We start from the raw sequence: 52027 nt of genomic DNA on the forward strand, positions 1-52027 counted from the left end.
GGGTATACCCTCATTGGGGGCAGTAACAACTACCCCTGCCCCCCGCACGCTGTATTGTGCCTCTGACACTGTGTGCATGTAGTGGTCTCCTGTACATTGCTGGGTTATTCTTCTCCTGGAGACTTACGGACCCTGTGCCCCCTCCCCTGTATTGTGTTATAGTCATCAGAACTGTTTTACAGCTGAGGGTTTGCTACAACTGTATCCAGTACCGCTCAGGAGACTTGATATAATAACTGCACTGATACATTGTAACAAACTGGATATCTGCCCAAAGCCCACCTCTCCTCAAGAAAAAGACCCCCATCCCCCTTTCTTGGCAACAACCTGGATTTATTAACCCCTTCACTGCAGTGCACCATCACAGAGTGTATCCATGGTGTTGGGATGTTAGGGGGAGTCTCCCATGGCTCCGCTATCTAGCGGTCTGTGCGTGTCAGCACCCCCCAACCCCCCCCCCCCCCCCCCCCCCATCCCAATCACCGGATCCATCTGTTCAGAGACGGGATCTGAGAATTTTACTCATCCAAGTCATCAATAGTGAATGAGGAGCCAATAAATAAGTGATGACGGAAGTGCCGCAGCAGCTGAGCCCCCAAACATATGGAGATAATGAGAAGAAGCCCCCTGCTGACTGCACACACACCACCATAGTACTCTCCCAGACCTCCTGCATGTTGATGGTGTACTCAGACCCCTGTGCCGATCTGTATCGGGAGCTCCATCTACCCTGTGCCAGGTACCTAGATCCCTGTACCGGATCTCTACCGGGGGCCCCACCTACATTTGACAGGTACCCGGACCCTGTACCGGGTACCCCACTTCCATGTGCCAGGTACCTGGACCCCTGTACCGGGCCCCACCTCCATGGGGCAGGTACCCGGACCCTGTATCGGGGACCCCACCTCCATGTGCCAGGTACCTGTACCCCTGTCCCGGGGCCCCACCTCCATGTGCCAGGTATCCAAACCCTGTACCAGGGACCCCACCTCCATGTGCCAGGTACCCGGACTCTGTACTGGGGGCCCCACTTCCATGTGCCAGGTACCTGTACCCCTGTACCGGGGCCCCACCTCCATGTGCCAGGCCCGGACCCCTGTACCGGGGCCCCACCTCCATGTGCCAGGTATCCAAACCCTGTACCGGGGACCCCACCTCCATGTGCCAGGTATCCAAACCCTGTACCAGGGACCCCACCTCCATGTGCCAGGTACCCGGACTCTGTACCGGGGACCCCACCTCCATGTGCCAGGTATCCAAACCCTGTACCAGGGACCCCACCTCCATGTGCCAGGTATCCAAACCCTGTACCGGGGACCCCACCTCCATGTGCCGGGGCCCCACCTCCATGTGCCAGGTATCCAAACCCTGTACCGGGGGCCCCACTTCCATGTGCCAGGTACCTGGACCCCACCATATTTCTTTATTCAGGATTCAGGGAAAGCTGGGTGGCAGCTCATGTCGGTCATCACCCGGGTCTCCCGGATTCCTGAGCAGTAACACTAGTAAGCGCTGTCATTGCGGCCATATTGGCGATCACCCCAGATGACACTTTGAGGATCTCTCCTGGATTGGACTCATAATGGGCCGTTCATATAGAATGTTAGGAATGATGTCTCCCGTGCGCCCATCCCCCCAATCACATGGACCCTCAGAAGTTGTGAGCGGGCAGATCAATGAATCCACAGGGGCTGATCGATAGCGGTCGGCGGGTCCAGAGGCCATAGACGGGGCACGTCTATTACTGATCATTACTGTGACTGACTCCGGAGCTCCCACTTATCCCTATTACATATAGAATCTAATGGAGGATGGAGATCACTGACACACTGTAACAGGCCCTCAGCTGTGAGGAGTATTAGGCCGACAATGTTGTCAATGTTATTCACTGACAGCAAGAAGAGATAGTGACAGTATTGAAGACATGAAGGCGAGGAGCAGACATTGCCCCCCATTCACATGGCCCCCAGCTCATCGTCATAGCAACACAAGCCCGGGGCCTCCAGATAAATCTCATCCGTGTCCATTATCCGACCAGTCTTTGTGTCAGGAAAGAAAAAACATTTACTGACTGAATCAACAAGAGGAATAAAGAGGCGAGACTGTAAGGGGGGAACATGGTGGAACCGGGGGATGAGTATCCAGGGGAACCCAATATAATGAGACCAGGAACCGGGGGACAAGTATCCAGGGGAACCGGACCCCAATATAATGAGACCAGGAACCAGGGGACGAGTATCCAGGGGAACCGGACCCCAATATAATGAGACCAGGAACCAGGGGACGAGTATCCAGGGGAACCGGACCCCAATATAATGAGACCAGGAACCAGGGGGACGAGTATCCAGGGGAACCGGACCCCAATATAATGAGACCAGGAACCGGGGGACGAGTATCCAGGGGAACCAGACCCCAATATAATGAGACCAGGAACCGGGGGACGAGTATCCAGGGGAACCCAATATAATGAGACCAGGAATCAGGGGACGAGTATCCAGGGGAACCCAATATAATGAGACCAGGAATCAGGGGGACGAGTATCCAGGGGAACCGGACGCCAATATAATGAGACCAGGAACCGGGGGACGAGTATCCAGGGGAACCAGACCCCAATATAATGAGACCAGGAACTGGGGGACGAGTATCCAGGGGAGCCGGACGCCAATATAATGAGACCAGGAACTGGGGGACGAGTATCCAGGGGAACCAGACCCCAATATAATGAGACCAGAAACCAGGGGGACGAGTATCCAGGGGAACCCAATATAATGAGACCAGGAACCGGGGGACGAGTATCCAGGGGAACCGGACCCCAATATAATGAGACTGGGAACTGGTTACGAGTATCCAGGGGAACCGGACCCCAATATAATGAGACCAGGAACCGGGGGACGAGTATCCAGGGGAACCGGACCCCAATATAATGAGACCAGGAACCGGGGGACGAGTATCCAGGGGAACCGGACCCCAATATAATGAGACCAGGAACCGGGGGAAGAGTATCCAGGGGAACCGGACCCCGATATAATGAGACCAGGAACCGGGGGACGAGTATCCAGGGGAACCCAATATAATGAGACCAGGAACCGGGGGACGAGTATCCAGGGGAACCCAATATAATGAGACCAGGAACCGGGGGACGAGTATCCAGGGGAACCGGACCCCAATATAATGAGACCAGGAACCAGGGGACGAGTATCCAGGGGAACCGGACCCCAATATAATGAGACCAGGAACCAGGGGACGAGTATCCAGGGGAACCGGACCCCGATATAATGAGACCAGGAACCAGGGGACGAGTATTCAGGGGAACCCAATATAAGGAGACCAGGAACCGGGGGGACGAGTATCCAGGGGAACCCCACATAATGAGACCAGGCAAGATATACAGAGGTCTGTGACACCAACACCACAGCTGTGCACACTGAGAGACAATGCAGCATAGCAACCAGAGGAAGACCCATACACACACATATATGTATATATATATATATATATATACACTATAACACTATCACTGTGTTATCTGTGGTGTTACATAGGACTGCAGATGACATCTACTACATTATCTGTACTCAGAGATATCACTGTGTTACCTGTGGTGTTACATAGGACTGCAGGTGACTACTACATTATCTGTACTCAGAGATATCACTGTGTTATCTGTGGTGTTACATAGGACTGCAGGTGACACCTACTACATTATCTGTACTCAGAGATATCACTGTGTTACCTGTGGTGTTACATAGGACTGCAGGTGACTACTACATTATCTGTACTCAGAGATATCACTGTGTTATCTGTGCTGTTACATAGGACTGCAGGTTTATATCCTGGTAGATGACGCCCCTTAGCTCTGCTTCATCTGTGATGCTGGTGCAGGGGGCTGTAGTCTGTCGGTGTCGGAGTGTTTGGTGGTTGCGCTCGGTGTCGCCTCCTCTCAGCTGGGATATAAATAGCGCTGCTGACACTTGGTAGATATTAGTAATAGGGGGGAGGGCCGCTCTCCGGTTGGGGGGGTGCGTTGTCATCGTGTTATCGGCTTTGTCACGTGACCAGATCCGTGTTCCCAGATACTGCAGGAGGTTGGGGGTTAATCCTATAGATGGCTGCGGGGGAGGGGAGGGAACCTGCCGATTCTTCACTTCTTTTGGCTTCTTTGATCCGGATCCCAGTAAGCGACTCCCCCGAGACTTCTTATAGCTCATCGTCCGCCTGGAAATAACACAGGGCCTGAAAGTTTGTGAACCCCTGCAGTATAAAGCATGGCGGATGTCACTAAGCTGGAGTCAGTGATGAGATGTCTAGTAGAGCGGAGCTGCAGTATAAAGCATGGCGGGTGTCAGTAAGCTGGGGTCAGTGATGAGATGTCTAGTAGAGCAGAGCTGCAGTATGAAGCATGGCGGGTGTCAGTAAGCTGGGGTCAGTGATGAGATGTCTAGTAGAGCAGAGCTGCAGTATGAAGCATGGCGGTTGTCACTAAGCTGGAGTCAGTGATGAGATGTCTAGTAGAGCGGAGCTGCAGTATAAAGCATGGCGGATGTCACTAAGCTGGAGTCAGTGATGAGATGTCTAGTAGAGCGGAGCTGCAGTATAAAGCATGGCGGATGTCACTAAGCTGGGGTCAGTGATGAGATGTCTAGTAGAGCAGAGCTGCAGTATGAAGCATGGCGGGTGTCACTAAGCTGGAGTCAGTGATGAGATGTCTAGTAGAGCGGAGCTGCAGTATGAAGCATGGCAGAGAGGGGGACGTTTATTTTTAGGACCCCCCACCCTCCATTGTAGCCCTATAGATTCTCTGAGACACCATGTTATCCGCTTCTCTTGACAGCGGGATGGACGACCCCTTTAAGTGCATTGACCCCCATTCACCCCCTGCCGTGGGATGTAAGGGGTTAACACTATGTATTAGTATAGGAGTGGAGGGGGAGGGGAGTAATGCGTCTGATGCTTCGTCTTCCTGATCTATAATAGAATTGAGGCCTGGAGACTCCATTACCGCCGGCCTGGAGGGTCTCCCGGGGACCTGCCCAGGGGCTGATCGGAAACTCACTGATTGAGCGGCCTGGATGGTCTCCTCTGTGGGGGCCATCCACAACACTTTACCTTCACTCACCGGGCGGGGGGCTTCCTGGCAATCTGCTCTTTGGCTTTATGGCTGTAAGTGTCCCCCGGGGAGCAGTGATATAGAGAGCTGACACCCCCAGATCTGGCAGAGGGTGGGATGGTGACCGTATGACATCTGTGACTGCGCCCTCTGCGTCTCCTGCACTCTCTATATCCCCGCACTCTATGTCCCTGCACTCTCTATATCCCCGCACTCTATGCCCCTGCACTCTCTATATCCCCGCACTCTATGCCCCTGCACTCTCTATATCCCCGCACTCTATGCCCCTGCACTCTCTGTGCCCCTAGACTCCCTGTATCCCTGTATTCCCGCACTCTGTGTTCCCCGCACTCCCTGTGTCCCCATACTCTGTACCTCTGCACTCCCCGTATCCCTGCACTCTCTGTGTCCCTGCACTCCCTGTATCCCTGCACTCCCTGTATTCCCTGCACTCCCTGTATTCCCTGCACTCCCTGTTTCCCCTGCACTCTCTGTATCCCTGCACTCTCTGTATCCCTGCACTCCCTGTATCCCTGCACTCCCTGTATCCCTGCACTCCCTGTATTCCCTGCACTCCCTGTTTCCCTGCACTCCCTGTATCCCTGCACTCTGTATCCCTGCACTCTGTATCCCTGCACTCTGTATCCCTGCACTCTGTATCCCTGCACTCTGTATCCCTGCATTCCCTGTGTCCCCTGCACTCTGTATCCCTGCACTCTGTATCCCTGCATTCCCTGTGTCCCCTGCACTCTGTATCCCTGCACTCTGTACCCCTGCACTCTGTACCCCTGCACTCTGTACCCCTGCACTCTGTACCCCTGCACTCTGTACCCCTGCACTCTCTGTTTCCCTGCACTCTCTGTTTCCCTGCACTCTCTGTTTCCCTGCACTCTCTGTTTCCCTGCACTCTCTGTTTCCCTGCACTCTCTGTTTCCCTGCACTCTCTGTTTCCCTGCACTCTCTGTGTCCCCTGCACTCTCTGTGTCCCTGCACTCTCTGTTTCCCTGCACTCTCTGTTTCCCTGCACTCTCTGTTTCCCTGCACTCTCTGTATCCCTGCACTCTCTGTATCCCTGCACTCCCTGTGTCCCCGCACTCACTGTTACTGCACTCTGTGATGCCAGGAGGCTGCCTGGAAAGCCATCACATTACTGCACTTCCAGTATATATCCCTGTATATAGGGGGAAGGTTCTGATGTCCAATCTGATGTGCAGCTTATAGTAACTGCTCTTAAAGGGATTGTCCAGAATTAATAAAAGTTTCTCATTAAAGTTGTATAGGCTGAGCAATGCTCCACAGGAAAACCCCATGCACAGTGTACAGCATGTCTCCTCCAGAAGGAAGAGCACCTGCTCTCTGCTGCCACCTGTTGGCTGTAACTGTAAGTCAGTGTTCTGCCCCTTTAAGAGTCCATACAGATGGAGACTGCAGCAATAAGATGGTTGGGTTCTTTTCCTATTTCCCATGATGCTTCATTCTGAATTGTAATCAGCCCAAACGGCCGTCAGGTCCTGCTGGGAGTTGTAGTTCTGCACAGTTGGAGAGCGGGAGCTTCCGTTTTTATGATTGTGGGACGCCGGATGTCATGGAGACTGTTGCTGTAAACGTCTCGCCCTGAGGATGACCCCCAGGGGGTGACAGAAGCCGCATGATAAACCTGGAGAGGGGCAAGGCAGCCATTACTATAGACACCCCAGCCTGTTCATCCTGAGCTGCCTGGTTCCTGAATATGATGCCAGAGTGGCTGTGAGGACTGACACAGGGTGAGGGGAGATGATGGGTGGAGTAGTGGGTAACACGGGTGGGGGGTGAGATGATGGGTGGAGTATTGGGGGACTGGAGGGGTGGAGTAGTGGGTGACTGGTGGGGTGAGATGATGGGTGGAGTAGTGGGTGACACGGGTGGGGTAAGATGATGGGGGGAGTAGTGGGTGACGGGGTGGGGTGAGATGATGGGTGGAGTAGTGGGTGACACGGGTGGGGTAAGATGATGGGTGGAGTAGTGGGTGACGGGGTGGGATGAGATGATGGGTGGAGTAGTGGGTGACAGGGTGGGGTGAGATGATGGGTGGAGTAGTGGGTGACACGGGTGGGGTGAGATGATGGGTGGAGTAGTGGGTGACACGGGTGGGGTGAGGGGAGATGGTGGGTGACTGATGGGGTGGGGTGAGATGATGGGTGGAGTAGTGGGTGACACAGGTGGGGTGAGATGATGGGTGGAGTAGTGGGTGACACGGGTGGGGTGAGGGGAGATGGTGGGTGACTGATGGGGTGGGGTGAGATGATGGGTGGAGTAGTGGGTGACACGGGTGGGGTGAGGGTGGAGATGATGGGTTGAGTAGTGGGTGACTGGTGGGGTGAGGGGGATGATGGGTGGAGTAGTGGGTGACTGGTGGGGTGGGGGATGACGGGTGGAGTAGTGGGTGACACGGGTGGGGTGAGGGGAGATGGTGGGTGACTGATGGGGTGGGGTGAGATGATGGGTTGAGTAGTGGGTGACTGGTGGGGTGAGGGGAGATGACGGGTGGAGTAGTGGGTGACTGGTGGGGTGGGGGTGGAGATGGTGGGTAGAGTAGTGGGTGACTGGTGGGGTGGGGGTGGAGATGGTGGGTAGAGTAGTGGGTGACTGGTGGGGTGGGGGGGATGATGGGTGGAGTAGTGGGTGACTGGTGGGGTGAGGGGGATGATGGGTGGAGTAGTGGGAGGGGTGAGGGCCTGGCGGGGTCATAGTGCCGGGGTGACCTCATTCACACGGTTCCCAGACGCTGCTCGGTCCTGTGATAACTCTTCCCGCTCTGCTCCATTGTTCTCAGGACAATGCCAGGACTCGGCCATTGTCTGCGGCTTCTGGGGGTCGGACTCTAACAATGAGCCATTCTGGAGCTGTTGGGAGTGATCATCCCGACATACAGAGACAATTGTCCCATCATGCATTTCTCCCAGAGTCGGGGGAGTTGTCCAGTCCGGTGTGGGAAAGTAGTCGCCTTTGGCATTGTAGCCAAGAGCTGAAATCATACTGCAGCCTCTGTACAAGGCTATAGGTGTCAGTCTCTACTGCTTCTCATACATTCAGGAACCAGGAGGCGCAGGATGAACAGTTTTCAGGGGGATTTGTTCTCCGAGGAACCATCCATCACGTCTGACAGCGAGGCCCCTTGTCCTGCGGCTGAACGGCGGAGATGGCCGGTGATTTGCAGCCGGGGCTCCTGGGAAGATGGATGAGCGCGGCCCCCCATGTCATCCCCCCAGGATCCTGTACGATCAGACTAGTGCTGAAGGACAGCGACTCCCTGAAACCAATGGCTGCACCGCCCTCTGGTGGTCACTGAGCGGAAGTGCAGTTACAGAAATCCTCCAGTTTCTGCCATTGGGGGAGATGGAGAAGCCTTTGGCTCTCCAGCTGTTGCAGAACTACAATTCCCATCATGCCTGGACAGCCAAAGCTAAAGCTTTGATGGGAATTGTAGTTCTGCAACAGCTGGAGGGCTAAGGTTCCCCATTCCTGCTCTAGACAATGCTCTGTGAGCTGAAGTGATGCCGCCTCTAACCTGTGCTGACTTGGGTGGAGCCTGGTGACCTGCACTGATACACTGTAACAAACCATCAGCTGAGGACAGACTGTAATAATGAATGTTCCTATGCAGGTGGTGATAGTGAGGAGGGATGGAGGTCCGCGCTCTCCTGGACATCACCATCCTCGGGATGAGGGTCCGCGCTCTCCTGGACATCACCATCCTCGGCGATGGGGGTCTGCGCTCTCCTGGACATCACCATCCTCGGGATGGGGGTCCGCGCTCTCCTGGACATCACCATCCTCGGGGATGGGGGTCCGCACTCTCCTAGACATCACCATCCTCGGGGATGGGGGTCTGCGCTCTCCTGGACATCATCATCCTCGGGGATGGGGGTCCGCGCTCTCCTGGACATCACCATCCTCGGGGATGGGGGTCCACGCTCTCCTGAACATCACCATCCTCTGGGATGGGGGTCCGCGCTCTCCTGGACATCACCATCCTCGGGGATGAGGGTCCGCGCTCTCCTGGACATCACCATCCTCGGGGATGAGGGTCCGCGCTCTCCTGGACATCACCATCCTCGGGGATGAGGGTCCGCGCTCTCCTGGACATCACCATCCTCGGGGATGAGGGTCCGCGCTCTCCTGGACATCACCATCCTCGGGGATGAGGGTCTGCGCTCTCCTGGACATCACCATCCTCTGGGATGGGGGTCCACGCTCTCCTGGACATCACCATCCTCTGGGATGGGGGTCCGCGCTCTCCTGGACATCACCATCCCCGGGGATGAGGGTCCGCGCTCTCCTGGACATCACCATCCTCGGTGATGAGGGTCCGCGCTCTCCTGGACATCACCATCCTCGGGGATGAGGGTCCGCGCTCTCCTGGACATCACCATCCTCGGGGATGGGGGTCCGCGCTCTCCTGGACATCACCATCCTCTGGGATGAGGGTCCGCGCTCTCCTGGACATCACCATCCTCGGGGATGAGGGTCCGCGCTCTGCTGGACATCACCATCCTCGGGGATGAGGGTCTGCGCTCTCCTTGACATCACCATCCTCTGGGATGGGGGTCCGCGCTCTCCTGGACATCACCATCCTCGGGATGGGGGTCCGCGCTCTCCTGGACATCACCGCTCTCTTCTCTCTCTTCTTTCTCCAGGAAAGTTTAAGCTTCTGGATCAGGACCGTGATGTGCGGGAGCCGGTGCAGTACTTCAGCAGTGTGGAGGAGGTGGCCAGCGTCTTCCCGGACCGCGTCTTCGTGATGGAGGCGATTACCTTTAGCGTCAAGGTGAGGTCTGGGTCCTCCATCTGAGGTCTGGGTCCCCCATCTGTTACAGAACTACAACTCCCAGCATGCCCTGACAGATCACTATTACTCAACCTATGATTCTACATCCGTTATAGAACTACAACTCCCAGCATGCTGACAGCCAAAGGCCATACATCAGTATTATCCAACCTTTGACCCTGCCTGCATGCTGGGAGTTGTAGTTTTTAAGGATGAGCGAGCTTACAGTAGTAGTACTTTGCTAGGCTCAGTATCCGGCTGCTGCCTCTGAGCTCCATGTTGGTCTGTGCCGCTCCACTCCGGGTGCCTGGAAAAGCTGGATCCAGTCCTGGAAAACTGTAAGAAGCTTTTCCAGGGATCCGGAGTGGAGCAGCATGATGTAGCTTAAAGACAGCCAACTGGCAAAAATAACTTTTGGGTCCTCCAGTCCTGATGTGGAACAGAGGCCTGCTCTTCTATAAGATGAGTAAAGACTGTGGGGCATCATGGGAAAGGGAGCCCAACCTCCAAGTCACAGTGGTCTTCATGTTTGTGATCTATAGATCTTATAGAGAAGAACAATGTCATCTCTAGTGGTTGGAGTTCCCCTTTAAATCCATGGTATCAGGTAGATCTGATCTGATCCTTTCCATGTCTTCTCCATTCTAGGTGGTCTCGGGGGAGTTTAGCGAGGACAGCGAGGTTTATAACTTCACCCTTCACACAGGGGATGAGTTAACCCTTATGGGTCAGGCAGAGATCCTCTGCGCCAAGACGGTCAAGGAGAAGTCTCGTTTCAACACTATCTTGAGAAAATTGGGCAAGACGGGCACCCTGGGCAAACAGGTGAAGGGTAAAATGCCCTGTCTAATCTGCATGAACCACCGCACCAACGAGAGCCTGAGCCTCCCGTTCCAGTGTAAGGGCAGCTTCAGCACCCGCAGCCCCCTGGAGCTCCAGATGCAGGAGGGAGAACATACCATCCGCAGCATCATTGAGAAGGTGCGGCTGCCTGTCAACGTTGTGGTCCCGACCCGTCCCCCTCGTAACCCCTATGACCTCCACATTATCCGTGAAGGTCACCGGTACAAGCTGGTCAGTATTATCTCTAAGACTGTGGTTCTATGTTGTCTTCTCCGTAAAGAGGAGGTGAACCCCTTCCACTTCCTGCTGCTGACGGACATGCCTCGCTTCTCCCTTCCCGAGGGTCTTCTCTGTGGAGACCCTCATTTTGACAAGTTGGTGAGAGACTGCGCCCATTACTGCCAAGAGCAAAGATTCAACCCCGATGAGTATTCCAAGGCCGTCCGTGAGACCAAGACAGACTTTGCCGAGGAGTGCGCGAGTCCAAGGAAAATCCGAGTCTGCTTACAGGGCTTTTCCGCCGGCTCCATCAACTACACCCGTGAGGAGCTCAGCCAGGGGCTCCAGCGCCTTTCCTTGTGCGTGTACAGTGGGACGATCCCGGGGGACACAAGCCCCCAGGATTGCCGGGACATTCTAAACCAGGTGGGGTCTTCTTCAGATAACTCAGACTTAGACAGAGAGTACATGACCCCAGACTGGGTGGAACAGGATTTTAGGACTCAGGAACAATTAGAGATTCCGTACGAGGAGCTGTGGACCAACCAGAATGTTGAGAACTATTCGGAGCCCAGCAGCAAGCCTGTTGGCTTAGAGAGTGGCAACAAGACTCAACAGGATCTCATCTGCTTTGCCACGTCTCCTTCTTCCTTCGAGGGGAAGTCATGCTCTCCTCCTCCGGCCTTAACTATAGAGGAAGCAAAGACAGACGCACCACCCCCTGTGCCGCCCAAATCAGAAGCGGTAAGTTCCAATCTCATTGATCTACGACTGACACTACAACATGGCTTCTAGTCACGTCCACCGATTAACTGCGCCAACAGATACAAACATCTAGGGCTCAGATTCGGGGGAGTTAGAGCCAGGACAGGAGGGCCCAACGCCAACAGGGCCAGTCCAGCCTTGTAGACAGTAGATGTGGTTGCTCATGTGGTCGGAGTCTCAGAGAGCCTTTTGCCCGGTAAGCTCTGCTCTTTTGTTTTGCAGGTGAGGGAGGAATGTCGTCTCCTCAATGCCCCTCCTGTTCCCCCTCGTGGTGGCAGATACTTCTCTTCATCCTCCAGCCCACCGGTTCCACCTCGTCACCCGAAATCTCAGCTCCCACAGACCCATTCCCCAAGCCCAGGCCTTTCCTACTACTCATCGGGGCTCCATGACATGTAAGTAATGGTTATCTGGATTTTCCAATGTCTGACAGTAATGGGAACAACTTGGGGACTTGATGCTGGTGGATTTGTCTCCTGATTTCCTTTTTGTCTTCTTTCCAGATCAGGGAACCGCAGTGGGAGCTGCTCCCCCTCCCCGGACTCCTATTCCTTATATTGCTATCCTTGTACATGGGGAGACTGCAAGTCTGGAGATGCATCAAATCATCAGATGTCAAACAGCATGGCCTCCACAGCTCAGCCCACCCAGACATCTTGGTCGGATTCTTGGGCCTATGCGGACACGGGGCCCAGTGTTGCCAGCGGTCGCTCTACTCCTCTTCTCAGCACAGACACCACCATTAAGACTTATTACAGTTGTCCCAGGTTGAAGCCTCCTCACACCCAAAAACGTTTTGCCCCATTTGGCGCCTTGAATCCATTTGCCAACCCAGCCTTTGCCTCCACTCCCTCATCCTCCGGGGATTGGTTAGACCCAATGGAGCATCCAAAATCGTCATGTTCTTCAGTCTCTGATGTTCTTGACCCCTTTGATGTCAGTAATAGTCAAAGCACCTCTCCGGATTCCTCCTCCATTGGATCTGAGCTACGCTTTGTGCCAGAGCCCATGTTCAAAGGCGGTGGAGCAGGAACAGGGACATGTCCGGCTCCTCCACCCAGGCCGACCAAAGGGTTCGAGACTGAGAATATTGTAATCAGAAGCACAACCCCATTATCACCAACCATTGTGAGGGGGGCAGAAGGAGGCATCACTAGAGTGTACCTCACTCAAGGAGTCATTGAGGTGCCACCAATGTCCTCCAGAAGTACCATAGACGCATCCTCTCCGCACACACCAGGGATGCCCCGGGGGATGGCAGGGGACCCTCTTACGTGGCACCCCCCTCCTGATCTATCAGCTCTGTCTGTAGAGGAGGTCTCCAGGTGCCTCAGGTTCATTGGCCTTTCAGAAGACGTAGTGACTTTCTTTGTAAGGGAACGTATAGATGGCAGCATCTTCGTCCAGCTGACGGAGGAGATCCTCTCGGACGACTTCAAGCTGACCAAGCTACAAGTGAAAAAGATTATGCAATTCATAAAGGGATGGAGGCCAAAGATCTGAGGATGGAGAAGGCCGCCCACCTCCTTAAGATTGTAGGTTGAGTAAGATGACCTGGATCCATTGACCGAAGGGTTGTTTTTTTTATTAGGTCGGTAAACTCCTTGAATGCTCCCTAATCCGCGGACTATGCTGGTTTTTTAATTCTGAGTAGATCCTGTCGACAGTTCACACATAGCACAATTTGCACAAAAATAATATAACACAAAAGGTCACTCGAGCCGCTGGAAAGTTTAATATGGAGGCCTTGTATTAAATAAAATTCACAGTTTTGGAGGGATTTTATGCTTTTCGCTCATGTATCTCCTGTGGTTGAACCTCCTCCCCCGCGCTCAACCAGTCTATAAGACGGACCTGAGGTTCACTTACATAGCATAGAAGCCCACCTGAGCATAACATGAGCCAAACCCCATAAGCCTCATTGTCACACATAACCCCCTTATTGAATTAGTTTTCTGCCTTAGACAACCATGTCATGTTCACACCTTCTAGACCAGAGTAACAGCGTAAGGACATGTTCACACAGCAGATTTCACGCAACTATCCTTACCCAACGCTGCTATGGCAGAGGGTCAGGAGAGACGACAGGCTGTGTCCTGTACAGCAGAGGGTCGGGAGAGACGGCAGAGGGTCAGGAGAGACGACAGGCTGTGTCCTGTACGGCAGAGGGTCGGGAGAGACGGCAGGCTATGTCCTGTACGGCAGAGGGTTGGGAGAGACGGTAGAATGCGCAGTGTACGGCAGAGGGTCGGGAGAGACATTAGGCTGCGCAGTGTAAAGGCAAGAGTCTACAATGGGTACATGAGCATCTTAAATACAGCACGGTGGATCACATTCTATCATGTGGACGGCCGGATATGGCACCAGGATGCACTATGGGAGGAAGACAACATGGCGGGGGCCGTGTGATGGGTGATATTTCGCTGGGGACCCTGTGTCCTTGCATCATGTGGAGGTTACTGTGACACAGACCACGTACCTAACCATTATACACACCAAGTCCCCCCCCCCCCCCCCCCTTCATGGCAGCGGTCAGCAGGATAAGGGGCCGCACTGCAGACATTATACAGGAATGAGGAACATGATCCCCCCCATACATGATCCTGCCCCACACAAACCCCAAATACAGTATCCCTGCTCTTTTATAGGGCTGTATCCGCCAGTATAAGCGCACACTGGGTCGTATCCACCGGTATAAGTACCCAGCGGCCCATATCCGCCGGTATAAGTGCACACCGGGTCATATCCGCCAGTATAAGTACATGGTAGCCATATCCACCAGTATAGAAGTACCCAGCGGGCCATATACACCAGTATAAGAACACAGCAGGCAGAGCTCCCTCCCTGCAGGCCACGCAGTTCTGATTGGTCAGGAGTTAAAAAAAAATCTCTAACGTATCAATGAATTAAAGGAAAGTGACGGCCATTTCTGAAAACGGTTTTATTGACGCCGTCCACGTGACATGGAATGAACGCGCTGCTGCAGCACCTCCTCCTCATCCTTAGGGACATTAAGAGTTAAAAAGTCTCTCGGCATTAAGTGCAAAAAAAAGTTAAACTCTCTAGAGCCTGAGCGGTATTAGATGTAAGGCACGTACGGCACGCGAGGGTTACCGCGCCTCCATCCTCCATACATTCACCGGTCACCCGGAGCTCAGGCCGTGCGGACACTAGCGGGGCGGCCGGGGTTACTGATGGAACTTCTTGCTGGCGTCCTTGGCGTGATCGAGCAGCAGCTGGCAGGGGGTGAAGTGACTACCGTACACATTCTCGTATTTCCTCATCTTGTCCACGATGCGACCGGCCCCAAAGGCGTCTGTGTATCTAAAGGGACCTGCGGGGGGAGAGAAGTGGCCGGGGGGGGGGTCAGTGACCGAGACACCACAAATCAGACATGGCAGAAATCTAAAACATTACAGAAGAATTAAAGAGATACTGTATCCACCAAACCTCTGGCACCATCCAAAGCTTTGGCTGCCCAGGCATGATGGAAATTGTAGTTTTGCAACAGCTGGAGGACTGAAGGTTTCCCATACATGTTTTAGGTTACAAACACACTTATCGGATCTGCAGAGAGTCCCCTTGCTGCGTATTTGCAGCGAGACTCGCTGCGGATCCGGCCCCTGTTCTTTCAATGGAAGACAAAATCGCAGCAGGGATCTACATCCCTGCTGCGATTTTGTCTGCAGCCCGCCCCATTGACCCCCCGGCCGCCAGACATTATACATTAGCAGGTCCCCGTTCCTGCTTGCTTCGGACCGCCCGGCCAATCAGTGCGCTGCGGTGGGGCAGCGCACTGACTGGCCGGGCGGAACGTGTTGGGAGCTGCCGAAGCAAGCAGGAACGGGGACCTGGTAATGTATACTGTATCCTGCCCGCCCTCCTGCAGCCCCGATCGCCCGCAGCCCCAGGCTGCACCATTGCCACCATCCCCCGGCCGCACGATCACCCGCAGCCCCGAGGCGGCCAGGGGCTGGTGGCAATGGTGCGGCCGGGGGTGATCGGGGCTGCAGAGGGGGGCAGGCAGGATATACCTGATCCCGGCTCCTGCTTGCTTCGGCGGCTCCCGGCACGTTCCGCCTGGCCAATCAGTGCACTGCCTCGCCGCAGTGCACTGATTGGCCGGACGGGCCGTGAAGACAGCGTGAAGAAGCAGGAACGGCGACCAGCTAATGGATAATGTCTGGCGGCTGGGGGGTTAATGGGGCGGGCTGCAGACAAAATTGCAGCAGGGATGTACATCCCTGCTGCGAGTTTCTCTATTGAAAGTATAGGGCTGGGATCTGCAGCGAGTCTTGCTGCAAAAATGCAGCAAGGGGACTCGCTGCAGATCCGGCAAGTGTGTTTGTAACCTTAAACTGTGGCAGCCAAGTCAAACCGATGTGTCCTAGAGCCTGTGCCACAGGTCTGTGACGCCTCTCCTTTCTTCCTCCCGACCAGCCTCATCATTAGGGACACCCCCAGGAATGATTTCTCGTATTCATAACTAAGCTGCACCAGGGCTGTAGCGTCACAGGTGCAGGTTAGACAAGTGATGAATAGAAATCCTGCCTGGATGGTGGGGAGGAGGAATGGAGAGGCTTCACAGACCTGGGGCACAGACACTCGAGGCCACACCTCTTTGACTTGGCTGCCACAGAATAAAAGATAATTGTTTGCCCTCACCAAGGCACCGGGCGCATTTTAAGAGACACGACCAGTAAGGTTAAACTTTCAAATGGATGGTACTAGCCATTTGGGCGTTGGATACAGAGTCGCTGTAAAACCAAGTATAAGACAAAGCTGCAGGGATTGAGTCACCTAAAGCGTTAGAAAACTATGATGTGTTATAAGAACATGGCAGAAGTTCTGAATGGAGATGGTCCCAGTGCAGTCAATTCCAAAAAATGAACAAGTGGCAGTGAATAGATGAGCGCCATGTGCGCAGCCAGAGTATAGATTCACATGTAAACCCGTACATTGACTGCACTGCTAGAGGCAACACCCCGGGGCGGCTGTCTGTGGATAGATACCCCGGGGCGGCTGTCTGTGGATAGATACCCCGGGGCGGCTGTCTGTGGATAGATACCCCGGGCGGCTGTCTGTGGATAGATACCCCGGGCGGCTGTCTGTGGATAGATACCCCGGGGCGGCTGTCTGTGGATAGATACGCCGGGCGGCTGTCTGTGGATAGATACCCCGGGGCGGCTGTCTGTGGATAGATACCCCGGGGCGGCTGTCTGTGGATAGATACCCCGGGCGGCTGTCTGTGGATAGATACCCGGGGCGGCTGTCTGTGGATAGATACCCGGGGCGGCTGTCTGTGGATGGATACGCCGGGCGGCTGTCTGTGGATGGATACGCCGGGCGGCTGTCTGTGGATGGATACCTGGCCTTGGTTTTTCCCTTGTCATTACACGGACTTATAGGGCCACGTAATATGGTGGTTTCCCTACAGGAATGTGCTCCCATCCTCAGGATCCCCTGTAGTCTCCACCACTCACCTCCAAGACACGGTGGGAAGCCAAGTCCGAACACAGCTCCGATGTCGCCCTCCACCGGGTTACTGAGGATCCCCTCCTGCAGGCACAGGATGGCTTCATTCACAAAGCGCGTGACCAACCGCATCTGGACGTCTTCATCGGAGGAGCTGCGGAGTAACGGCAGAGTCACATGACAGTATGGGGGGGGGGCCACACAACAACTATATGGATAGAGAGACTTCTGGCTCCTTTAAGAGATCTTGGATCATCTAATTCTCAATGCAGCGGTGACCCCAAGTGGATGTTTAGGGTAAAGCATACTCTGTATTACTGCAGCTACAGACCACATGACGCCTCCTGTCCAATCAGACCGAGAGGAGTTGCTATAGTCACCAATATGGACTGTATACAGTATAGGGAAGCGGTTACTTTTACTATAAGGGGATCTAGGTTTATGGAAGGAAATCTACAGCTTGTTACCAGGTTTGGTTGATTCATCCCTAAAACCCCTGCTGGCCATCATGAGAACGTCCCCTCACAATGAGCTGTAACCCTCACACATCTCATGTACTAAGCGCTGTCTCCATGTGCAGTTTGTTACAGTGTATCGGTACAGGAGACGTCACTAGCAGGGATATACTATATAGAGAGGATTACTAGCGGCCCCGGTGGGGGTCACTTACACATCGGGCCGGGCCGCCAGCTTGTATTTCTCCAGGATCTCCTCGGCTCCGGAGTTCACAGCTCGCTCCTTCACCCCCTGCTGGTACACGTAGAAGCCCTTACCAGATTTACGGCCTGAAAGGAGAACATGAACAGGTCACTGGATATGCTTCACATACATGGCGCCACATGCAGCCACACAGGGGTCCACCGGCCCCAGCCCAGCCCACACAGGGGTCCACCGGCCCCAGCCCAGCCCACACAGGGGTCCACCGGCCCCAGCCCAGCCCACACAGGGGTCCACCGGCCCCAGCCCAGCCCACACAGGGGTCCACCGGCCCCAGCCCACACAGGGGTCCACCGGCCCCAGCCCAGTCCACACAGGGGTCCACCGGCCCCAGCCCAGCCCACACAGGGGTCCACCGGCCCCAGCCCAGTCCACACAGGGGTCCACCGGCCCCAGCCCAGTCCACACAGGGGTCCACCGGCCCCAGCCCAGTCCACACAGGGGTCCACCGGCCCCAGCCCACACAGGGGTCCACCGGCCCCAGCCCAGCCCACACAGAATGGCGCTGGAGCCCCTAGAATACATGATGGACCTGTCACTTACCCAGATATCCTTTCTGCACCATGGCCTTCAGGAAGTCAACATTGCCTCCTCCAAATCTCTCTCCAAAGGCCTTGCCCAGATCCTCGGCCACGTGGGCAGCCACATCGATGCCGACCTCATCAGCCAAGGTGGAGGCGCCCACTGGAAAACCAAAGCCTGTGGTGAGGGAGTCCAGCTTCTTGGGGGCCACACCTTCCTAAGAGACGAGAGAGACCCCAGTGATGTCACTCATACCCCACAGGTGACATCATTCTAGAAGGAGCCGCGATGCTACCAACCTGCAGGACACGAACAACCTCCGCCATCATAGGAGCCAAACACCGGGTGGTGTAAAATCCTGGTCCATCCTGAGAGAAGAGAAAGAGGGAGGAGGAGCGGGTGAGAGGGCAAAAAACCCCAGGAGGCCATAACAGCGGGACACAGGATTGTTTCTTAAGACGCATGAATGGTGTAAAAAAGATACAGGTCACCAGCCCCAGCAGACACTACTGCCTACCAGCTATATACTGCAGAGCTGCACTCACTATCCTGCTGGTGGAGTCACTGTATACATACATTACTGATTCTGAGTTACATCCTGTATTTTACTCCAGAGCTGCACTCACTATTCTGTTGCTGTGGGGGTCTCTCTCATTATATATATTATATATATATATATATATATATATATATATATATATATATATATATATATATATATATATATTTTATATATATATATACACACACACACACACAAACTCACCGGCCACTTTATTAGGTACACCATGCTAGTAACGGGTTGGACGCCCTTTTGTCTTCAGAACTGCCCCAATTCTTGGTGGCATAGATACAACAAGGTGCTGGAAGCTTCCTCAGAGATTTTGGTCCATAGTGACATGATGACATCACACAGTTGCCGCAGATTTGTCGGCTGCACATCCATGATGCCAATCTCCCGTTCCACCACATCCCAAAGATGCTCTATTGGATTGAGATCTGGTGACTGTGGAGGCCATTGGAGTACAGTGACCTCATTGTCATGTTCAAGAAACCAGTCTGAGATGATTCTAGCTTTATGACATGGCGCATGATCCTGCTGAAAGTAGCCATCAGATGTTGGGTCCATTGTGGTCATAAAGGGATGGACATGGTCAGCAACAATACTCAGGTAGGCTGTGGCGTTGCAACGATGCTCAATTGGTACCAAGGGGCCCAAAGAGTGCCAAGAAAATATTCCCCACACCATGACCCCACCACCACCAGCCTGAACCGTTGATACAAGGCAGGATGGATTCATGCTTTCATGTTGTTGACGCCAAATTCTGACCCTACCATCCGAATGTCGCAGCAGAAATTGAGACTCATCAGACCAGGCAACGTTTTTCCAATCTTCTACTGTCCAATTTCGATGAGCTTGTGCAAATTGTAGCCTCAGTTTCCTGTTCTTAGCTGAGCGGAGTGGCACCCGGTGTGGTCTTCTGCTGCTGTAGCCCATCTGCCTCATAGTTGGCCGTACTGTGCGTTCAGAGATGCTCTTCTGCCTACCTTGGGTGTAACGGTTGGCTATTTGAGTCACTGTTGCCTTTCTATCAGCTGGAACCAGTCTGCCCATTCTCCTCTGACCTCTGGCATCAACAAGGCATTTCCGCCCACAGAACTGCCGCTCACTGGATGGTTTTTCTTTTTCGGACCATTCTCTGTAAACCCTAGAGATGGTTGTGCGTGAAAATCCCAGTAGATCAGCAGTTTCTGAAATACTCAGACCAGCCCTTCTGGCACCAACAACCATGCCACGTTCAAAGGCCTCAAATCTCCTTTCTTCCCCATACTGATGCTCGGTTTGAACTGCAGGAGATTGTCTTGACCATGTCTACATGCCTAAATGAGTTGCCGCCATGTGATTGGCTGATTAGAAATTAAGTGGTAACGTGCAGTTGGACAGGTGTACCTAATAAAGTGGCCGGTGAGTGTATATCTATAGATCTATATATATCTTACACCCTGTGTGGTTGTACCTGTAGCTGGTCACTAGGTGGCAGTGATGTGCTGTCATACAGTCGGCCCATGTTCTTACCTTCACCACAATGATGACCTTCCCCTGCTTGAGCCCCACAGCTACAGCAGAGGCCGCGGTGTCCTGGGACGTCTTATCTGTTGTGATGATTTCCAATAGCTGCATCTTATCCACAGGAGAGAAGTAGTGCATTCCTACCACCTGAGGGAGAGAGGAGTCTTATAATATAACTCATGGAGGAGGGAGGACACAGCACCCGGCTCCATCCTCCATACTACAGATATCAGGAGGAGGGAGGACACAGCACAACGAGGGAACAGACAGCACTCACCTTGTCTGGTCTCTTACTAACGGCAGCGATCTGAGAGATGGGGAGTGCGGACGTGTTACTGGCGAATATACAGTGTGGAGGGGTGACCTGGAAAAGAAGAGCTGTATCAGTGTAATGCCGGGTGCAGGGGAGGAGGAGGAGAGCTGTATCAGTGTAATGCCGGGTGCAGGGGAGGAGGAGCAGAGCTGTATCAGTGTAATGCCGGGTGCAGGGGAGGAGGAGCAGAGCTGTATCAGTGTAATGCCGGGTGCAGCGGAGGAGGAGCAGAGCTGTATCAGTGTAATGCCGGGTGCAGCGGAGGAGGAGCAGAGCTGTATCAGTGTAATGCCGGGTGCAGCGGAGGAGGAGCAGAGCTGTATCAGTGTAATGCCGGGTGCAGGGGAGGAGGAGCAGAGCTGTATCAGTGTGATGCCGGGTGCAGCGGAGGAGGAGCAGAGCTGTATCAGTGTAATGCCGGGTGCAGGGGAGGAGGAGCAGAGCTGTATCAGTGTAATGCCGGGTGCAGCGGAGGAGGAGCAGAGCTGTATCAGTGTAATGCCGGGTGCAGGGGAGGAGGAGCAGAGCTGTATCAGTGTAATGCCGGGTGCAGGGGAGGAGGAGCAGAGCTGTATCAGTGTAATGCCGGGCGCAGGACACAGGGGGCGACACTCACAGCTTCCACCTCCTGCAGGACTTTGTGTTTGATCTTGATGTCCTCGAACACGGCCTCTATCACCATGTCAGCGCTCTGGAAGCCATTGTAGTCCAGCTGGCCGGTCAGGTTACTCATGATGCTGTCCCGCTCAAAGGAGGTGATGCTCCTTTTCTTCACCTTATCATTGAGGCTGCGGGAGGAGGGAGACGACACGTCATACAGAGTCATAAAGAGTCCGACGCCTCACAGCTGAGGTCTGTTACAACTGTGTCCAGCTACACAAATCAGTATCAGATGCAGAACTATCAGCCTGAATTTCTATAACACAGGGAGATCCAAGTGTAACAAACCCTCAGCTCTGAGAAGTAAACAGTATACAGTCACAGAGCCGTCCCATGCCTCAGCGGCCCCCTCCTCACCCTTTGAACACTTGCTGTTGTCCTCGGCCCAGTCCTTCCACAGTGGTGTCCTTCAGGATGGTCTTGATACCTTTATCCACAGAGACCTGAGCGATGCCGGCGCCCATCAGCCCCGCACCCAGGATGGCCAGACTCCTGTAAGCACACAGAACATAGTCATGGAGGCCCGGACACATCCGCATCCTCATACACAGTGTACAGAGGTCAGTCAAGCATCAGCCGGTCTATACACAGTGTACAGGAGGTCAGCCAAGCATCAGCCGGTCTATACACAGTGTACAGAGGTCAGCCAAGCATCAGCCGGTCTATACACAGTGTACAGGAGGTCAGCCAAGCATCAGCCGGTCTATACACAGCGTACAGAGGTCAGTCAAGCATCAGCCGGTATATACACAGTGTACAGAGGTCAGCCAAGCATCAGCCGGTCTATACACAGTGTACAGAGGTCAGCCAAGCATCAGCCGGTCTATACACAGTGTACAGAGGTCAGCCAAGCATCAGCCGGTCTATACACAGTGTACAGAGGTCAGCCAAGCATCAGCCGGTCTATACACAGTGTACAGAGGTCAGCCAAGCATCAGCCGGTCTATACACAGTGTACAGAGGTCAGCCAAGCATCAGCCGGTCTATACACAGCGTACAGAGGTCAGCCAAGCATCAGCCGGTCTATACACAGTGTACAGAGGTCAGCACACCTCACTGTAACGTCCCCCCCTGCCCGTACACAGCATACAGAGCCCACTCTCAGTCCCCTGGACTATAATCACTCACCTAACTTCTTTCTGCGGAGTGCCAAACTTGTTCTTCTTGCACTGGACCTGGCCGTGGTAAAGGCCGATAAGCGCTCTGGACTCACTGGTCATGGCCAGCTCCCCGAACCTCTGCCGGGAGAAGAGACACCAGAGCGGGAGAAGTCATGAGAACCAATGATTGTACTGTCACCATGCTGTATTACCGCACTCCACCCCTAGATGTCACCATGCTGTATTACCGCACTCCACCCCTAGATGTCACCATGCTGTAATTCCACGCCTAGCAGTCATACATACGGTCACATACCTGAGACTCTGCCAAGTATCCAGCTTCTGAGCCCTGCTCCACCCCGGTGCGCACCACCTGTCAGGACACATCAGGAGAAGGGGGGGGGGTCAGCTAGTGTCGTCAACATGGCAGTGCCCTGCTGCACCCTGACATCTCTCACCTCGATTATCTTCAGGGGGGCCGGGTACAGACCCTTCGTTTGTTTTCTCACTTTCTTCTCCACCATCTTGTAGATTTGCTGCCTTACATATGGGACGGACATGACGTAGTCTGTGATCTCTGGAAAGGAGCAGACAGGCTGAGCGGAGCAACACCATCGTACTCTAATACCTGTCACATAACCCCGGGGGGCACCAATACCAAAGACAATGTACAGGGAAAAAAAAAATCCCGCAGTACTGACACGGATCACTAGGGGTCAGCGCATAATACTGTACAGAGTCCTGCAGTACTGACACTGGTCACTAGGGGTCAGCGCATAATACTGTACAGAGTCCTGCAGTACTGACACTGGTCACTAGGGGTCAGCACATAATACTGTACAGAGTCCTGCAGTACTGACACTGGTCACTAGGGGTCAGCGCATAATACTGTACAGAGTCCTGCAGTACTGACACTGATCACTAGGGGTCAGCGCATAATACTGTACAGAGTCCTGCAGTACTGACACTGATCACTAGGGGGCAGCGCATAATACTGTACAGAGTCCTGCAGTACTGACACTGATCACTAGGGGTCAGCGCATAATACTGTACAGAGTCCTGCAGTACTGACACTGATCACTAGGGGGCAGCACATAATACTGTACAGAGTCCTGCAGTACTGACACTGATCACTAGGGGGCAGCACATACCACATACCTACAGGACTCTATGGTCTGTGCTCCCAGGGGCCCTTCAGCTGCTTAAAACTACAACTCCCAGCATGCCCTGATAGCTACATTATAGAAGTTCTCTCTTACTTGCTACCAGCCCCTTCTGCTTCTTCAGGGAGACCTTCTTGTTGGCGATTCCTCTGGCGAAGTCCACGGCCACCTCCTCAAGGTACTCCATAGTGCGCTCCTCCGGACTCTTCACACCGGGACCTGATATCATATACAGAAGAGTCAGGAGGAAAGGCCAGGACCCTCCCCCCACAGTAAGGACCACCAACCCCCCCCCCCCAAACCTGGAGCAGCCACAGCGACGCCGGCACTCCCCCACGGAGCAGCCACAGCGACGACGGCCGCCGGCACTCCCCCACGGAGCAGCCACAGCAACGACGGATGCCGGCACTCCCCCACGGAGCAGCCACAGTCACTGTAAACGCCACTCCCCCCCCCCCCCCCAGAGCAGCCACAGCGACGGACGCCGGCACTCACCCAGGGGGTCCACTAGCTGATCCACCAGCCCCATCTTCTTGGCTTTGTCAGCGCGGATGTTCCTGCCGGTCAGTATGACGTCAAAGGAGGCCGGAAGCCCGAGCTAGAGGAGGACAGAGGAGATGAGATCCATGATCCGGAGGATGGGGGGGGGGGGGGTCACTACACGTCACTTACCATCTTAGGGAGTCGCTGAGTCCCCCCGGCACCCGGCAGCAGCCCCAGCAGGACCTCGGGGGTCCCCAGCACCGTCTTCTTATCTTTAGTAGCCACACGGTAATGGCAGGCGATGGCCACCTGGAGAGAACAGCAGACATGAGCATACAGATAAACAAGGAGCACGGCGCCCCCCGGTGTCCAGTGTAAGGAGTACAGCGCCCCCCGGTGTCCAGTGTAAGGAGTACAGCGCCCCCCGGTGTCCAGTGTAAGGAGTACAGCGCCCCCCCGGTGTCCAGTGTAAGGAGTACGGCGCCCCCCCGGTGTACAGTGTAAGGAGCACGATGCCCCCCCGGTGTACAGTGTAAGGAGTACAGCGCCCCCCCGGTGTCCAGTGTAAGGAGTACAGCGCCCCCCCCGGTGTACAGTGTAAAGAGTACAGCGCCCCCCCGGTGTCCAGTGTAAGGAGTACAGCGCCCCCCCCGGTGTCCAGTGTAAGGAGTACAGCGCCCCCCCGGTGTCCAGTGTAAGGAGTACAGCGCCCCCCGGTGTCCAGTGTAAGGAGTACAGCGCCCCCCCCCCGGTGTACAGCGCCCCCCCCCGGTGTCCAGTGTTAAGGAGTACAGCGCCCCCCCGGTGTCCAGTGTAAGGAGTACAGCGCCCCCCCGGTGTCCAGTGTAAGGAGTACAGCGCCCCCCGGTGTCCAGTGTAAGGAGTACAGCGCCCCCCCGGTGTCCAGTGTAAGGAGTACAGCGCCCCCCCGGTGTCCAGTGTAAGGAGTACAGCGCCCCCCCGGTGTCCAGTGTAAGGAGTAGCGCCCCCCCTCCCCCCCCCGGTGTACAGTGTAAGGAGTACAGCGCCCCCCCCCCCCCCCCCGGTGTACAGTGTAAGGAGTACAGCGCCCCCCCGGTGTCCAGTGTAAGGAGTACAGCGCCCCCCCGGTGTCCAGTGTAAGGAGTAGCGCCCCCCCTCCCCCCCCGGTGTACAGTGTAAGGAGTACAGCGCCCCCCCCCCCCCCCCGGTGTACAGTGTAAGGAGTACAGCGCCCCCCCGGTGTCCAGTGTAAGGAGTACAGCGCCCCCCCCCCCCCCCCGTGTCCAGTGTAAAGGAGTACAGCGCCCCCCCCCCCCCCCCCCGGTGTCCAGTGTAAGGAGTACAGCGCCCCCCCCCCCCCCCCCCCGGTGTCCAGTGTAAGGAGTACAGCGCCCCCCCCCCCCCCCCCCCGGTGTCCAGTGTAAGGAGTACAGCGCCCCCCCCCCCCCCCCCCCCCCGGTGTACAGTGTAAGGAGTACAGCGCCCCCCCCCCCCCCGGTGTACAGTGTAAGGAGTACAGCGCCCCCCCTCCCCCAGTGTACAGTCCGGGTACATACATGTGTATATAGATATATAAGCACAGCGCCCCCGGTGTACAGTCCTGGTACATACATGAGTATATAGATCTATAAGCACAGCGCCCCCGGTGTACAGTCCTGGTACATACATGAGTATATAGATATATAAGCAGCACAGCGCCCCCCGGTGTACAGTCCAGGTACATACATGTGTATATAGATATATAAGCACAGCGCCCCCGGTGTACAGTCCTGGTACATACATGAGTATATAGATATATAAGCAGCACAGCGCCCCCGGTGTACAGTCCTGGTACATACATGTGTATATAGATATATAAGCAGCACAGCGCCCCCGGTGTACAGTCCTGGTACATACATGAGTATATAGATATATAAGCAGCACAGCGCCCCCGGTGTACAGTCCGGGTACATACATGTTTATATAGATATACAAGCACAGCGCCCTCGGTGTACAGTCCTGGTACATACATGTGTATATAGATATATAAGCACAGCGCCCCCGGTGTACAGTCCTGGTACATACATGTGTATATAGATATATAAGCACAGCGCCCCCGGTGTACAGTCCTGGTACATACATGTGTATATAGATATATAAGCACAGCGCCCCCGGTGTACAGTCCGGGTACATACATGAGTATATAGATATATAAGCAGCACAGCGCCCCCGGTGTACAGTCCTGGTACATACATGTGTATATAGATATATAAGCACAGCACCCCCGGTGTACAGTCCTGGTACATACATGTGTATATAGATATATAAGCACAGCGCCCCCGGTGTACAGTCCGGGTACATACATGAGTATATAGATATATAAGCAGCACAGCGCCCCCGGTGTACAGTCCTGGTACATACATGTGTATATAGATATATAAGCAGCACAGCGCCCCCGGTGTACAGTCCGGGTACATACATGAGTATATAGATATATAAGCAGCACAGCGCCCCCGGTGTACAGTCCTGGTACATACATGTGTATATAGATATATAAGCACAGCGCCCCCGGTGTACAGTCCTGGTACATACATGTGTATATAGATATATAAGCAGCACAGCGCCCCCGGTGTACAGTCCTGGTACATACATGAGTATATAGATATATAAGCAGCACAGCGCCCCCGGTGTACAGTCCTGGTACATACATGAGTATATAGATATATAAGCAGCACAGCGCCCCCGGTGTACAGTCCGGGTACATACATGTTTATATAGATATACAAGCACAGCGCCCTCGGTGTACAGTCCTGGTACATACATGTGTATATAGATATATAAGCACAGCGCCCCCGGTGTACAGTCCTGGGACATACATGTGTATATAGATATATAAGCACAGCGCCCCCGGTGTACAGTCCTGGTACATACATGTGTATATAGATATATAAGCACAGCGCCCCCGGTGTACAGTCCTGGTACATACATGTGTATATAGATATATAAGCACAGCGCCCCCGGTGTACAGTCCTGGTACATACATGTGTATATAGATATATAAGCACAGCGCCCCCAGTGTACAGTCCTGGTACATACATGAGTATATACATATATAAGCAGCACAGCGCCCCCGGTGTACAGTCCTGGTACATACCTCCAGCCCTCCGCCAAGGCAGGAGCCATTGATCGCAGCCACAATGGGTTTCGGAGACTTTTCAAGCTTTTCGAACATCTTCTGTCCAGACTGAGACAGCTGCGAGACCTCCTGAGCGCTCTTACAGGACTCGATCATGCTGGAGGAGAGACAGAGGAGTGAGAGCACGGCCGGAGGATGAGGGTTATAATACACAGGTAGGAGGACTCACTTGATGTCGGCCCCAGCGATGAAGCAGCCGGGTTTGGCGGAGATGAGGACGGCGCTCTTCACTGCATCATTGGCCCAAATCTCATTCATCACATCACTGAACTCCGCCTGGAGCTGCCGGGACAGTGTGTTCACCTGCAGGGGGCAGAGGAGAGTCAGGTTATACAGGGGAGATAGATACAGTGGTACCTTGGTTTAAGAGTAACTTGGATTAAGAGCGTTTTGGTTTAAGAGCTCACAGTTTTTCAGAATAGTGACTTGGTGTGAGAGCATTGCTTTGGTGTAAGAGCTCCCTGTACTGGGTGGGAGGGGGAGTGGGGGAGGGGCATGGCCTGCATAGTGGGGTCTCCAGCCCTGTACTCTGACCCAGGAAGTCTCCCTCACCTTCAAAACCACAGCAGATCCACTTCAGGCTGGGGCTTACATCAGGGGACAGGACTGTGGAGGTAATCTCTTCATAGCTGTAACCCCTCTCTCCCCAGACAGAGAGCGCTGCATGTATGTGCCCACATCGGCCATGCTCATTCCTTCTTGCAGTCTCTGTCAGCCCTTGTGTTTCCCATTCTCTCCCTTCCTGCTATAATGTGCCTGCACTCACACTCAGCTATACACACTGCAGCTATGTGCCTGCACTCACACTCAGCTATACACACTGCTATATTATGCCTGCACTCACACTCAGCTATACCCACTGCTGCTATAATGTGCCTGCACTCACACTCAGCTATACACACTGCTATACTATGCCTGCACTCACACTCAGCTATACGCACTGCTGCTATAATGTGCCAGCACTCACACTCAGCTATACACACTGCTATATTATGCCTGCACTCACACTCAGCTATACGCACTGCTGCTATAATGTGCCTGCACTCACACTCAGCTATAAGCACTGCTGCTATAATGTGCCTGCACTCACACTCTGCTATACCCACTGCTGCTATAATGTGCCTGCACTCACACTCTGCTATACCCACTGCTGCTATAATGTGCCTGCACTCACACTCAGCTATAAGCACTGCTGCTATAATGTGCCTGCACTCACACTCTGCTATACCCACTGATGTATATAAAGTTTGTCTCTGTCCTCCTGCACAGCTCTGATTCTCACAGCAAAGTCCAACATATATTAGACAAAAAGATGCCTTGTATGTGCTATAATCACAGATAGGATCCTCTAAAACTTAACATTTAACATTCACATTAAAATAACCAAAGAACACCTCATGTGTGAATCACCTCCATCAAACCCAACGGAAAAGACGTCCAAAATTCCAAGATATATACAGATCCTTGTGCCTGCTGACCCCATAAACTGATAGACGCTATATGTGTCACTATATACTTGCTAATCTTGTCAGGTCAGGTAACACAGGCATAGATCTTGCTCACAGGCAGTGGGAGCACTGGGCCCTAGTATGCCCTGACAGGGGCCCCACACTACCCCTACTGGCCCAGGGAGTAGCGGGTGATCGCCCTAACAAGGACGGCCCCTGCCCCGTACTAACACTAATGCCACTTACCCTACACTTTACCTTCCTCTACTGCCGACACAAGTGTTTTGTTCCAATACTCTTCAGGGGAAACAAACCATAGGCAAGTGCAGGGGAAACAGAAGATTGTGGCACTCCGGCAGTGCGTCCCTAATAGGTTAAGGATAATACACTCACGTGGCTCAATGGCCTCCAGCAGTGAGCAAGACTCCCTGCAGCTGCCTACAGATGAGCTCAGTGTCATCCTGCTCTGTGAGGAGCACAGGGGGCACCAGTGGTCAATCTGCCAATCCTGGGGTTCTCTGGCAAATGTCAAGCATCCTACACGGTGTTGGGCTGTGAGCACCCCCCCCCCCCCCCCCATCTGTGGACGTTGCGCTCTCATTCCATCCTTATGGAGTTTGTATCTAACCGTTTGTGCAGACACATGCAGATTTGTGGCTGCTGGAGGACATTGTGCAGAGCTCTGGCTGTGCTCCTCCTGGTCCTCCTTGCACAAAGGCGGAAGTAACGGTCCTGCTGCTGGTTTGTTGCCTCCTACAGCCTCCTCCATGTCTCCTGGTGTATTTGCCTGTCTCCTGGTAGCACCTCCAGCCTCTGGACACTATGGCCTCCTCCATGTCTCCTGGTAGCCTCCAGCCTCTGGACACTACGGCCTCCTCCATGTCTCCTGGTATACTGGCCTGTCTCCTGGTAGCCCCTCCAGCCTCTGCACACTACAGCCTCCTCCACGTCTCCTGGTGTACCGGCCTGTCTCCTGGTAGCCTCCAGCCTCTGGACACTACGGCCTCCTCCACGTCTCCTGGTGTACTGGCCTGTCTCCTGGTAGTGTCTCCAGCCTCTGGACACTACGGCCTCCTCCACGTCTCCTGGTGTACCGGCCTGTCTCCTGGTAGTGTCTCCAGCCTCTGGACACTACGGCCTCCTCCATTTCTCCTGGTAGCCTCCAGCCTCTGGACACTATGGCCTCCTCCATTTCTCCTGGTAGCCTCCAGCCTCTGGCCACTACAGCCTCCTCCATGTCTCCTGGTAGCACCTCCAGCCTCTGGACACTACAGCCTCTTCCACTTCTCCTGGTAGCCTCCAGCCTCTGCACACTACGGCCTCCTCCATGTCTCCTGGTGTACCGACCTGTCTCCTGGTAGCCTCCAGCCTCTGCACACTACGGCCTCCTCCACGTCTCCTGGTGTACTGGCCTGTCTCCTGGTAGCACCTCCAGCCTCTGGACACTACGACCTCTTCCACGTCTCCTGGTAGCTCCTCCAGCCTCTGGACACTACGGCCTCTTCCACGTCTCCTGGTAGCTCCTCCAGCCTCTGGACACTACAGCCTCCTCCACGTCTCCTGGTAGTGTCTCCAGCCTCTGGACACTACAGCCTTTTCCACGTCTCCTGGTGTACCGGCCTGTCTCCTGGTAGCCTCCACACACTACGGCCTCCTCCACGTCTCCTGGTGTACTGCCTGTCTCCTGGTAGCCTCCAGCCTCTGCTCACTACGGCCTCCTCCATGTCTCCTGGTAGCCTCCAGCCTCTGGACACTACGCTGACAGACACAGCAAACCTTCTTACAGTTCACATTGATGTGCCATCCTGGATGAGCTGCACTACCTGAGCCACCTGTGTGGGTTGTAGAGTCCGTCTCATCCTACCACGAGTGTGAAAGCACCAGCAACATTCATAAGTGACCAAACATCAGCCAGAAAGCCTAGGTAGTGAGCAGTGGTGTGTGGCCCCCACCTGCAGGACCCTCCGTTATTGAGGGGTCTTGCTGATTGCCAATAATTTCCACCTGTTGTCTATTCTATTTGCACAGCAACAGCAGGTGACAGTGATTGTCAGTCAGTTTTGCTTCCTAAGGACTCGTTCACACTATGGAATCATTCCGAATCCCACCTGCTATCTCTTTCAATGGGAGATCTCGTGCGCCCCGACTCTCTGTTCAAAGAATTGACATGTCATGTCTCCGCGCAGACTCGGTAGTGTGAACGGGCCCAAGAGGACAGTACGATTTCACAGAAGTTTGATTTACTTGAGTCATCTTGTGTTATTTGAGTGTTCTCTATTATTTTGAGCAGTTTATATATATATATATATATATATATATATATATATATATATATATATATATACACACACACACTGTGCAGGGGGCAGAGGAGGGTCACATCAGTATATACAGGGGATATAGATATATATACACACACACACACACAGTGCGAGGAGACCACACATTCCCCTCTATAGGATCTGACCTTAGAGTTTGGGGTGTTGAATCGGACAACAGCGACATCATTCTTCACCTCGTAGTTCACATGTGTCCGAGCTGCAGAGACAAAAAACAGAGATTAGGATTACAGCTCTGAGGTATAATACATGATCAGTAATGTAATGTATGTACACAGTGACCCCACCAGCAGAATAGTGAGTGCAGCTCTGGGGTACAATACAGGATGTAACTCAGGTGTCCATATAATAAACCCCCTATGGTAAATGATACTGACTCACAACATAAAATGATGTAAATGTGTCAAAATATGAGCAATAATGTCTCTGTAAGTAACTCAGCTCGATGGACACAAAACAGCCCAAATAGGTAAAGGGTAAAGAATGAAAACAATGTGTAGGAGTCAATAGATGGAATCAGATATCACCAGAGGGGGAGTCCATGTCAGGGTCCGAGAAACCCCACGCGTTCCGTCTCCGTCAGGACCCTTGAGAAAGTCTCGTGACGGAGACGGAACGCGTGGGGTTTCTCGGACCCTGACATGGACTCCCCCTCTGGTGATATCTGATTCCATCTATTGACTCCTACACATTGTTTTCATTCTTTACCCTTTACCTATTTGGGCTGTTTTGTGTCCATCGAGCTGAGTTACTTACAGAGACATTATTGCTCATATTTTGACACATTTACATCATTTTATGTTGTGAGTCAGTATCATTTACCATAGGGGGTTTATTATATGGACACATGTCAGTTCGTCCTGGTTCCATGTTTATTTAACATGGACCTATGTATGTTGTGGTTTTAAGTGTTTTTAATTTGTATGTTGTGCACTTTTTTGACTTTTGTGTACTAATAAAATAAAATTTGCTATATTCTTTACATTTACATGCAGCTTTCTCTAATTTTTTCGGGGAGTGCCACCCTTGCATGTGTGACATGGCTTTTCTTTGTTTGTTGATTTGTATGAGCTTTTTCATGTCATATTGGGTTGAGCACCCTGCCTTATAGATTTTAGTAGTGCCTTGCCCTCCCTTTTTGTTTTTGAGATTATATAATATTATATATATATATATATATATATATATATATATATATATATATATATATATATATATATATATATATATATATATACACACACACACACACATACATAGTGACTAGTGATGGACATCCCCTTTAAGTACATGATACTTACACAGCAGGGCAGAAGATATGGATAAAGATCTGGTGGTAAATCCTGTAAGACAGAGAAGCAGCAGATTATCCGAAAGCTTCCATACTGTGACCCTCAGAGGACTATCAGGACCCCCGCCCCCTGTACAGGGCCTGTATATAGTGTATCTGACAGGACCCCCGCCCCCTGTACAGGGCCGGTATATAGTGTATCTGACAGGACCCCCGCCCCCTGTACAGGGCCGGTATATAGTGTATCTGACAGGACCCCCGCCCCCTGTACAGGGCCTGTATATAGTGTATCTGACGGGACCCCCGCCCCCTGTACAGGGCCTGTATATAGTGTATCTGACAGGACCCCCGCCCCCTGTACAGGGCCTGTATATAGTGTATTTCTCAGGACCCCCACCCCCTGTACAGGGCCTGTATATAGTGTATTTCTCAGGACTCCCATCCCCTGTACAGGGCCTGTATATAGTGTATCTGACAGGACCCCCACCCCCTGTATATAGTGTATTTCTCAGGACCCCCACCCCCTGTACAGGGCCTATATATAGTGTATTTCTCAGGACCCTCCCCCTGCAGGTTATATGAGGGTACAGCCAGCAGAGGGCACACTGCAGCCTATAGATCATACAGGAGTGTCACCTGGTGCTGTGTACTCTGCCCGGACCCACACCCTGCACTTTGCCCTGTACATGTAACTACACTGACACAGCAGAGCTGATAATGCTGCAGAGGTGAGGAGGCGCCACCTAGAGGCCACTGACCAGAAGACAGCAGAGTCCACCCACCGCATGCACTGCAATACATAACCGGGGAGACTACAGGTATTGCAATCATGTGACACATACCCCAGTGTGAGCACACCAGTGTGTAAGGGGTTTGCACCAATCAGGATGATCCCTGCAAGTAAGATGCCAGCTCCAGGCACATTGCCAGCATTAGTCCCCGCTCCACACTGTTACACCGGCACAGCAGAGACATAGAGGTCAGCGTGTCCTCCATACAGCCGGAATGGGGGGCTACACAGGGGGGGTATCAGGGATAACACAGGGGGGGTATCAGGGATAACACAGGGGGGGTATCAGGGATAACACAGGGGGGGTATCAGGGATAACACAGGGGGGGTATCAGGGATAACACAGGGGGGGTATCAGGGATAACACAGGGGGGGTATCAGGGATAACACAGGGGGGGTATCAGGGATAACACAGGGGGGGTATCAGGGATAACACAGGGGGGGTATCAGGGATAACACAGGGGGGGTATCAGGGATAACACAGGGGGGGTATCAGGGATAACACAGGGGGGGTATCAGGGATAACACAGGGGGGGTATCAGGGATAACACAGGGGGGGTATCAGGGATAACACAGGGGGGGTATCAGGGATAACACAGGGGGGGTATCAGGGATAACACAGGGGGGGTATCAGGGATAACACAGGGGGGGTATCAGGGATAACACAGGGGGGGTATCAGGGATAACACAGGGGGGGTATCAGGGATAACACAGGGGGGGTATCAGGGATAACACAGGGGGGGTATCAGGGATAACACAGGGGGGGTATCAGGGATAACACAGGGGGGGTATCAGGGATAACACAGGGGGGGTATCAGGGATAACACAGGGGGCAGCGAGGTCCAGGATCAAGGATAACACAGGGGGCAGCGAGGTCCGGGGGGGGGGGGGGTTGGGCTCACGGGTCACACAGGGGGCAGCGAGTTATGGTGAGTCTCAGGGGTCACACAGGGGCAGCGAGGTCTGGGGGGGCTCAGGTGTAACACAGGGGGCAGCAAGGTCTGGTGGTTCACACAGGGGGCAGCAAGGTCTGGGGTGGGTCTCAGGGGTCACACAGGGGGCAGCAAGGTCTGGGGTGGGTCTCAGGGGTCACACAGGGGGCAGCAAGGTCTGGGCCGGGGGGAGGGGTCTCAGGAGTCAAACAGTCTGGGGGCCTCAGCAGGAGCACTGGGCCTGTACATCCCTATAGGAGCGGCCATGTGTCACCTGCAGCCGGGGCCCCTGTGGGGATTATATCTATTCTGTAGGGTATTAATAACCTGTAGGGGGCAGCAGCGACCACTGACCCATCACCCAAGGTCACAGCGGGGGAGGGGAGGGCGGTCAGGTAAGAAGAGGGGACTCCCCCATCACTAGAGACGCTGAGGTCCTGCCCTCTGTAACACCGGGCATGCTGGGGGTCATTCACTTGCTTTTGCATGACTACATTTCTGCATGCTGGGAGTTGTAGTGTGTCATCAAGGATGGATGTAGTGTGTCATCCCAGTGGATGCTGGGATTTGTAGTCTCGTTGGGTGGGCAGCAGGTGGCCAGTGGATGCTGGGATTTGTAGTTACAGAGAATAAAATATCTATAGAGCAAAATAACCTGATATTATTTGTACTGCGCGAATTAGAAAGGAGCATTACACCCATCATCCTACACAGCCCCCCCCCCATCATCCTACACAGCCCCCCCCCCATCAATCTACACCCCTCCCCCCCCATCATCCTACACACACCCCTCCCAAAATCCTACACAGCCCCCCCCCCATCATCCTACACACACACACCCCCCCCCATCATCCCACCCCCCCCCCCCCATCATCCTACACACACACACCCCCCCCCCATCATCCCCCCCCCCCCATCATCCTACACACACACACCCCCCCCCATCATCCCACCCCCCCCCCCCCATCATCCTACACACACACACCCCCCCCCATCATCCCCCCCCCCCCCATCATCCTACACACACACACCCCCCCCATCATCCTACACAGCCCCCCCCCCCATCATCCTACACACACACACCCCCCCCCCATCATCCCACCCCCCCCCCCATCATCCCACACCCCCCCATCATACTACAATGCCCCCCCCCCATCATCCTACACAGCCCCCCCCCATCATCCTACACAGCCCCCCCCCATCATCCTACACAGCCCCCCCCATCATCCTACACCCCCCCCCCCATCATCCTACACCCCCCCCCCATCATCCTACACCCCCCCCCCATCATCCTACACCCCCCCCATCATCCTACACCCCCCCCCATCATCCTACACCCCCCCCCATCATCCTACACAGCCCCCCCCCATCATCCTACACAGCCCCCCCCCCCATCATCCTACACAGCCCCCCCCCATCATCCTACACAGCCCCCCCCCCCCATCATCCTACACAGCCCCCCCCCCCCATCATCCTACACAGCCCCCCCCCCCCCATCATCCTACACAGCCCCCCCCCATCATCCTACACAGCCCCCCCCATCATCCTACACAGCCCCCCCCATCATCCTACACCCCCCCCCATCATCCTACACAGCCCCCCCCCCCATCATCCTACAGCCCCCCCCCCCATCATCCTACACCCCCCCCATCATCCTACACAGCCCCCCCCCATCATCCTACACAGCCCCCCCCCATCATCCTACACAGCCCCCCCCCCATCATCCTACACAGCCCCCCCCCCATCATCCTACACAGCCCCCCCCCATCATCCTACACAGCCCCCCCCCCATCATCCTACACAGCCCCCCCCCATCATCCTACACAGCCCCCCCCCCCCATCATCCTACACAGCCCCCCCCCCCCATCATCCTACACAGCCCCCCCATCATCCTACACAGCCCCCCCCATCATCCTACACAGCCCCCCCCCCCCCCCATCATCCTACACAGCCCCCCCCCCATCATCCTACACAGCCCCCCCCCCATCATCCTACACAGCCCCCCCCCCCATCATCCTACACAGCCCCCCCCCCCATCATCCTACACCCCCCCCCATCATCCTACACCCCCCCCCATCATCCTACACCCCCCCCATCATACTACACCCCCCCCATCATCCTACACCCCCCCCCATCATCCTACACCCCCCCCATCATCCTACACCCCCCCCCCATCATCCTACACCCCCCCCCATCATCCTACACAGCCCCCCCCCATCATCCTACACAGCCCCCCCCCATCATCCTACACAGCCCCCCCCCCCATCATCCTACACAGCCCCCCCCCCATCATCCTACACAGCCCCCCCCCCCCATCATCCTACACAGCCCCCCCCCACCATCCTACACAGCCCCCCCCCCCCATCATCCTACCCACCCCCCCCCCCCCCATCATCCTACACAGCCCCCCCCCCCCCATCATCCTACACAGCCCCCCCCCCCCATCATCCTACACAGCCCCCCCCCCCCATCATCCTACACAGCCCCCCCCCCCCCCATCATCCTACACAGCCCCCCCCCCCCCCCATCATCCTACACAGCCCCCCCCCCATCATCCTACACAGCCCCCCCATCATCCGATGCCTCACACTCACAGACCCTATGATAACACTCCCTGTCACCGCCACCCGTTGATATAACTGGTGCAGCTGCTGGGAGCCAAATCCAATTCACACTTCTATATATAAGGCTGGACAGGCAGAGTTGTCATAGGGAAGCCAGTCCTCTCCTCTGTGCTCCATAGTGTACACAGCTCTCCTGCACACATGGCGCCTACATGCCGGGCACTGCACCCGCCCATCACCGGCTACCTCCCCTGTCAGCCCGGTCCCTGAGCCCCCACCCCTGTCAGCCCGCTCCCCGGTACCTGTCCTCCCGCCCAGCCGGCTCAGCGCTCCGATGCTCCGCACAGCCGCCATGTTGTCCTGGGTGACACTGACAGGCCGCGGGCCGCCGCCGGGTCTTCTCCTCTCAGAGACCGGGGTGTCTACAATAATGCCTGACCTGAGTGACCGCAGAAAACCGGAAACACAGACAGATATACCGGCATTATAATATAATGATAACTTATAGAGCCCGCTCCCGGTTACCGCTGTCTCCCACAGAGGATTATAACCGGTACCGAGCGGCAGGAGAAGAGACAGGCGCGTTCAGGGCAGCCCCGAGAGGAGGGGGAGCGGGGGCCTGAGGACGGGTGACGTCACCAGCCGCTGACAGAAGCCGGAGACCTGCGGAGCTCAACGGAGACGACGGGAAAGCGCGGCGCCCGAGACATCACGTGACAGCAACCGGTAAGGAGAACCGTATGATGTGTTATAGGGGAGGGGGCGCTATACACGGCGGTGTGCTGTATAGTGTGGGCGCTCACACTCTGTGCGACTTATATATCAGGACTGGTGGCTGCGCCCTCTGCTTCCTGTCAGGGAACAGAAACTCCAGAGAGAGAGAGAGAGAGAAGAACTCCTTCGGCTCCAGAGCCCAGGAGCCCCCGCAGTGTAGGGTCACGTGGGGGAAATACAAAGAGGAGGAAGACAAGTGACGGATCCGGAATCCTTTATCCTGATTACTGAGAACTTAAAGGGGCACTCCAGGTGGGGTTCTTCTCAGCGGCTTGGAGTGGGATCCCGCCTTGGCCCCTGAATGGCTGAGCTGCGGCGGGATCCGGGACCCAACCCTGGAACCGGGGAGGTAAGTTACCGGCGGCCTCTGTATGCACCCCCCCCCCCCCGGCCGTACACTGAAGTAACCCCAGCCCGGAGTACCCCTTTTACTTTAGGGGTGGGTTTTTTATGGGGGGGAGGTCTGGAGGTGACAGGGTCCCTCTGATAGGTAAGACCACCAGTGTGTCACCCGCTAAACCTAAAGTGAATGTACTGTCCGAGTATACAGCGCTGATACTAGCATTCCTCTGCTATAAGCCACAAATGAATGAGCCCCCCGCCGCTGTATTCCGGGAGCCGAGGAGCCCCCCCCCCCCCGCCGCTGTATTCCGGGAGCCGAGGAGCCCCCCCCCCCCGCCGCTGTATTCTGGGAGCCGAGGAGCCCCCCGCCGCTGTATCCCGGGAGCCGAGGAGCCCCCCGCCGCTGTATCCCGGGAGCCGAGGAGCCCCCCGCCGCTGTATCCCGGGAGCCGAGGAGCCCCCCGCCGCTGTATCCCGGGAGCCGAGGAGCCCCCCGCCGCTGTATCCCGGGAGCCGAGGAGCCCCCCGCCGCTGTATCCCGGGAGCCGAGGAGCCCCCCGCCGCTGTATCCCGGGAGCCGAGGAGCCCCCCGCCGCTGTATCCCGGGAGCCGAGGAGCCCCCCGCCGCTGTATCCCGGGAGCCGAGGAGCCCCCCACCGCTGTATCCCGGGAGCCGAGGAGCCAAACCACCCCCCCCCCCCTCTGCCGCTGTATTCTGGGTGCCGAGGAGCCAACCCCCCCCCCCCTTTGCCGCTGTATTCCGGGAGCCGAGGAGCCCCCCGCCGCTGTATTCTGGAGCCGAGGAGACCCCATCCCCCCCCCCCCCCCCCCCCCCCCCGCCGCTGTATTCGGGAGCCGAGGAGCCAACTGCCAACCGCCCCCCCCCCCCCCCCCCCCCCCCCGCCGCTGTATTCCGGGAGCCGAGGAGCCCCCCGCCGCTGTATTCCGGGAGCCGAGGAGCCCCCCGCCGCTGTATTCCGGGAGCCGAGGAGCCCCCCGCCGCTGTATTCCGGGAGCCGAGGAGCCCCCCGCCGCTGTATTCCGGGAGCCGAGGAGCCCCCCGCCGCTGTATTCCGGGAGCCGAGGAGCCCCCCGCCGCTGTATTCCGGGAGCCGAGGGGCCCTCCGCCGCTGTATTCCGGGAGCCGAGGAGCCCCCCGCCGCTGTATTCGGGAGCCGAGGGGCCCTCTCCACCAGTGTGTCAGACAGTAGCGGCGGTGTCTCAGAGCACAGGAGTCATGGAGGCTCGGGGTCTGCAGATGATGATGATAATTTTTTTTTTTTATTTATATAGCGCCAACAGATTCTGCAGCACTTTACAATTCTGGGATCAGGGGGCTTTAGGCTGCTGATTACGGTTGGGGGGGGTCATAGTCAGCAGCCTGGAGGCCCCTGAACTACAGACCACCAGGACCCCCCATGTAGGCTGCAGTGGCGCCCCCTATAGGTGTCTGATCCTGGTGTATTGCAGCTGCTGATCCTCCAGGCCCCCCTGTGACTCTACAGCTGTTGGGTAACTACAACTCCCATCATGCCCTCAGCACCCAGTAACCCCTGCAGACATTCCTGATGGGAGGACACAGTGACCCCTGTATGTGCCGGTGTAGCAGTATGGAGCACGTGCTGAGACTATGCAGCTGCTGTGTACGGGGCGTTCTCCTGGCCGAGTGCCCAGCCCTGGCCGCCTCTCCTCTATGTGGGGGAAAGGTAACGCTGGCGCCTCCCGCTGGGCTTGTTGTGTCGTCTGCTCCTACATATCACACACAGGTGACGGGACAGGAGGAGGATGGTGCTGATACACTGTAACAGACCCTCAGCTGTACAGGTGTTAGTGCACTGGTTCCTCTGTGTGTGTATGTATGTATAATATATATATAGATTTTATATATATATATATATATATATATATATATATATATATATATATATATATATATATATGGGCTGGGTGTGGCGCCCTCCGGTGGTTACACTGCAGGTACCAGCATCGACCTTCCCCGCCCGCTGCTCTATTGTTACCACTGCTACACGTGGTGCCCGATCTGGGGGAAAGGTCATAGAGAGAAAGTAGGGGAAGGGTCACCGGGAGCGTGAGCGGCATCCTAACCCGAGGGAAGGGGAGGGGGGGCACTGCCCGCAGCATTAACCCCTACACTGCAGGAGAGGAGACAAGAGCCGAGACCACAGACAGGATGATGAAACTGAGGGGGAGATGTCCGAGGAAGGGGGGAGATTCTTACTGTACATCCTCCCAAGAGATCATCCTCCTCCCCGTCATCATCCTCCTGACCATTCTCCCAGGAGATTATCCTCCTCATCATCCCATGTCCTGCCCCGCTGATAACATCAATCATCTTCAAATGAAGAGACTGCTGGGCCTTGTGGTTCCCCTCCCTGTACAGTATAAGCCGGAGGTTCCTCATGTCTGACTTCTCTCTCTGTCTTTGCAGGATCCACAATGGCGTTCATGCTGAGGGAGAGTGCCCGGACCCTGCCCACCGCATCCAGACTAGGTGAGTGCCCGCACCCGTATACATTACACTGTGCTGTGTGCATCCCCTGTATACATCTGTGTGATTGGGTCACCAGTGGGGGGCGGTATCTGTCATGTTGCAGTATATTGGTCACCAGTGGGGGGCGGTATCTGTCATGTTGCAGTATATTGGTCACCAGTGGGGGGCGGTATCTGTCATGTAGCAGTATATTGGTCACCAGTGGGGGGGTGGTATATTGGTCACCAGTGGGGTGGTATCTGTCATGTTGCAGTATATTGGTCACCAGTGGGGGGGTATCTGTCATGTTGCAGTATATTGGTCACCAGTGGGGGGCGGTATCTGTCATGTTGCAGTATATTGGTCACCAGTGGGGGGTGGTATCTGTCATGTTGCAGTATATTGGTCACCAGTGGGGGGTGGTATCTGTCATGTTGCAGTATATTGGTCACCAGTGGGGTGGTATCTGTCATGTTGCAGTATATTGGTCACCAGTGGGGGGGTATCTGTCATGTTGCAGTATATTGGTCACCAGTGGGGGGCGGTATCTGTCATGTTGCAGTATATTGGTCACCAGTGGGGGGCGGTATATCGGTCAGTATTATAATCTCTCGCCCTCTTGTCGTCTTCTTGCAGCGATCAGATCGATCAGCGGCTCCGCTCACCTCCAGGCTCCAGGTAATAACACCCGGAATATTCCTGTCATGTTGTCTCAGCTTTCTGGAACTTGTAGTTCCACAGCAGATCGTAATACCCCGACCTCACACACATGCTGATCCTTCTGGACGGGACTCTTATTGGAGGGGGGAGGGTCTCCTTCTGGTCGGGGCTCTTATTGAAGGGGGGGGGTCTCCTTCTGGTCGGGGCTCTTATTGGAGGGGGGGGTCTCCTTCTGGTCGGGGCTCTTATTGGAGGGGGGGGGGGGTCTCCTTCTGGTCGGGGCTCTTATTGGAGGGGGGGGGGTCTCCTTCTGGTCGGGGCTCTTATTGAAGGGGGGGGTCTCCTTCTGGTCGGGGCTCTTATTGAAGGGGGGGTCTCCTTCTGGTCGGCTCTTATTGAAGGGGGGGGTCTCCTTCTGGTCGGGCTCTTATTGAAGGGGGGAGGGTCTCCTTCTGGTCGGGGCTCTTATTGGAGGGGGGGGGTCTCCTTCTGGTCGGGGCTCTTATTGAAGGGGGGGGTCTCCTTCTGGTCGGGGTTCTTATTGAAGGGGGGGGTCTCCTTCTGGTCGGGCTCTTATTAAAGGGGGGGTGTCTCCTTCTGGTCGGGCTCTTATTGAAGGGGGGAGGGTCTCCTTCTGGTCGGGGCTCTTATTGAAGGGGGGAGTCTTGCTCTGGTCGGGGCTCTTATTGAAGGGGGGAGTCTTGCTCTGGTCGGGGCTCTTATTGGAGGAGGGGGGTCTCCTTCTGGTCGGGGTTCTTCTTCATATAATCTGTTTCACTTTACAGCCGTCCAGACAAAGAGTAAGAAGACCCTGACCAAGCCCGGAGTGAAGAATGTGGTGGTGGTGGATGGCGTCCGCACCCCCTTCCTGCTCTCAGGAACCACGTAAGTCTGAGGGTCATGTACAGTATACACACAGTCTGAGGGTCGTGTACAGTATACACACAGTCTGGGGGGGGTCGTGTACAGTATACACACAGTCTGGGGGGGTCGTGTACAGTATACACACAGTCTGGGGGGGGTCGTGTACAGTATACACACAGTCTGGGGGGGTCGTGTACAGTATACACACAGTCTGGGGGGGTCGTGTACAGTATACACACAGTCTGGGGGGGGGGTCGTGTACAGTATACACACACAGTCTGGGGGGGGGTCGTGTACAGTATACACACACAGTCTGGGGGGGGGGGGGGTCGTGTACAGTATACACACACAGTCTGGGGGGGGGTCGTGTACAGTATACGCACAGTCTGGGGGGGGTCGTGTACAGTATACGCACAGTCTGGGGGGGGTCGTGTACAGTATACACACAGTCTGGGGGGGGGTCGTGTACAGTATACACAGTCTGGGGGGGTCGTGTACAGTATACACACAGTCTGGGGGGGGGTCGTGTACAGTATACACACACAGTCTGGGGGGGGGTCGTGTACAGTATACACACACAGTCTGGGGGGGGGTCGTGTACAGTATACACACACAGTCTGGGGGGGGGGGGTCGTGTACAGTATACACACACAGTCTGGGGGGGGGGTCGTGTACAGTATACGCACAGTCTGGGGGGGGGTCGTGTACAGTATAAGCACAGTCTGGGGGGGGTCGTGTACAGTATACACACAGTCTGGGGGGGGGGTCGTGTACAGTATACACACAGTCTGGGGGGGGGGTCGTGTACAGTATACGCACAGTCTGGGGGGGGTCGTGTACAGTATACGCACAGTCTGGGGGGGGGGGGTCGTGTACAGTATACACACAGTCTGGGGGGGGTCGTGTACAGTATACACACAGTCTGGGGGGGGTCGTGTACAGTATACACACAGTCTGGGGGGGGGGGGTCGTGTACAGTATACACACAGTCGGGGGGGGGGGGTCGTGTACAGTATACACACAGTCTGGGGGGGGGGGTCGTGTACAGTATACACACAGTCTGGGGGGGGGGGTCGTGTACAGTATACACACAGTCTGGGGGGGGGGGTCGTGTACAGTATACACACAGTCTGGGGGGGGGGTCGTGTACAGTATACACACAGTCTGGGGGGGGGGGTCGTGTACAGTATACACACAGTCTGGGGGGGGGGGGTCGTGTACAGTATACACACAGTCTGGGGGGGGGGGTCGTGTACAGTATACACACAGTCTGGGGGGGGGGTCGTGTACAGTATACACACAGTCTGGGGGGGGGGTCGTGTACAGTATACACACAGTCTGGGGGGGGGGGTCGTGTACAGTATACACAGAGTCTGGGGGGGGTCGTGTACAGTATACACAGAGTCTGGGGGGGGGTCGTGTACAGTATACACAGAGTCTGGGGGGGGGTCGTGTACAGTATACACAGAGTCTGGGGGGGGGTCGTGTACAGTATACACACAGTCTGGGGGGTCTCTATAGAGTCATATACAGTACGATTTATCAAACATGGTGTAAGGTGAAACTGGCCCAGTTGCCCCCGGCAACCAATCAGATTCCACCTCTCATTCCTCACAGACTCTTCGGAAAATGAAAGGTGGAATCTGATTGGTTGCTAGGAGCAACTGGGCCAGATTCACTTTACACCATGTTTGTGTGCACAGGCTGTGTATCTGAGAGGGAGGAGGGTGCATGCTGGGAGTTGTAGTGTGCTTCAGTGTACAGGATGTGTCAGATTACCAGGATTACCTGTATATAAGGATAATACACTAATCCCCCGATGACCGCTGTTATTAACCCTGTCCTCTCCCGCAGGTACGCGGACCTGATGCCACATGACCTGGCCAGGACGGCGCTGCAGTAAGTGCTTACTAGGAAACTGTACAGGCCCCCCCCCCCCATACAGGCAGCCGTACAGACCCCCACTCCCCCCATACAGGCAGCCATGGCAGCCATACAGACCTCCCCACCCCCCTTCCCCATACAGGCAGCTGTACAGACCCCCACCCCCTATACAGGCAGCTGTACAGACCTCTAGCCCCCCCCCCACCCCTCTGCACAGACCCCCTCCTCATGCTTCACGGCTGGGACTGTGTTCTTGTGGTTGTATCGTCCTTCCTCCTCCAGTGAGTGGAGTTGATACCAGATGTTGGTCTCATCTGACCCCATGACCTTCTCCTGTCACCTCTGGGCCCGGCCATGTGCTGCTGTGTGCAGGATCACTCAGGATTGTGTAGCTTTACCTCTCTGCTCCTGTTCACACTGTGCGTCATGTTACTGTATCGTCATTATTATTAGGGGCTTGCTGCATCGGACGAGCGTCCCTCGGGAGGTGGTGGATTACATTGTGTATGGCACCGTCATCCAGGAGGTGAAGACCAGCAATGTGGCCCGGGAGGTAAGTGAGGGACTCTGTGTGCGGACCCTGCTGTGCTGATGTAGCAGAGGTGACACTGACCCCCATTGTCTCCTCCAGGCCGCCCTCGGTGCCGGATTCTCTAATAAAACTCCAGCGCACACAGTGACCATGGCGTGCATCTCCTCCAACCAGGCCATGACTACAGGTACCTCAGCTGCTGCACAACAGCTTCATCCCATAGCCAGAAAGAGGGGGGTCCACAGCATAAAGATAGTGTGATCCACTGGGTCCCCCACAATCTAAAGCGAGGTGAGGTTGCCCCTGTGGGAGACCCCCCCCCTATACCCTGCAGACCCCTCTGGGTGACCCCCTATACTCTGCAGACAGCTCTGAGTGACCCCTGTATACCCTGCAGACCCCCTCTGGGTGACCACCTATACCCTGCAGACCCCCTCGGGGTGACCCCTGTATACCCTGCAGACTGCTCTGAGTGACCCCTGTATACCCTGCAGACCCCCTCTGGGTGACCACCTATACCCTGCAGACCCCCTCGGGGTGACCCCTGTATACCCTGCAGACTGCTCTGAGTGACCCCTGTATACCCTGCAGACCACCTCTGGGTGACCGCTGATACCCTGCAGACTGCTCTGAGTGACCCCTGTATACCCTGCAGACCCCTCTGGGTGACCCCCTATAACCCTCTTGGGGTCTTGTTCACAGCGGTGGGCCTGATTGCCTCCGGGCAGTGTGACGTGGTGGTGGCCGGCGGGGTGGAGTTCATGTCAGACGTTCCCATCCGTCACAGCAGGAAGATGAGGAAGACCATGCTGAGCCTGAACAAGGCCAAGAGCCTGGGGCAGAGGCTGTCCGTCATATCCAGGATCCGGCCCGACTACTTTGCTCCGGAGGTGAGTGACCCCTTCCCATTCTATTCATCCCCTGAAGGTTAGTTACAGTGTGTCAGTAATCAGACGTATCACGTCCTGGAGGTTTGTTACAGTGTCGGTGATCGGACGTTTTATGTCCTGGAGGTTTCCCACAGACTTTTCCCGTCTGGTCGTCTCTCTCATGATCACCAGGACTGGATGCGACTGTAACCTCAGAAGTATTGGGGCACAGGGGTCACGCTCGGGCCCTCCAGCTGTTACAGAACTGCAACTCCCATCATACCTGGTGAGCTTTGGCTGTCCAGCATGATGGGAGTTGTAGTGTTGTATCAGCTGGAGCTCTGGTCTGTATTGTGTAGTCACATGGATAACCTTTGCCCCCCCCCCCCCCCCCCCCCCCCCCCAGCTCCCGGCCGTGGCTGAATTCTCCACCAGTGAGACGATGGGACATTCTGCGGACAGACTGGCAGCCGCCTTCGCTGTGTCCCGCGTGGAGCAAGACGAGTTTGCGCTGCGCTCCCACACCCTGGCCAAGAAAGCTCAGGACGCCGGTCACCTGTCAGACGTCATCCCCTTCAAAGTGCCAGGTGAGGGTGCCGTAAAGCATCATCCTCATTGCTGCGCAGCTGATGCTGCTTCATTTTACATGAGATCCACAGGTCTTGTAAATCACTCTGCGCCCCTGGAATGTATCTAAGCTGTGTATCTGAGCTTGATTGATGTCCTGGTGCTGAACGTGTGGCACATACTGTACGGTTATCTCCGAGTCACTTTGTTCTCCCCTGGATTCTGCACACATGACCAGAGAGCGGAGCAGGAGCCCCCCCATAGACCGGGCGACCATCCAGAGGTCACTGTACACCCTCAGCTGCTACACGGCCAGGAGACTTTATAGGGGCATTTAAAGGGACAGCGACGTATAAAACATTTTCTTTCACATACTATGAAGCCCCTGAACATGTCCCTGGTGGATAGAGGGAAAAATGGTGAAAATAATACAATTCTCTAATTTCCTGTCTGTTAGAGCGGAGGCCAGGAAAGCTGGGTTATAGTGATCACATGGTCTGAGACCGGGAAAGCTGGGTTACTGCTTACATATAACCCAGCTTTCCCAGTCTGTATCCTCGCTGTAACCCAGCTTTCCCAGTCTGTATCCTCGCTGTAACCCAGCTTTCCCAGTCTGTATCCTCACTGTAACCCAGCTTTCCCAGTCTGTAGCCTCGCTGTAACCCAGCTTTCCCAGTCTGTAGCCTCGCTGTAACCCAGCTTTCCCAGTCTAAGACTGTACGATACCTCACCTGGTCTCCCCAGCGTCTCGTCTCCCTGATTCCAGGTAAGGACACTGTGGATAAGGACAATGGCATCCGTCCCTCCTCCATGGAACAGATGGCCAAGCTGAAGCCGGCGTTCATCAAACCTTACGGCACGGTCACCGCCGCTAACTCCTCCTTCCTGGTAAGAATCCTGTCAGTCCTTACTGTGCGGCTGGGGAGGGGTGCGGTGCCGCAGTCACGTGACTCTCTCTTTACTCCTGTGCTCAGACTGACGGAGCCTCCGCTGTGCTGATAATGTCCGAGGAGAAGGCGCTGGCCATGGGGTACAAGCCGAAAGCCTATCTGCGGTAAGTGACCCCGATACTGTATTATCTATACTACTATCAGGAGAAAGAACCAGCGACTAATCCAGTGCGTCTACTCCACAGGGACTTTGTGTATGTGTCACAGGACCCCAAAGATCAGCTGCTGCTGGGGTGAGTACCAGGTACAGCATAGAGAAGTGTCTGACCTCTGAGACCCTCACTGATCCCGAGGACAGGGGATAGCCGAGCGCTGTACACACTGTCCATACAGTCAGCGACTAACCAGGCAAGCAGCACCCCAGATCTCTGGGCCCGCTCTTCCATCTGCTCATTGGTACCATACATATATGTGACTGTATTTCTTGTACCATAGTGACACCTGCTGGTGAGCCATGATTCTGCGGCAGCTGTACTATAACGTGTTACTATTGATCTGTATATGACTGATCCTTTTGTATTTCAGCCCAACCTATGCTACACCCAAGGTGCTGGAGAAGGCCGGCCTCACCCTGGCCGACATCGACGCCTTTGAGTTTCATGAAGCCTTTGCTGTAAGATATGATATATGTCTGTGTGTGTATAATAGAGATTAGGCGGCACTCCAGGAATTAGTGAATAAAGCAGTGAATTTATTCACCCATCATGTGCAATACAACGTTTCAGTTTCCCAATGAAACCTTTTTCAAGCAACACAAACCTTGAAAAAGATTTAATTGGGAAAGTGAAACGTTGTATTGCACATGATGGGTGAATAAATTCACAGCTTTATTCATTTAACTCTATTGTTTTCTGGATCAAGTAGAGGCTGTGCACCCACCTGACCTATTGCCGCACAGTGTCGTCTACACACCCACTATTTGCTGTCTGTGTGTATAGTGACTGATGGTCACTGGGGGGACATCCTGCATATAGATCTGTGTGTACAGTGACTGATGGTCACAAGGGAGACGTCCTGCATAGTCTTGTATCTCTGATCTATGTCAGAACAGACTCTGGAGCGTTCGTTGCCTTTGTGACCTTTTGTCCTACACTAGCCCACCTGCCTCCCTCACTCTTTTTCCCTCTGTCCCTTGCTTGCCTGCCCCACTTAACTCTGTCCCGCGCTCCCCTGCCTCCCTTATTCACCTCTGTCCCTCACTTCTCTGCCTCCCTCACTCACCTCTGTCCCTCGCTCCCCTGCCTCCCTCACTCACCTCTGTCCCTCGCTCCCCTGCCTCCCTCGCTCCCCTGCCTCCCTCACTCACCTCTGTCCCTCACTCCCCTGCCTCCCTCCCTCCCTCACATCTCTTCCTGGCTCCCCTGCCTCCCTCACTCACCTCTGTTCCTCGCTCCCCTGCCTCCCTCACTCACCTCTGTCCCTCGCTCGGCTGCCTCCCTCGCTCCCCTGCCTCCCTCACTCACCTCTGTCCCTGGCTCGCCTGCCTCCCTCGCTCCCCTGCCTCCCTCCCTCACCTCTGTCCCTTGCTCGCCTGCCTCCCTCGCTCCCCTGCCTCCCTCCCTCACCTCTGTCCCTTGCTCGCCTGCCTCCCTCGCTCGCCTTCCTCCCTCACTCACCTCAGTCCCGCGCTCCCCTGCCTCCCTCACTCACCTCTGTCCCTGGCTCCCCTACCTCCCTCCCTCACCTCTGTCCCTTGCTCCCCTGCCTCCCTCGCTCCCCTGCCTCCCTCCCTCACCTCTGTCCCGCGCTCCCCTGCCTCCCTCACTCACCTCTGTCCCTCGCTCGCCTGCCTCCCTCACTCACCTCTGTCCCTCGCTCGCCTGCCTCACTTGCTCCGTTCGTTGAGGTTACACGGTGGATCCTGATCTCCTATGAGTAGTTTTCTCTTGTCCGTCGTGTCCAGCAGGTGGCAGCACTTACACTGAGTGTGTGAGTTTAGTGAATTGGTTTCTGCTTTATTCCCGGTACATATAGCCCTGTATAGATCTGTAGCCCGTGCACCGTGATTGAAGCTTTTTTTTTTTTTTTTTGTCTTTATATCCGGACACTCATTCCTCTGGGGACGATTATACCGGTCAGTCCGTATGAGACGTCCGTATATTCCTGGAGGCTGGAATCCCTCTAATGTCCTGTGACCTTCCCTTTGAATGACGCGTTCACAGGGTACAGACCTGCCCGGGACTGACGTCTTATAAAGATCTCCACCGCTTCTTTCTGTGTGGATTTGAACTTTTCCATTGAAGTCAATGGAGGAGATCCACAATAAATCCACAGACTAATATTCTCCTCCACAGCCTGTGATAGTGTAGATATTATAGAGCCGCTGTGAGAACAGGTCAGCCTGTGGCTGGATGATGGTGTTACTATAGTGCTCTATAGTCCTCACTATTCATGGTGACTCCGGTGCCCCCCCCCCCCTCCCCCTTGTTGGCCATTCTCATAAATAGAGATGAGCGAAGCTACAGTGTGTTCCGGTTCATGAAGTGACGCTTTTACTGTGACTTCTGGTGGCTGGAGACGCCCTTTGCTTCCATCCATCTTTTCCAGGCTTCTGGAGTCAAAGGTGAAGGGCTTGAGGTTTGGTGACTCGACCAGATTGTAGTTTTGCTCATCTCTTCTTGTGAAGGTTATTGGCGTCTGACCTCTGTTACAGGAGAGATGGTATACACAGTATGAGGGATCAGGTAACGCCGTCCTCCGCTATAACCGGACGCCCTGTGCGTGTGATGGAGCCAAAGACACTGCAGGACATTGGAAGGAGCGAGAGTCTGAGAGTATACAGAGACGTCTTATCCCTACTGGACGCTGAACAGATGCCGAGCACAGGGACCCTTTAAAGGGACAGTGCACCAAAATATGATGGCATCACCTTGACTATAACCCGGTGCTGGCCGTACACTGCTGTCCTTGTATTGTCCGTATGACCTGGTGCTGCTGTACACTGCCGTCCTTGTATTGTCCGTATAACCCAGTGCTGCCATACATTGCCATCCTTATATCATATGTATAACCCAGTGCTGCCATACATTGCCATCCTTATATCATATGTATAACCCGGTGCTGCCATACACTGCCGTCCTTATATCTTCTGTATAACCCAGTGCTGCCATACACTGCCGTCCTTGTATTGTCTGTATTACCCAGTGCTGGCCGTACACTGCCGTTTTTGTATTGTCCGTATGACCCAGTGCTGCCATACACTGCCGTCCTTATATCATATGTATAACCTGGTGCTGGCCGTACACTGCCGTCCTTGTATTGTCTGTATAACCCAGTGCTGGCCATACACTGCCGTCTTTATATTGTCCGTATAACACGGTACTGGCAGTACACTGCCGTCCTTGTATTGTCTGTATAACCTGGTGCTGCCGTCCTTGTATTGTCTGTATAACTCAGTGCTGGCCGTACACTGCCAACCTTGTATTGTCCATATAACCCGGTGCTGGCCGTACACTGCCGTCCCTGTATTGTCTGTATAACTCAGTGCTGGCCGTACACTGCCAACCTTGTATTGTCCATATAACCCGGTGCTGGCCGTACACTGCCGTCCTTGTATATGTTGTGCAGGTGACCTCGCTACACCTCATCCTAATATTAACCTGTCTCCTCCGCAGGGTCAGATCCTCGCCAATCTCAAAGCCATGGATTCCGATTGGTTTGCGCAGAATTACATGGGACGTAAGACCAAGGTGACTATGAGCTCTGTGTGTTATCTGCAGCTAAACGGGCAGAAGTTCCGATAATCTGGCACCCGGGGGCCAGGGGCTGCAGTAACAGGAATGGCCGCCTGTTTATTCGCAGGGCATTCTCTAACATATGTGCATGGTGCCCGCAGGAGACGTTTGATGGGTCACAGTGTGCCGGATTATTGGACTTTCCTGCACGGTGTTCGTACTGTTGCTCGCAGGCCGCCATCTGGCACTGGGTTTGATGCATTCTGTCACTTTTAGGTTGGGGCTCCCGCTCTGGAGAAGTTTAACACATGGGGCGGCTCGCTATCGCTGGGTCATCCATTTGGAGCCACGGGCTGCCGCCTGGTCATGGCTGCCGCCCACCGGCTCAAGAAGGAGGGTGGACAGTATGCGCTGGTGGCAGCGTGTGCGGCTGGAGGACAGGTCAGTACTGATCTTTTTATAGACAACCCTGAACTGATGGGAGTAGTAGTATCAGGTGACTACTGCCCTCCTGTATGGAGTTTGCAGAGTTTTTTCCCAACTCTGTTCTGATCACACCGGCAATTTCCATTCTTTCATTGTGTATGGGGGCCTCCCGATTCCAACAGAAGAAGGATCAGCAGTTCCTCAATGACTGCGGTTACTCATTGTGGTCTCTTTCCTCTTGCAGGGCCATGGAATGGTTGTAGAAGTGTATCCCCAGTAACATCACCCTGACGGCTCGGATACACCAGAGATACACACTAATACCTAGGAATGTCTCCCGCCCGATTTGCAGCACTGTAAATAATAATTATTTTTTTTCTTAGTTGCCTTGTCTGCAAACCTGGAAGTGAGTGAGTGATTTGTGCGGAGATCCCGGCATGTCCAGCTGGCTTCTCCTTGTCTGTGGGGTTATCCCGGAGCCCATGGCGGTTCCCTACTTTCATAGCCAGGACATAGCACTTGCGGATGGGCAAACAATGAATTGGCTGCCTTATAACAGCTGCGGCTTGTAAAATAACCAGAAACCACTGCGGCGACTGAGAACGTGACAAAAGACAATTTTTTTCAGGAATTAATAAAAAATAAATAAAAAAATAAAGCGTCTTGTTTCCTCAGCAGAAATCTGCAACTTTGATCATGGAAACTGCGTGGTTCTCTGTACTGTATGGCTGCAAGGTATATTTGGGAAGAAATTAGGGGTAATATAGGGGACTTACTGAGGCGTTCTACATGGTGCAGGTTTTGTTGTATCCTCTACACCTCCTGCAAATACTGAACTGGAAGTGTTGGGCAGGGGGATGAGGTGTGATGTGAAACTAGAGAGACAATGTAAACCCAGAGAGTTGCTATAGATTTAGGGGCTGAGTGAGTGAGCAGAGCCCATGTCTAAGGGATTAAGGGTGGACGCTCTCAAAGTTACTACCACCAGAGCAGTCTACATGAGCAACAGCCTGAAGCATGGATGGAAGACACTGATTTACAGCACAAAGTCTATTGGCAGAGAAAGAGGTCAGGACAGGCAGGGTGGGGGTGAGCAGCGTGTGGAGGTCAGTACAGGCAGGAGGCGAGAAGCGTGTGGAGGTCAGGACAGGCAGGAGGCGAGAAGCGTGTGGATGTCAGGACAGGCAGGAGGCGAGAAGCGATCGGGGGTCAGGACAGGCAGGGTGGG

At 54.8% G+C, this 52027-nt stretch overlaps 3 protein-coding genes across 6 annotated transcripts; 2 read left to right on the forward strand and 1 right to left on the reverse strand.

The window, feature by feature from the left end:
* The first annotated feature begins 1985 nt into the window (after window positions 1-1985).
* On the forward strand, window positions 1986-13514 carry GAREM2 (GRB2 associated regulator of MAPK1 subtype 2). Of its 4 annotated transcripts, none has more exons than XM_069974123.1 (5): window positions 1986-2104; window positions 9784-9914; window positions 10563-11720; window positions 11964-12136; window positions 12245-13514. In XM_069974123.1, the coding sequence occupies exons 2-5, from the start codon at window positions 9888-9890 to the stop codon at window positions 13242-13244; spliced, it is 2358 nt and encodes a 785-aa protein (XP_069830224.1). In that variant the 5' UTR covers window positions 1986-2104; window positions 9784-9887; the 3' UTR covers window positions 13245-13514. The 4 variants fall into 4 exon arrangements, with proteins under 4 accessions (XP_069830224.1, XP_069830226.1, XP_069830223.1 ...); XM_069974122.1 differs by lacking the exon at window positions 1986-2104 and adding an exon at window positions 2528-3393; XM_069974124.1 differs by lacking the exon at window positions 1986-2104 and adding an exon at window positions 6411-6488.
* A 1153-nt stretch (window positions 13515-14667) lies between these two features.
* HADHA (hydroxyacyl-CoA dehydrogenase trifunctional multienzyme complex subunit alpha) lies at window positions 14668-37278 on the reverse strand. The gene is made up of 20 exons (XM_069973214.1): window positions 37069-37278; window positions 32491-32532; window positions 31318-31388; window positions 27572-27705; window positions 27361-27499; window positions 24435-24554; window positions 24258-24360; window positions 23859-23981; window positions 23058-23176; window positions 22916-22972; window positions 22628-22737; window positions 21857-21991; window positions 21456-21627; window positions 20804-20890; window positions 20533-20673; window positions 18755-18823; window positions 18477-18672; window positions 17887-18001; window positions 17225-17370; window positions 14668-15075 (listed from the first exon to the last, which is right to left on the reverse strand). Exons 1-20 carry the CDS (start codon window positions 37118-37120, stop codon window positions 14930-14932), a joined length of 2277 nt encoding a protein of 758 aa, XP_069829315.1. The 5' UTR covers window positions 37121-37278; the 3' UTR covers window positions 14668-14929.
* Window positions 37279-37383: 105 nt separating this feature from the next.
* HADHB (hydroxyacyl-CoA dehydrogenase trifunctional multienzyme complex subunit beta) lies at window positions 37384-51493 on the forward strand. Its single transcript, XM_069973215.1, has 16 exons — window positions 37384-37492; window positions 40332-40394; window positions 41010-41051; window positions 41819-41918; window positions 43752-43796; window positions 44235-44334; window positions 44413-44500; window positions 45016-45203; window positions 45589-45769; window positions 46516-46637; window positions 46724-46803; window positions 46885-46932; window positions 47225-47312; window positions 50314-50388; window positions 50650-50814; window positions 51044-51493. The coding sequence occupies exons 2-16, from the start codon at window positions 40340-40342 to the stop codon at window positions 51077-51079; spliced, it is 1413 nt and encodes a 470-aa protein (XP_069829316.1). The 5' UTR covers window positions 37384-37492; window positions 40332-40339; the 3' UTR covers window positions 51080-51493.
* The last annotated feature ends 534 nt before the right edge of the window (window positions 51494-52027 follow it).

Source organism: Dendropsophus ebraccatus, chromosome 6 (assembly GCF_027789765.1).
Source record: "Dendropsophus ebraccatus isolate aDenEbr1 chromosome 6, aDenEbr1.pat, whole genome shotgun sequence".
Lineage (NCBI taxonomy): Eukaryota > Metazoa > Chordata > Amphibia > Anura > Hylidae > Dendropsophus > Dendropsophus ebraccatus.

Coding starts and splice junctions, on each gene's coding strand:
- GAREM2 (XM_069974122.1), top strand. CDS start 3,276: ATGAGACCAGGAACCAGGGGACGAGTATTCAGGGGAACCCAATATAAG. Junction 11,721..11,963: donor TGCCGCCCAAATCAGAAGCG/GTAAGTTCCAAT, acceptor TTTGTTTTGCAG/GTGAGGGAGGAATGTCGTCT. Junction 12,137..12,244: donor TCATCGGGGCTCCATGACAT/GTAAGTAATGGT, acceptor TCTTCTTTCCAG/ATCAGGGAACCGCAGTGGGA.
- HADHA (XM_069973214.1), bottom strand. CDS start 37,120: ATGGCGGCTGTGCGGAGCATCGGAGCGCTGAGCCGGCTGGGCGGGAGG. Junction 22,738..22,915: donor GATACTTGGCAGAGTCTCAG/GTATGTGACCGT, acceptor TTCTCCCGGCAG/AGGTTCGGGGAGCTGGCCAT. Junction 20,674..20,803: donor TTAGTAAGAGACCAGACAAG/GTGAGTGCTGTC, acceptor TCTCTCCCTCAG/GTGGTAGGAATGCACTACTT.
- HADHB (XM_069973215.1), top strand. CDS start 40,340: ATGGCGTTCATGCTGAGGGAGAGTGCCCGGACCCTGCCCACCGCATCC. Junction 40,395..41,009: donor GCCCACCGCATCCAGACTAG/GTGAGTGCCCGC, acceptor GTCTTCTTGCAG/CGATCAGATCGATCAGCGGC. Junction 46,638..46,723: donor CCGCTAACTCCTCCTTCCTG/GTAAGAATCCTG, acceptor TCCTGTGCTCAG/ACTGACGGAGCCTCCGCTGT.